Raw genomic sequence first — 72,089 nt, 5'->3', positions numbered from 1 at the left:
GAACTATGGAGTTGGAATGCAGATCAAAGCATACTATTTGCTCTTTTTTTTCTTGTTTTGTTTTGTTTCTTCTTTCTTGTGGTTCCTCCTTTTGGTTCCAATTCTTCTTTACAGCATGACTAATATGAAAATGTTCAAAAAATAATGTTTGGTTCTGGTCCAGACCCATACCTCTACAGAAAGATAAAGGGGAAGGGAAAAAGAAGAGAAAGGAAGGAAATAAGCATTTATGACCTCTCCCTCTCCATATACACACATATATACATGTAAAATATATATATGTATGTATGTGTAGATGGATATAGACACTTTTCTAAGCACTTTTCTAAATATTATCTCATTTGATCCTCACAACTCTGAGAAGTAGATGTTATTATTATCCCCAGCTTACAGTTGAGGAAACTGAGGCTGACAGAAGTTAAGTGATTTGTCCAGGATTGCATAATGAGTAAGTATGTATGGTGGGACATGAACTCAGGTCTTCCTGACTCCAGGCCCAGTGCTCTAATAAACAAATATCAAGATTTCTGTTGTGTGTTAACACAGGAGCCTAGATTTGGAGCTGCAAGGAAGTGAACACCATGCAAAAGCCCACACAATAGAATGTATTGGCAAAGTAAAACTAAATGTGTATAAAAGAAGTAAGAACTTAATCCCAGCCTGTAGGAAATAGAGAAAGACCCAGTGTGAAGACTCCTAGTGAAAGGTCTAAGTAGTGTGGAGTCCCAGCAGCCCCAGTGCAGTCTTTAGCTTTGGAGTCTCTGGAAGGGGATAGAAACAGGCTTGCAGAAGAGCTCTCTGGGTAGTTTTAAGTTCAGATTCATATAACTGTAATGAAGCTTTCTGACATGACAGCAGGCTCATTTGAATATTCATGCCCATTTGGGGGATGCTGTTTGAATGTGTAATAACAGTGAAGCTTTGCATCTGTTTAGAGAAGCCTGGCTGCTTCACAATTCCAGTTTTGCATAGTGCATCTTCAGAATACATACTGCTTATCATCTAAAACCCCAAAAGGGTTGGGGAGAGCTCAGAAATTTGTGTTTATCAGGCCCTCATTGGAAAATTAAGTTGAAAAATCACATCTCACTATTAAATGAGATACAGCTCCAAGAAAAAAAAGTAAAGTAAACTTAATTTCTAAACCTAGATCATTACCCCTCTCTTCGGTGCACATCATTTCATCTGCTCTTTTTACAGAGAGGAATACTTTGATGAATCTGTGATGTCTTCACCGTACAGTAATCCCTCTGATCGTGCAAATTGCAACCTATTCATGCCTCTTCTCTCTTTTAAAAATATTTGTTTTAATTATCAAAGATCTGCTTTCTCATCTTTTCACCTGCTCCCCTCCACAAATGAGAACATTAGAAAAACAAAACCCATTATGAACATATATAGTCAATCAAAGTAAATTTCCACATGGACCATGTCAATTTTTTTTTCATTCTGCATTCTAAGTCTTTTAGTGCTCTACCAGGAAGTGAGTAGCATGTTTCATCATTAGCCTTTTGGAATCCTGGTTAGTTATTCTACGGATAAGAAGAGTTCAACACAATAGTATTTTGTTGCATTTATATACCATGATTTTTCATCCATTTCCCAATTTATGACCATCCCTCAGATTCATTCTTCTCTTAATCTACTCTCCCTCTAAATCCTCCTTTCCCTTTTCCCTTCTATTTCCCTTTTGAGTGAAATGTGTTCCTGTGCCCAACTCTGTGTGTGTGTGTGTGTGTGTATTCTTCCTTCTTTTTACCAGTTCAGATGAGAGTAAAGTTTGAGCGTCAGCCACTTCCCTCGCTGTCTCTTTTTTCATTTGTATAGCTGTCTACTTATGCACTCTGGATATGTGAAATCTTTCCTTCTCATCCTCTCCACTTGTGTTTTCTTCTTCCCCTCTCTCTGCATTCTTTCCCTTAGATCATCAAGACACAACAGAATCACTCCCAGGTGTTGTCCCTCTATGAAGACTGATGATGATTGGGTCAAAGGGAACATATCAATTATCTCCCCATATTTGAATGTAAGCAGTTTTTCTTTGCTTAGTCCTTTATCGTTATTCATTCATGTTCACATAATTTTGTTTCTCTTAACTTGTGTGTTTGAACTTTAAAGTTTTTATGCAGTTTTTATCTTCTTCAGGAATGCTTGAAAGTCCTTTACTTCATTAAAGATTCATTTTCGCCATGTTGCATTATATTCATTTTTGCCGGGGAAGTTATTCTTGGCCATATTTTTTTTTTTGCCTTCTGGAATATCATATTTCAAGCTCTTGGCTCTTTTACAGTGATGGCTGTTAAATTGTTTGTGATCCTGACTATGGTTCTTTGGTTCTTGAATCCTTTCTTTCTGGCTACTTGCAATTTTTTAAAAATTTGACCTGGTTCTGGAGTTTGGCAATGATGTTCCTGGGAGTTTTAATTTTAGGATTTCTTTCAGGAGGCCACCAGTGGATTCTATTTCCATTTTGCTCTCTGGTTCTATGAGATCTAGGTAGCTTTGAGATTTCTTGAACTATGATGTCTAGACTCTTTTTGTGGTCCTGGTGTTCAGATAGTTCAGTGACTCTTAAATATTGTTATCCTCAATTTGTTTTTGTTATGAGGTACCTTACATTTTCTCCTACTTTTCTAGCATTTGTCTTTGTTTTAATATTTCTTATTGCCTTATGGAGTCATTGGCTTCTATTTGACTCACCCTAATTTTCAGGGAGTTATTGCTTGGGCAAGGTTTTGAACCTCTTGTGCCCAGCTGTTAACTCCCTTTCCAATTCTTCCATAGCTCTTGTTTCTTTTCCAATTTTTCCCTCAAGTGCTATCATTCCACTTGTAAAACAAAAACAAAAACAAAACACCAAAAAACAAAAAACATTTTAAACAGTTTCCTAAATTCCTGCTTCATCTCTGTCAAGAATTCTAGTTGTGTTGGTGCCCAAGCTGTGTTTTCTTTAAGGCTTTACTTGTAGATGTTTTGGAGTCATTCTCTTCTGCTTTTGTGTATTAAACACCCCTGCCACCATAAGAGCTCAATATATGGGGTTCTTTTTTGTTGCCCACTCTTACAAACTACTTCCTGACTTTGGACGTGATCTTAGGGCTGGGTTCTGCTACACTTCTGGAGGGAAGGTCTGGATTTGTCCTATTGCTACTTTTTTGGGTGCATTGAGTATTATGTTATTCCAAAATCTCAGTGACTGGGGACTTGCAAATTTTTATTGGTTTTAAAGGGGTCTGATTCAGGGCAAAGTCTGATTGCTGCCCCCCTTTCCTCCCATCCCTCCCCCACCCTATGACTTAACCACCCAGGTATAAGCTCAGCAAGTTCCTGACCTAGCTTTTGGTCTGTGCTAGAGTAGACTGCTGCTGAACTCCTCTCCTATCATCTAACTGGAAAGCTCTTTTGGCTCAGAGCAGCAGAATTGTAGGCTCACCTTTGGTCTGGGATTCTTGCCTTGGTTATTCCTTAGCAGACTCGGCTAGATGCTAGAAGTAAAACTGAGACTGAATGAGTTCTGATCCACGCTACTGCTGTGGTTGCTGACTCCTGAACTTCCTACATTGCCCAGGGCCTCCTTACTCAGAACGCCATGCCCCTGTGCAGGTCTCTTTCTCAGCCTGTCCTGGATCTGTGACCTGGAACTGGGTAGCAGGCAATAAACCTGCCAGTTTATTCCTTTCCCAGTGATAGTGCCCTGCTGCTAGTCTGGAACCTCTTTTTGCTCTGGCTCACATCTTCTCCCTGGTTGATGAAGTGCTCACCTGCAGTGTGCTCCTGGCTGACCCAGGCTCCAGTGCACACCGATCTTCCTTCTGTCTCCCTCTGTTGAGCTGGGCTGCACAAAGGACTATTAGATTTCCACATCAGGATTCATTTGATGCATTTTCTAGATTAGTTTGGAGAAGTTTGTGGACAGGAGCTCACCATAGTGCTACCTACCACTGTGCTATCTTAGCTTCACTGTCCCTATCAATGGCTAATTATTTTGTACAACCCTCATCCTCAACAGATGGCCACCAGTGTGCTGGGGGCCTTTCTGCCAATCCAACCAATTAGGTTGCCACAACATTGGGCCTGGAGTCAGGAAGACCTGAGTTCAAATTTGGCCTTGGACACTTCTTAGCTGTGTTACCATGGGTAAGCCAATTAACTTCTATCTGCCTCATTTACTTCAATTTTAAAATGGGGATAACAAGAGCATCTACCTCAAGATAAGGATAAAATGAGAAAATATGTATAAAAGGCTTAGCATAATACCTGGGATGTAGTAGGTGCATTATAATTGCTTCTTCACTCCCTTTACCACCTTTTCTTCTTATACTTATCACAAATGATTTTACTTATCTAGTTTGTCTTGTATATTTCTTCATAGGTAATAGGCTACAGACTACTCATATCCCCAATGTACCTTTCCATATTCCTTTGGATGACCTAAATTTTTAATTCCTCAGAAACTATGGTATTTCATTGTCTGAATACTGATATTTAAAAATATGGGCCTAGAGGGCAGGTAGGTGGTGCAGTGGATAGAGCACTGGCCCTGGAGTCTAGAGGACCTGAGCTCAAATCTGGCCTCAGACACTTGACACTTACTAGTTATGTGACCCTGGGCAAGTCACTTAACCCCATTGCCCAGTCCCCCCCCCCAAAAAAAAACCCCTCATAATGTAAAATGCTATCCACATCTAAAGAAAGAACTATGGAGTTTGAATGCAGATCGAAGCATATTATTTGCTATTTTTTTCTTCTGTTGTGTTTTGTTTCCTCTTTCTGGTGGTTCCTCCTATTGGTTCTAATTCTTACTTAAAACATCGCTAATGTGAAAATATGTTTAATAGGAATGTGTATGTATAGCCTACATCAGATCACGTGCTAGCTTGCAGAGGGAGGTGGGGAGAGAGAGAAAAAAATTTAAAGCTTAAAAGCTTATGAAAGTGATTGTTGATAAATCAAAATAAATAAATTTAAAAAATATGGGCCTAGAACTAATTCTTCTTTTACTAGGGAAGGAGAATAAAAATGGTTGATCAGGATGCTGGACTTCTGGCTTTGGGTTCCCTTCCTTCATGACCCATTAGGGTTGCAGATAATGAAAATATATGCTGAGGGGTACCCTCTTCCTCCTCATCTTCCCTGATCCCCCAAACATCTGGTGCACGTGTAGTGAAAGAACTATACATTTCTCCCTGCTTGTCTGTTTAAAAGGAATTGATTTGTATCTTTGTTAAGCTAGTAGACAATTTCTTCTTACTTTCCGGTGGAACTGCACGAAGGAGGGGGAGATTTTGTTTCAGCTGTTGGCCATGTGAGCTGTAGCCTTCTTCTTATCCAAAGAAACTATACCCCTCCCCCTATTGCTCACTGTCCTTTCTTTGCTGTCCCTTTATCTCCCTCTCCTTATATAAAAGAAATTTTGGCAGTTGCTAAAAAACATAGAAGAAGATGATTTTCTATCTTGGGGAGTTGCTTTGGGACATTAAAAATACTATGAAATTTCCCTACATACCAGCCTGTTCTCCTCTTGCTTTTAAATTCTGGTCCTGTTCATTGCCCATCTTCAGTATCCAAATAGTCCTACTCTGATGCTTTATTGTGGCATGAAGGTGACACCAGTTTATTCTGTCATACTCTAGAAAAGCTTAGATTACACTTAACACAATAGACCAGGGCTTAAACTTTTTCCACTCTTGACCGCAGTGCTCCTTCAACTGTGGGGCTGTGACCCATAGTTAAAGAAGTGCTGCAATACCTATTTTTGCCTTCTGAGTCCAGCCTAGTTAAATGTGGAAAAACTCATTGCCATTAGACTGGCTACTTCTTGAATTATTTGCTCACAGCAATTCATGCAACAAGGAAAAAGATAAAATGGTCCTCAAGCCTGTGTGGCCTCCTTCTATTTGTGTTTCAAAAATGGCAAAGTGGTCAAAAATGGGAAAGGTGGAATTAAGAATCATAAAGATTTTAGATTATAAGAAATACTCTGTTGAAACTCTAAATGTGATATCCCTGCATAGTGAATAAGTAGTATTTATTCTACGGTAGCAAACCTTCTGGAGTTATTGCTTCTTGGGTACTAACATTCACAGGTTGGGATTCCCAGAGGGTGCAGCTGTTACTGCTTCTCATTAGGGGAAAGTTGAGCATCCCGGGGTTTCTTGTGCTGTGGCTCATCAGGTCCCAATGGTACCAACCATAGTACTGACTCCTGGAATCACTCATAGCCAGAAGTAGGTATGCTCCTCATTAACAACCAACCAGTTGAATTCCATTAGCTTACAGTAAAGGGTTTTAGTCAGAAATTATATCATAAAAAGTCACAAAACTCCCCCTCCAGTCTAGGGGCACAGTCTCTGCTTGTACACACAAGGTCCTGGGGAGAATGGGCTCAGACTTCAATGATGTGTGACAATAGGTATATCCTGATTCCTGGCCCTGGGAACCCTTTTCACCCTTTGTGGAATCCTCATGAAGTCCCATAGATAAAGCTCTCTGCTCTGAGGTTTAGTATCTTTAGTCCATAGCTGGCAATTCTCTCTGTCACGAGGGATTTTACTCCCTAAAGCTATCATAGTCTTCAGGTGATGTCTTTTCACATCCATTTGCATCAGTTTGTCATCAGTCACTACTGTTTATGCACCTAATGCTATGACTTCCAGTCTCTGGCAGGACCTCTACATCTTTCAAAATCATCAGGTTAATAGGGCCATCTCAGAATATTCATTTGACTATGTTCAGGAAAATAAATGCAAAAGAAACAGAGGCATAATGTGCTCACAGCACACGGTGACTAGGTAGTTAGGTAATGAAGCCAGCTTCCTTTCCCCTTTCCAATTTGGTAGCTCAAAATCAACCTGCCTGACTCTCCACTAAAAGGGCAAGAGACTGAAAGATGGACTCAATTTTGGCTCAGCAACTCCTGAGACATCAGTTCTTCTGGCTCCACACCATTTTCATCACCACACAGTCTGACCCCCTAAGTCACTTTCGGCCAGAAGTAAGCTCACCAGTTTTTTTTGTGGTTGTATTGTAATTAGTCAGAATATAACTGCATATGCTCTAAGGACTGATCCCCACATTGGCCAGTCCAACCCGTTATACTACAGAAGCACTAAATTATTAATCTGAACATTCTCACTATAAATGAAAGCAGAAGATGATAGAAAGTTGCAAGTAAATTGAAAGCTAGTTCAGCCCTTCTCCTTGGAGAGGTAAAGAAGCTGAAAGGATTGGTTTTATTGTGCATCCAAAGGCACATCATTTGAAGGAAACATCATTTCAATTTACTCTTGATAAACTCATATTGATTTCCTGCTTTTGGAGAGGGGGGACACTAGCTGCTGAGGGAAATAGGAAAGGTTGCATGTAGAAGATTACATGAACTGAATTTTAAAGGAAACCATGGATTCTAAAAGGCAGAGATGAGCAGGAAGCACATTCCATGCATGGTGGACAGGAGGAGTATTATTTATAAAGAAGAGTAAGAAGGGCGGTTTGGCTGGACCTATGAGTACACAAAGGGAAGTCATGTATAATAAGGCTGGGAAAGTAGGTTGGATCAAGGTTGTGGAGGGCTTTCAGTGTGAGATAGAAGAGTTTATATTTTAGCCTAGAGGAAATAGCCACTAGAGTTTACTCAATAGGAGAATGAGATGGTCTGACATGTTTTAAGAAAATCCCTTTGATACTTATGTGGAGGATGGATTGGTGAGTACAGACTTTAGGTATGAAAACCAATTAGGAAGTTACGACTACTGTGATGGCTTTGTGAATAGAGAGAATGGGACAAATGCAAAAGGTAGCTAAAATGATAAGACTTGGCAATTGACGACATATTTGGGGTAAGAATGAGGAGTTGAGCATGACTCTGAGGTTATGAACTGGAAAGATGATTAAAGTCCTTGACAGAAAAAAGGAAATTTGAAGAAAAGGGAAAAAAAAAACTGGGTTTGGAGGTAAAGATGATGAGTTCTGTTTTGTGCATGTTGAGTTTAAGATGCCCATGGTATATCCATTTCAAAATACCTGATAAGCAGTTGTTGACGTGGAACTGGACTTCGGTAAAAAGATTAGTCCTGGACTCCTGGCACTTAGCACTTAGTATGCATTTAATATATGTTTATTGAGTAATTGATTGATTTTTCAATCAATTTCAATTGTTTTCAACAAAGCAACTTAGAATCTTAGAGCTGGAAGTGACCCTCAAGACAATCTATTTTATCTCCTTCATTTTAGAGATGAGGAAATTGAAATCTAGAGAGGTTAAATGACTAGCCCGAGATCATTCATCAAGTTATTGGCTAAGCCACTAGGTTTTCTGACTTTTAGCTTAGGGCTCTTTCCATGACACCATGCTAATACTCATGATGGTTTGGTTTTGAAAGTATGTATGGATTTTCATCAGACTAATAGTGATAGCTCTATTCAATATTTTCACATAAGGTTTAATAAAATTTATACATTTTTAAATTTTTATCTTTTTTTTTTTAGGCAGTTGGGGTTAAGTGACTTGCCCAGGGTCACACAGCTAGTAAGTGTCAAGTGTTTGGTCTGAGGTTAGATTTGAACTCAGGTACTCCTGACTTCAGGGCCGGTGCTCTATCCACTGCGCCACCTAGCTGCCCCATGGTTTAATAAAATTTTAAGATTTTATCTTGCTTAAACTAACTTTCTTTATAATAGAGCTACAAAACATGGGTCTGATGAATTAATGAGTTATTTTTCCCTAATGGTGGATATCAGTAAGTCAAAGTTATTGATGGCATTAAGACCTATCTACAAGAGGACTTGAAAAATGGTACATGATCCCTCTGGCCTCTTTGTGTTCTGGCTGATCTTGCCTTAGTAACTAGCATTTCTGAAAAATTGAAATACACTCTGTCTTTTGGCCCAGACCTAATTATTTCATTAATGTTGTGAACTCTCAGGAAATTCCCTCTATTAATGATCAGCAACTATTCTGCAACTCAGAGCCTTCTAAAATGCTGAAAGGTTAAATAATTTATCCATGGTCACATTGCCAGGATGCATCAGTGACAGAGGTTGAATTTAGTCTTTTTTACTTCAAAGCAAGCCCCCTATTCACTATGCCATACTGCCTCCTTACATATCTTCTAAAGGCAGTTGTAAGGTAAAAGGAAATGAGAATTTTGCCCATAAATCACAGCCTATATTAGAATATGCCCTTTAGTGTTTTATACAGGTATAGGCATTTTAATTTGTTTCTGTTTTTTTTTGAATAGTTAAATTATTTAAACTATTAAAAAGACATGTGTTCTCCATATATTGGCATTATGAAAACTATATTAGGTCCAGTGAGGCAATGATCTAAATACAAATTATATATTCATTTTATTTAATATCATACTGGGTTGAAGGACATTGCAAGGCAATAAATTTTTTTTTTTAAATCATGAAACTAAGAAAGGTGATGGATTGAATCAACCATTTAATGACAGACTAGACACACTAATTAAAGAAAGGCCATGCACTGAGTTTACAGTGTAACAATCAAACAGGTGAACTAATTAAACTGTTATGCTGGTTTAACTTCTAATTTTTATCAACAATAACAAACTTTGGGTTAGAGCATCCTGAGACACCTTATTGTTGGAAAGAAAAGCAACAGTCAAGAGATTTGATTTTGCAATCTTGCAAACAGGTATACCCCCAGAGTACAAGATGATACTACCTTCATTTGTTTTTATAGGAATGACAGACTGTTAAAGACATTGGTCAACTGGTAATTTTGTTTTTTGGGCAAGGCAATCAGGGTTAAGTGACTTGCCCAAGGTCACACAGCTAGTAAGTGTTAAGCATCTAAGGACATATTTGAACTCAGATCCTCCTGACTCCAGGGCTAGTGCTCTGTCTACTGTGCCACCTAGCTGCCCCTCAATTGGTAATTTTTTAAAAAAAGTTTTTAGAAGGGTACCTAGCAGCTGTTAGAGCATGAATAAGTATTATGTCTTTAAATAACGTCTTTTTTGAGCCTATCTTTCAATACCCAGGGTTCTATTCATTCTCCAAGAACCTGGTTTCAGCCTGTCCCACATGCAGCCCTAACCATCAACTTTGTAAAAGTGTGTTTAATCACTTTAATCCACATTCTCCTTCTGTAAACTCAGAAATCCCCTTTACGTAGAGCAGAGAATACCATTATGACTACACCTGGATGCGTCTGAATCAAGCATTTTCATGTATGCTGTATTTCATTAGATTATAAGCTTCTCAAAGGCAGGTATCTCATCTGCTGCCTTTGATTCTAAGAAAATTGTCTAGGTACCTACTGCTCAAAAATATTTTCTCAGTAAAAAAATGTTTAGAAAATCAGAATATTAAGAACTACTGGCATTTCAATTTTCTTTCTTACTGAAGTACATTCAGTCAAGTCAATAAGCTTTAAATAAGCTTATTGGGGATACAAAGATACATATATATAAAGAAAGGCATATATACAGGTATGTGGGGATATAAAGATATAAAGAAAGGGATATAAAGGAAGGCAAAATATAAGTCCCATTCCTCAAGGAGCCCAAAGTCACAGCTGAGACAATATACAAACAAGGTACAAACAAGTTTGATACAGGATGAATAGGAAATAATCAACAGAGGGAAAGCACTAGAATTAAGAAGGGTTGTAAAACACTTCTTGAAGAAGGTGGGATTTTAATTGTGAAATGAAGGAAGCCAGGGAAGCTGTGAGGATAAAATGGAATATTTACAAACCTTAAAGTACTGTATAAAAGCTATTATTATTAGGTAGGTGATATTATTTATTAACCTCATTTTATAGATAAGAAAACTAGTCTCAAAGAGGTTAAATGACATGCCCAGTGTCATACAGCTAGCAAGTATTGTCAGGGTACGAACCTAGGTCTCCCTGGTTCTATGTCCAGCACAGTATCCATTATGCCATGCTGCCTACCTCCAAACAAATTCCCCAAATAGGACTGTGTTAAGATCTTGTGTTAAGGTTGAAACAACTGAGGAAGCCATCTCCTGTTCTTCCCTCACACTGTGGTTGCCTTGGGATAGAAAAGTGGGAGACCAAAGCTAAAGAAGCTGCCCTTTAGATGATCATGCATCTCTGTGATAACTCACCCTCAAATCACTTACATTCATAGAGTAAGGAATTATTTATTTTTCTGAGATTTGGTTGTTGTTTCTATTATATAATTAACTATTGAATGATACACATACCAGACATAAACTCTTGGAAAACCTCATAAGTGTTAAGTCATACATTGCCTTGAAGCTTTCCTAACTTCTTGTAATACAAAACTCACTCCGAAGAAACAGTTCACTGAAGTGAACATTTTTTTCATAATGTCATTACACCATAGCATAAAAAGCATTCTAACTACATGCCATGAAATTAAAACAACAGACCATGACTCACAGTGAATCATGGCTTTATCTTATATTTACAAAGATTATTTTTTTATAAGTAACACATATTTATAGAAAAAATAATGAATGCCAAATCTTTCAAATACTTATGATGATTAAAGAAGTCCTTTCATTTACACCAGCAGTACTTTGGGAGCTAACAAATAAAACCAGAACACAGAGATTGGGAAATGCAGAAATCATGTTTAAATGGATGACGGCCAGGTGACAGACTAAATCATATAGATTTACCTAACTTTGGAAATCTTGACTGTCTGTATTCTAGAATCCCAGGGATATCATGGTGGTATGGGATTGGGGAGAGAAATCTATCATTTTTGAAAATTTAAAAGCTTATGGAATTTTTAAAAGATTTTTAAGAGCCAACACATTGTTACTATTTAAAGGGGGAGAAAAGCAAATCTGGCAATTAGACCTGTAAACCTAAATCCTAAACCAATTGGAGGCAGTTTTAAGGTGGGGTGGTGGTACCAAAAATCATCTGTTAAATCCTTGAAGAGAATACGGTACTAGTTACCAACCAGAATGACTTCATAAAGATCACGGTCTGTCATGCTAATCCAAATCCCATTTAAGATACAAATGACTGAGCTGTTAAGAGTCTATACAACATGTAATTTATATTGACTTTGGCAAATTTCATTAAGGGCTAATAATAAAATACTTCTTAGTAAGTCACTTGGCATTATAGACTTGGAACTGGATGGATCTGAGATACAATGTCCTCATTTTCCAGATATGGAAAATGAGGCCTAGAACTTAAGCTCAAGGTGGATTTGAGACTCACAATCCAGTGTACTTTACACTATATCATACTCAGCAAATATATTAAAGACCACAATAGAGCGTTTTTGGTGACTCTACCTCAAAATTCAGGGATTGGATAGGAGAGATATTGGCGGTATTTTGGGAAGGGTAATCTCTAGCTGAGTATCACTGACATTTTCATCATAATCTAAGTCACTGGCAAGAATGCCTATTAAGCCATTTGGAAGATGCCACCTTCCAGGGTGAGAAACATGGGAGATTGAATCAAATTTAAGTAATCTTGATAAATAGTATAATCAAATAAAAGCAACAATTTATTAAGTACCTGCTATATATAAGCACCTACAGTGCTAGGTTCTAGGATTTAAAGACAGTAGCTCCTTTCTCAAGGAGCTCACTCTCACATATGCTGCTATAACCTATAAACAAGTAATGCTAAGTAATTCAGGGAAGGAGAAAACACTAACAACTGAGATTTAGGGAAGCTTTATGGAGAAGGTGGCACCTAAGTTGAAAGAAGAGAACGATTCAGAGCAAGAAAAGCTGAGTGTGGAATTGAGGGATCAGTAGAGTGGCTGAAGAAGGGAAAATCAACTGCTCAAACACACCATAGGGAAAATGGGCTATGTGCTAAAAAAAGAAGCAGAGAGAAAATCTAAAAATTATAACGGGTAACAGTGATGTGATAAGAACACAGTTTCAAACAGGTGTGGTTCTAAAAGGAAAGAATGGAATGAAGTATTTAAAGAACCATGAGGCAATCCTCCACTAAACTGGCCAAATTTAACTCCTTAACAATGCAAAAAAGAGAACAATAATGCAAACAAGATTACAGGAGCAATTTTTAACCTACTTGAATAAGAAAATGTTTTCTAATATTCAGAACTATCTGTTTGCAAAGAGGCATTTAATATTAAAATTATAAATAATCTTAATTATTCATTAAAGTAGTTATGGTAAGACTGCTACTTGACAACAATTTGTAAGTCTAATTAGTGTTATTGTAGGTAATGACACAACTGTATTTCTTTAAAAATATTCTATCTTTTAGATTATGACTTCATATTAGTGTTTCCCATAATAAGTCTGATTTCATGAGGCTTTACCATATAGGAAAGCTGTGAAAGGGCAGAACAATTTAATTTAAGCAATTAGGCTTGGTAAAAGAAAGAATACTTTGACATAGGCAATTGAATCTCTACAACAGGTTATTGAAGATTTGTGTAATCAGCTTTTTTATTAGGCACTTTTTCCCCAGAAGGGCTGTTTTATTTATCCATCTTCTAAGGCAAGAAGGGTGGAAAGATGATTTTTCAAGGTTCATTTACAAAACAATATGTTAAATTTACAAACATATGTGTTAAAAGTTATCTTGCTTCTTAATATGGCAATTAGATCAATTTTGAAAGATTGGAATTGACCTTTTCAACCCACAAGTGACTAATTTTGAAAAAGGTAAAAATGTGAAATATTGGATGATCAGTTGTTACAACTTTCCCATCCATTAAGTAGCCATCATCAGAAACTTAGTGATAACTGTTGTAATAACTGACAGTGTTAATAATCATACCCAATCTATTGCTAAGGCCTGTTGATTTTGACTTTGCAACGTCCCTCAAATATCCATCACTTCTTTCCTCTGACGTTGCCATCACATTGGCGCAAGTCCTCATTACCTCATGGGTGGACTACTGCCATAGCTTGCTGGTGGGTTTGTCTGCCCAATCTCCTCACTCCAGTCCATCCTCCATTCAGCCACCAAAGTGACTTTCCAAAACCACAGGTCCAACCACGTCAACCTCCCTCTTCCCTCTTAATAAACTGTAGAGGCTCTTTAACCTATAAGATCAAATATAAAATCGTCTGGCATTCAAAGTCCTTCACAACCTAGTCCTACCCATCCTTCTAGTCTTTTTACACCTTACAGTATCTACATACTGTGATATTGGCCCTCCTGACTGTTCCCTGAGCATGACATACCATCTTATCTCAAGGCAATTTTTCTGGTTGTCTCCCATGCTCTCCCTTCTCATCTCTACTTCCTGGTTTCCCTGGTTTTCTTCAAGTCCCAGCAGAACTCCCACTTTCTACATACAGAAAGCCTTTTCTAATCCCTCAACTCTAGCGCCTTTCCTCTCAATTACTTATCTTGTATATAGCTTGTTTGTCATATACAATTTTGCTTGTTGTCTCCTCCACTAGATTGTGAGCTCCTTGAAGGCAGGGGCTGTCTTTTGCCTTTTTTTTTTTGTATCCCCACTGCTTAGCACAGTACTTTGTATATGGAAGGCGTTTAATAAATACTTATTGACTGACATCTAAGAAGCATGTGTGAAAGAATGTAGAAGAGAGTTGATTTGATCAACATTATTTGTATTGGGAAATCAAATTTATACTGGTTATTTTAAATAGGTTTTGGTCATATTTTAGACATTTGAAAAGCTGATTAATAATTAACAATTAAAAGTAAATGGCTAAAAAGTCAGATTACTCTAAATATAAGTAAATTCTAAGTGGTATATTTTTGGACTTAGATTTTAATGGATAGAATCCTGGGCTTGGAGTTAGGAACACCTACTTAAGTTTCATTCCTGGCTGCTGATACCATTTATGAGCTGTGTTGCCCCAAGCAATTCTATTAAATATCTCACTGCAGTACTGGCTTTGTAATAAGAGAACCTAGGTTCACATTCCACTTCTGATGCTACTTGTGTGACCTTGGACAAGATGCTGAGTTTCAGCCTTAGTTTCTCATCTGAAAAAAGAGGGAGTTAGATTAGATGTCCTTCCAGTTGTGGCTCTATGATACGATGAGCTTATCTACTAAGAAAGGCTGCGATCTATTGGTGGATACAATTCCCTGTCTTTATACTGATATTTTAATACTATAAAATATCAATGATTCCATCTACACTTCGGTAAATAACAGTTCTTTATGACTCACGGTGGCAAACCTTCACCCTGCCTCCATCACAATCAACATTACCTGGTGGCAACCTTTCTGATGATGTGACACTCCAAACATAATGAGGATGGCACCAGGCCCATAGGCATAGCCCTTCCCCCATGTTAGGACCTGACAGAGTTTGTACGCCCCCCCGGCATCACCTTCAAAAACTCAGGGTCATCCCAAAGCTGCATCCCCATTTTAATGACACAGTAAAATAGCATTTTAGTGGAGGTTGTTGTACCTAAAACAGCACATTAAATAGCCTAGGAAATTTTTTTCTACTATGTAACAGCCTGTATATATTTTTTGTATACATGAAAAATAAACCAAACTTTCAACTACTTTAGCTTCACCACACCTTTTATTGTTTCAAAGCTGACTCACATTTTGTGAGAAAAGTAAACTATAATCATTTTGAGACAAACTTTTTCTACCTTAGTTAAGTGAATGAGCCCTTCTGGGATAATTTAACTTTTCAGAACCATTCTGGTGTGCAGAAATAAACCTTCCATTGATATGCACTTAACTGTTGCATAAAGGTCACTCCTATGGATATCCTAGGCATATTTCACAGAGTAATTAAAAGGCATGCTGTCATTGGAAAATAGATTTTTAAACTACAACTGAGAGAAAAATCTCCCAATTTTTTGTTTCATTAAAGACAATCTAATTTCCATTTTCAACTTTAATACATAATTATATTAAGACATTACAAATCATTAAATATATTTTTATTTAAAATAATCATTCTTCTAAGACTTTAAAGTATAAATTTGGTCATCAGTATCATAATAATAGAAAAAAATCAATTTTAATAACTCAAACCAAATAACCAAACAATAAAGACAAGACAACCTACAAATTCCATATCAATGGTATTTTAGATATGACATAAATACGCTATCCAAACTGGTCTTGGTCTTGGTCTTGATCTTGCAATGTCCCATTTCCAGTGGAAATTCTCAATAAGCTGCCAAGTACTTCAGTCCTTCATCTTGATATTTTATTCTCATAATGTGCTACACACTGGCTTTGCTGAATGTTTCAAAAGTAAAGTGAATTCAAGTGTTCTGAAGACAAGGTTGATTTCATATAAAAATGTTTTGTATTTAAGCCACAATGCACAGCTTGTCCTCTACTCCTTTGGTTTTTATAAAGATCCCTTTGGAAAGTGAATTGAAAATTGTTCCCTTAAAAAAGTTCCATTTCAGACAGTGTAAATTACTGCCTACACTGTTTGTGCCAACGTCCTTGTCTTTCCGTCTTCCAATTTTCTATTTAACAGACTATGCAGTGACGGGAGCTTGATTTTGTCCATATTTTTGCTGTAAACATTTAGAAATATACCAAGTACAACTACTAAACCAGACCAAACATACCTGAGAGGGAAAAAAAAAAGAGTAAAAGCATATCAATGTAACAATTCATTGTAAACAAAGGAACTTGGCTATACACACAATAACCTTCAATGACACAAGTTTAACTAAATTACTATATTATTTGATATCATCATTACATATTTGTTATTACTTTTATTAAACAGTATCTTCAGGGGAGTGGAAAAAGCACTGGATTATAAGTTCGTCAACTTTAGAAGCTGTGTGACTTTTGATAAGTCATTTGCCAACCTAGGCCTCGGTATCTTTTTGTGTCTATTGAGGGGTTGGGCTTGCACCAGAAAGACCAGAATTTAAGAATACCTCAAAGACCAAGTGGTTTCAACTCGTGTAGTACATTTTTTTTAATTCATAAAGCGAAGAAAATAGAGACAGTAGATGAAAATCTGTATTTCAAAGTAAAATTATAATTTTTTGGTGTCTGAATTCATGTGTCTGGTTCTTTTAGTGCTCTAGGTCCTCTAGCTTCAGTTCTAAAATTACATTGACTTCACTTACTGAGATATCTACTGTACTGGAATTTTTCTCTTATTTCTAGAGAAAAAACACTTTTTGTTTTTCAGTGCAACATTTAATAAATTTTGAACTTTTCAGAATAATGGTTCAAAGTTCAAAACCCGAACTTTCCAGGAGGTCTGGAAAATATAATCAAAGGATGTGTTATGGCCTCAGAGACTGGAAATTGGTCATGGGTCATTTACAGACCCTAAAAAATCTACTAGATGGGAGAATAAAAGGCATGACAGAAGGTATCTCTAGGAAACAATGAGAAACCAAGGAAATTCCCATACATTGTATGCTTTAGCTATTTTGTCCAACAGGTCTGTGTTTGTGTTAACTTACAATTGAAGAGCAACAAGAAAACTTGTATTTCTGCATAGAAAAAATATGTATGAGGGCAGCTAGGTGGCATAGTGGATACAGAGCCAGACCTGGAGTTAAGAAGACTCATCCTCCTGAGTTCAAATCTAGCCTCAGACATTTACTAGCTGTGTGATCTGGGGCAAGTCATTTAACCCTGTTTGCCTCAGTCTCTTCATCTGTAGCATGATGGAAATTCATTCTAAGGTAACTGAGACAGATTTAAAATTCAGGCGCGAGTATGATGTCGAGGAGTTGCAAATTGCATCTTCTTCTGAGTAGGTTTAAGACAATGCTAACTCCAAGTAGGATCAAGGATCACTGATTTCATTGGTGTAGGTGATTCCTACACTGACTATACAACAACACATAACTTGAGGCCAGCCTGGGGATAAACTTCTCTTGGTTGGGCCTCAGACAACAGATAAAAACCCCTAAGAAATGCCAGAGCCTGTACTTTGCTGGCTCAGCCTTCAAAAGCTTAGGACTGCCAACACACCACAATGAAGTATTAAAAAATGACTGTAATGAAAGATGGGCATGTATTCTATATGACAGAGATCTAATACCAAGTCAATCTTTTAGGCACTTCTACATGATTTCCCTGGACTGGGAAGAAAAATCCTGAGTTCTTGCTTTAGAAAACAAGCACTTATTCCCAGTAATACATACAGCATAAACTACTAGCCTTCAGGAATTAAAGTTATGCTCACTACTTTAAATAGAATCCATTTATACAAAAAGTGAATTAAGGTAGTACCTACAAGAGTGGTAATAAGAGGTTCAAGCAAAAGAGTTCACTATAAAATCCTTTCTAAAGCATAATAAAACACTATTAAAATTAAGACATCAAAGAAATACAGAAAAAGTAAAAAAACCTAGAGTTAATGTTATTTTAGGGGAAAATATGTACTATACTACACAGAAGCTGAGAAAACCATAGAAGACAAAGTACTTACTGAAATGTGAATGGCTTTGCAAAGAATATAAAGGAAAGCACAATGGTCATTGCTTTTCTTCCTGTTGTTACTGGAGGAAAAACAAAGGATTAGTTTAACATGCACCCACTTTCTTACCAATGTCTTACAAGACTTTCACTGAAACTGTTATAACAATACAAAACACAAACTTAATATAATGAGGCATCTGACAAGGTCTCCGTTGAATGATAAATATAATAGATTTCTTTCTTCTATATGACCCGTGAATATTCACTCTAAAATACAATTAGATGATTATGAACATTTAAAAATATCATCTATTTAGTTCTATGTGATGTTACTTGAAATAAAATAGATATTTTGACAGGAAAAGAATTATTGATATGGAAGTCATCTCTGAGTCAGCTATTTGTACACAATCAGAACAGTGATTCAGAACTAACAGCGGTATTAGTAAAAAAAAAGCAACAAGAAGAAAAATAGGAAAAAAAAGATGCGAAGTTAAAGTCTGAAATCACTTAACTATTAAACAAACAAGCAAATGGAAAATTTAAAAATAGGAAATGGACCACAGAAATGACATCATGATAATTTCTTCCAGAAGTTAAACCAAGTAAATTGTGACGACAGATTAACTGTGACCATAAAATAATAGTGACAATAAAGAGACCATTGATAGGCTGAATAGACTGTGGTCTATGAATGTAATGTAATAAGAAAAATCCACTATGAAGAACTGAGAGAAACTTGGGAACATTTTCATGCATGAACTGACACAGGAAGAGGTAGGCAAAACCAAGAGAACAATTTATATGATTGTAATAATGCAAAGGAAAACAACGAGAGAGTTTTCTAGTATCTGGTCAATGCAGAGAACAATCTTTGGTCTTCTTCCTCTCAGCAGACAGGAAAAGGTGGTCAGATCTACCCTGTAATGAAGCCTACACTGTCAGACATGGACAATGTCTTTGTTTTGCTTGTCTTTAATTCTTTGTTAGAATTGTATAACAAAAAGGGTAGAAGATAGATTGGGAAATGATGTTAAAAAAACCAATAAAACTTTTTTAAAAAAGCTCTGCCTAGGAGCAGCCCTATCTATGGGTAGACAAAGACATTATCAACACAGCTGAAATCCTCTTACTTACTGAAGTAGCCAGGTTTTGTGTGATCCTAACTTTTGATTATGACATTTCTGGGACTTTTCCTTTTCAGGTTCCTTTCAAAGGTGATCAGAATGTTCTTTCTATTTTTATTTGCTTTCTTGCTACTTTATCGATCTGGGCATTTTTTTCATTCATGATTTATTGAAATACAGAGTTCAGGCTTTTAAAAATTATGTTTTTCAGAGAGTTCAATGACTTAAAAATTATCTCTTTGATCTATCACTTGTTTTTGATACCAGATAATTTACATATTTTTCCTATTTTTTCAACCTTTTGATTTTGTTCTAATGCGTGTTGCTGTCACATGGAGTCATGGGTTGTTGTTTTCCTCTAGTTTTCAGTTATTCCATTTCTTGGGTACAGTTGACTGTTTGCTCTTTTAAGCTAATTTACTCTTTCAGTTCTTTCCTCCAAAGATTCAAATATTTTACTTCATATTTTTTAATATCTTGCTATTTTTTTTCTTCCTGGCACTCATGTAGTCACTGTGGAAAAATCCATTTTTTTTTAAACCTTTGAATCTGCAGTTGTATGGAGTTACTTGTTTCTTTTTGGGGAACTCTAGATTTGAAATATATATTTTTTTAAATTTCGGTTGCATTTTCCTTGATTTACTCATGTCTCCTTTCCTAGTTCTGGGATTGAGCACTGTACCCTTCCCACCCCCTTACCCTTCTCGGAAGGGTGGTGAGATTTGATAGTTCTTACTCTGGGTTCTTGTTTTAACCTTCACCTTCTGGGTCCCATCCCACACCTGGGTCCTTGAAGTTTAAAGCATTAGCTTTTCAGGGGCCTCTTTATAGGATTTTGAGGCTGGGGACCTGGGGTACCCCAGTCCGAGAATCGTGCTGGTGCCAGCCTGCTACCGCTTCCTGGGGTTTTCTGACTGGCCTGGTGGTTGGTTCCCAGAGGAGCCCTTTGCTCTTGTTGCCTCTGAACACAGAGTCTTGCAGGTTATATGTGTTCCCTCTCTGCTCATGTTCGGGCCTGCTTCTCCTATTGCTTGTAGGCTTCTGGCTAACTTTTCGTAAGGTCCTAGAGTGGGAGAAATCATCGCAGTTTCTCATTGGATTTCTTGATCATTATTTGGTGTAGTGCAAGCTGTGGGATTTAGCTGTAGTAAGTATGTGGGAATTGGACAGTTTGCCTCCTGTTTAGATAGCCATTTTGTCAGGAGATCAAGACAAATTTTTCATCAAATTTGGGAATAAGAAAGAAGAAAAGGACCCATATGTACAAAAACATTTATAGTAGCTCTTTTCCTAGTAGCAAATTATTGGAAAGTGAGGGGATGCCCCATTAATTGGGGTATGGATTCCGAGAAGCCTGTGAAGAACTGTATGAACTAAACATAATTTTAATTAAATTAACTAACTTGAGTGCCCGCTGATGGGTTAAACATATTGTGGTCCATGAATGTAATATAATAAGAAACAGGCAAAGTGAAGTGAGCAGAACCAGAAAAACAATTTATACAATGATTATAATACTGTAAAGACAAACCACTTTTGAAAGACTTAGGAATTCTTATTAATACAGTAACCTACCACAATTCTAGAGGACTCATGGTGGAACATGCTACCTACTTCCACGATAGTCTTGAGTACAAAGTAAAGCATTTTTTGGGGGGGAGGGGAGCAAGGCTAATGTGGGAATTTGTTTCCCATACACATTTTTTAACAGGCTTTGTCCTTGAGTCCCTTCTCTCCTCACTCAATACTCTCTCTCAGTAATTTAATTCACAGGAACATAGATTTAGAGCTGGAAGGGTGGAAGGGCCCTCAGAAATTGTTTAATCCAATCCGTTTCCCACTTATTCCCAGTTTTATAGTTGAGGAAACTGAGGTCCCAGGCAAGTTCTTTGAATTCTGCAAGGTCACAAAGGAAGCGAATAGTAGAGCAGAGATTTCAACCCCGGTTCTTGGACTCTAAGTCCCATGTTCTTTCTACTGAACCACATTCATACTTCACTCAGCTTCAATTAACACCTGTATGCAAACGACTCAAAAAATCCAAGGTTGGCCTTGATTTCTCTCCCAACAGCCAAATCGAGACCCACATTTCTAAATGCCTATAGAACTTCACTGACTGGGTGTCCTACTGGAACCTCAAACTCAACATGGCTTAAGTTGAACTTATAATAGCTCTCCTCCCAAACCTGTCCTTGTCAGATTTGACTATTTCTTTAGTGGTACCATTGTCAACCAGTCTCTCATGTTTGAAATATTGCTACTGCCTTCTCCCTCCACCATTCATACCCTAACAGTGACTGAGTTCTCTGATTTCTTCTTCTGCAGTATCTCTTACTCCTATGCCCTATTCTTTGCTGCTGGTGTCACCACATTAACACAGGTCCTCATTACTATCTACCTGGGTTATTTTAATGGCCTCTTCCAGAAGTAAGCTCCTATTCTACTTTACTTCCTTCTCTACTTGCTCCCCTTTAGGTATCATCCTACACTGCCAATTTTATTTTTTACATGCTTTTCCTCTGGCTCAAAAATTTTTAAATGCTTCCTTAATGTCTGCCACATGTATACATATATATGTGTGTACACACACACTCCTTTGCTTGACATTCAAGGACGTTTATAATCCAGGACCACCCGACTTTAGATTCTAGACTTATTCTTCTCCACCTACTCTGTGCTCTACTCCAGCTTTTAGGTAGGATGTCTCGTTGTTTTCTATCTCTATGTCTTTGTTCATGTTGAATTGGTCTACACCTCAACTCTTTAACAAAATGCTACCCCTTCTAGGAATAAAATTTCCAAAGCAGGTAATGACCTTTTCTATCTTGGCCATATAGCACTTCTTGCACTTTTTAAAAATATATTTATAATCAATTATTGGCCACTTAATGCTAAGTTCAACTGCTATATGCTGTAGAGATTTGTATCTCTCTATTAGTCTTTGGCCACCATGAAGCCAGGGATTGTTTATTTCTGAACTCTGTATCTTCCCTAACTCCTAGAGCTTCCTGCTCTGCATATAGCAGGTACTTTATAAAAGTTTGCTGAATAGAATGACAAACTGGTATTCAATAACGTAGGCAAATACATGCTCAAAAGTTTTAAAAGCAAATAAAACATTCCCTATGAATTTTAAGTAGAGTGGCAAACTCTTTAACTATAGCCATTTCTCAGCAACATTTTGTACCCTAAAATTTTTATGATGATAATTCCATATAAAAATTTCTAACTGCAGAACATTCCTTGCTTACTCATGGTGTGTACCCAATAATTACTTATTTTAAGGTTAAGTAGTGTTTTGTAATATTGTCTGAATTTATGTATATTAGAAAAAGATTTTTTCCATTATATGGAAAAAGCAAAATAAAAAAGCATAGTTTTAATTAGAAAATTGAGTTTACAGATGAATAATTTAAAAACACTTAAATTACTTCAGTTTTTTAATTAGTATTATTTCTACTGTTTCACCAAATCAGTTATTAATTAAAATATTTATAACTATTTCCTAAGTTAAATGCCTTTTGTTCTTTTTTTCCAATTAAGTTTGATAAGTTCTCATTTTCCTAATAGAAATACAATTTTCATTAAACATTTTCACCAGTCCCCACACTCAATAGGAGGTTGGAAGGAAATGCGGAAACAAAGGAATATTGCTTCACAGCACAATAAACATCTTCCAATTTCTGTATTTTTAAAGGACTGAATTAAAATTTAAGATCAGAGAGAGAAAAACTAGGAAAAGTTTCATATAAAGGTATATTTTTAAGATTGATTAAATATTACTTTACTGAATTGAAATGAAAACAAATTATAGAAATAAACTAAAGACTAGTTTTTCTTATTATTAAGTAAATTTTTTTGCTGAGTTTGTGTGTATATACATGGATGTATAAATGGATATTTGTGCAAATATACACATACATACTTATTTTCCACGTGCATATACGCACACATATATACACAACTATGTGTAGGCATAAATATATACAGAGGCATCTTTCATGACTTCCATAAATGTAGATGAGGAAAATGTATTAATAATTTCAAAAAAATTTAGACCCAAGATTGCTAAGCTTATTTTGAAGAAAGAAATAATCAAATACTCAAAGAAGTCTATGATCTCATCTATGTGGATGCTTCTTTTAACAATACACACAGTAAGTCATCCATGGCTGCCCATCCTGTGCAACTCTTGCCTATGTCATCCCCTATGGCCTTCTTCTGACATTATGGGGAGCAAGGAGGCTATATAATATGCCCTGCTCCTACATGTTTAGCCCATCTTCTGTTTGATCATACATTTCTTTGCTGGCATCCTTTATTCTAGTTCTCCCTCATAATTCCTTGTTTATAGAGTGTCATTCTCCATTCACGTACATGACTGCATTTTTCTATTGCCCTCTGCATAAGGCTTAACTTGCATTCATCAGAGACCACAGTGTTCAATGACGTGCAGCCATACAATAACATTAGAATGATGATTATATTAAAAAATGGTCCTTTATTTTAGGGAGAAGCTTAGGGTAAAACTTTTGCAATTTCCCATAGGTAATCCAGCCCACTCCCTCCTTATAGTCAATGCTAAGCCTGATTTATACACATATATGTATATAATACTAGACAAGAATGAGAGTTTTCTATTTAACTGAATATCTGAAGACAATGGGCCTTCTTAAACTACTTGATTTTTCTGATGTGGATAGTTAGAACAAACTGGATATCACTGAGAAAGCTTTGTAGTGTTCTAAGCTTTCATGCAATCATCATATCATCAATAAACAGGAACATCTGGATGACATCACTATCTATAGGAATCCCTCTTCAATTTGGACTTTGAATTGTATCTTCTTCAAGAATGCAGCTAATACCTTTGGCAAGCATAGATTTCCCTGTTCTATGTCTTGCTTGATATTAATGATTACAAACTATGAACAAGATTATTTTAGTTATTTTTCAGGGAATCTTATATGATTTTGACATATGCATATGAACTTGTAGGAGAAAAGCCTTTAAGGTGATTATTTATTCTACCAAGTTACACACTTTTTTGTAGTCAACAAATAAGCACTATTCTATACTTCTTTTAGTCAACTTTACCATGAAAAAGACATGATTTATGGAATATCACTCAATAAAGTCTGTTTCTTTTTATCTCATCAAAGATATATCTGATGTATGTAGATATTATACATTTATCGTTTTCATAACAACTTTATACATATACATGTATACACACACACACACACATATATGTATGTATATGAGATGAGGAATACAAGTCAGTAGTTATTGATGTTTTCTTCAACACTTTGCAGGGTCCCATATTTTCCCCTCATGCATTTGATCAAATCAGGGCATTTACAAGCACTTACTAAGTACATACTATATGCCAGGAACTGTGCTAAATGCTGGTATCTTACTCTTACTCTCTTTCAGATACTTTGAGAACTAATTCCTCAAAAGTCTCAAAAATGTGTCAACCTCAAGACAGACCTCTTTTTATATTTGATTCATCCCAGCTGCTCTTCCCACCTTTGTTGTCATTGTTTTTTCAGCATAGTATGGTATAGTGGAAAAAATGCTAGATCTGGAAAATCAGAGAGCTTATATTCAAATACTGTTTGCTAATTACTGACATCTAGTATTTATTGATACCTGATATTTTCTACCTGTGTGACCTTAGATAAGTAACTTAGCCTTCTTGGGCTTCAGTTTCCTTATCTATAAAGCGAAGGGTTTAGACTCTATGACCTCTGAGATCCTTTCCAGCTCTAGAGCTATGATCCTATTATTTACACTTTCTCTAAATGCATATCACTGATTAACTGATATGGGACTATGATGTCAAGAGTCCAAATATGGTGGTCTCACTGCCCTTGATGGGGAAAAGAGTTTGTTTGTAGATCTTTTCCATCTTTTGTTTGCTTGTTATTTTCCTTCCACTTTCATTCTCAAATGCCCTCAAGATGATTTTGTTTAGTTAGGTTTCTAGCCTAGGCTTTCTTTAAACTGTTTTTTTCCCCCTCCATTGTTTCTTGCCATTCTATAATTATGGTGATATAACCCACAATCTTTCACCATGATCTGTACAATTTTGTAAATGGGAATATAATTTTAAACCAGTGTTGCACTCAGGTGCTATAGTTAAGTGAAATGATTATTGACTAAACCAATCTTTAGGCTCTTTTGGTTTCATTGTTATGGCAACTGATTTATATGTTAAACTTCACAATGACATTATTATAATTACTGTTACATCTTTTCCTCCATCCATTTTCCAGTTTTTCATATCAAGAACTTGTTTCAATTGGTCAAGCTGAAATTGTTTTAATTGCATGTTGAGTTCTAAGGTAAGCTAAGGATTCTGAGACATGGTGATGAGGAGACAATATCTTCCTGGGCATAAGTAAGTTAGCACAAAAACATCAAAACAAGGGATAGAGCATCATAGATAAAATAGAGTTTCACTGGACCTAAAAGTTTATCAAAGGGCAAAGTGTGTAAGAAGGGTGGTAAAGCATAGCCAGACTATGAAGGGCTTGAAATGCCAAAGAAAAGAATTTATATTTAATCCCTTAGGTAATAGGAAACCACTGGAGCACATTTTTCATTGTTAGAACTCTTCCATCCAGGCTCAGTCACATGATTTTTTCTCACAGTGATTTTCTCTCACCAGTTCTCCTATGCTATCTTGTGCTTTTAGTAAGAGAAGGAAATATGTGAAGCAGTTGCTGCAGCTTCAGGGGCAGCTGTGAAGACTCTGCATAGTGTGCAAGATACTAATCTCTCTCAAATAGAAACTGCAACTTTTTTATGGGTGCAATACATTGTTTTACTTGTTTTGTCTATTAAACAAATATGATCAGAATTATTAAAAATAGAATTTTGGGGTTGAACGTAGAATTATCTGTAGTTCTTCACGTTTGTGGGAGTCTAGTGCCCCTAACCCTGCAAATGTGGAGGGATGACTATATACCTATAGTTACCCATTATCAATGCAGCAAAGAAGACAGAAAGGTACAATTAGAGAGTTAGTAGAAGAATAAAGAGATAACCAAAAAAGGCAAAAAAAAAGAGGGACTATTCAGAAGAATGGTCAACTGTGTCTACTGCAGAAAGATCAAGAAGGATCAAGACTGGAAACAGACTATTAGATCTGTCAATTAAATGATCTTTGGAAACTTTGGAAAGAGCAGTTTTATTTGAGTGATGAGCCAAAATGCAAAGGGTTGAGAATGGAATTGGTAGCAACAGGTACAAACTTTTTATTAGGAATTTGTTTGAAGAATGGAGAAGGAAGATAGGGAAACAGCTTAAGGGGATAGTAGTACCTAGTGAGAGGTTTTTAAGATAAGGACTTACCTGCATTTGCAGGAAGCAGGGAAGGAACAACTAGATAAAAGACTACAGAGACACACAGAGAGAGAGAGAGAGAGAGAGAGAGAGAGAGAGAGAAGGGGGGAGGGAGAGAGAGAGGGAGAGGGGGAAGAAAGGAGGAAAGAGGAAAGATGATTGGGGGGGCACAGTCTGCTAGAGAAGAGGGGAGAGGATGGAATCAAGTAGAGACATTATCAAATACTGGATAGTGGAGCAGTAGATAGGGCAGTGACTGCACTTGGAGTCAATTAGACCTGGTCTCACATGCCCCCTCAGATACTTACTAGCTGTGATCTGTGCAAAGGGACTTCAAGTTTTCTGCATCTCTTGTGAAATAAGGAGGCTGGAATTCATAATTTCGAACATCCCCTTCCACCTCTTAACTATGATCCTATGAAGTAGTGGAGTTGGTTTTAGGAAGAAGGACCATCTTTTCATCAGAGATACAAGGAGAAGAGAATGGGAAATGAAGTCAAGGGGCTACGAAATGAAAAAAAAAAGACAGCAAGAAGGGGAAGCTCATGGAGAATGGCTTGCCTTGGAAAAGTGTGAGTTAAGGTCCTCAGTACAGAGTGAGGATGGGGTGGTATGGAAGGCTTGAGGAGAGAAAAACAGCCACTCCAGTGAACAGGACAGAGAATCAGTTAGGAAGGAGTAAAAGGATTACTATGTTTGTAGTGAGGTATCAGACTGAGATTAGAAAACATGTATTTATAGTGGACTCAGTGGAAGAGAGTTGAGTGACTTCCTCCAATATTGCTTGGTAGTGTGTGAGTAGGAGTGGAGGAAATATATAGATGGGGTAATTCAGGGCTAGGGTCATACAGAGATAAATACATTTCTTGACCTCAAGGAAATTATCTAATGAGATGTAAGTGAAATGTTTAGCACACTGCCTGGCATGTAGTAGGCACTTAATGAATGTTTATTTATTGATTGAAGGGATATCAATTAATGAATGAATACTGAAGAATGTAAATTGGAATAATCCACAAATTTTACAATAGGTATGTTTTTAAGGGTGATGAACAAAGGAGAGGGAGACAGTCCCTCTATGGGAACTACACAGCTAAGACAGTATTCAATTTGTACCTGTTTTCCCAACTAATTGATCAAGTTTGGTACAAAGTGGAATATCAGGAATTGTTGGTAGGAGGAAAAAGGCCAGACAAAATTTAAGGGGAGATTAGTCAACTCCCATGAAAATTCAATTATCATCAGTATAGAGATGATTCTCAGATCAATTTATCCAGCCTTAACTTCTCTCCTGACCTTCAGTCTTACCATCTCCAACCACCTACTGAACATCAATCAATCAATCAACCAATTAATAAACATTTATTAAGTGCCTACTATGTGCCAAGCAGTACATTAAAATCTGGGGATATGAATGACACAGTCCTTCCCTTCAAGGAGCATGCAATCTAATGGGGGAGACAACATGCAAACAAATATATACAAAGCCATACACAAAATAAATAGGAAATAATTAAGGAGGCACTAGAATTAAAATAGGTTGGGGAAGTCTTCCTGTAGAAGGTAAGTTTTTAGTTGGGACTTAAAGGAAGCCAGGACATCTCAAAACTGCATATCTCACCTCAGATCTTCCCCTCTTCCAAACTTATTTATTACTGTTGAAGACACTCCCTCCTTCCAGTTACACAGGCCTGAAACCTTGGTGTCCTTGACTCCTCACTTTCTCACTCCCCATATCCAATCTGTTGCCAAATCCTGTCATTTCTACCTTCATAACATCACTTTTGTAAATCCCCTTCTCTCTTCTGACACTGCTACCATTCTGGCACAAGTCCTCATCACTTCAGGCCTGGACCACTGCAGTTACTTGCTGGTTGGTCTCTCTTGTCTTAAGTCTCTTCCCATTCCAGTCTACCCTCCATTCAGCCTCCAAAGCAATCTTCTTAAAGCACAAGTCTGACCATATCACCCCACTCAAGTCAATAAAGTCCAGTGACTCCCCTACCTGTAGGATCAAATACACAATCCTCTGTTTGGCTTCTAGAGATGTTTATAACTTGGCTTCTTCTGTCCTCTCCCATCATCTTATCCTTATTCCTCTACATACACTCTACGATCTGGTCACACTGGCCTCCTTGTGTTGCTTGCGCTAGACATTCCATCTCCTGACTCTGTCCCTTTTCACTGTCTGCCCCTCTCTCCTCATGCCTAGGATATTCTTCCTCTTCTTTTGCTCTTGACTTCCCTGGCTTCCTTCAAGTCTCAGCTTCTACAAGAAGCCTTTCTTAGTCCCCCTCAATATGGGTCCTTTCTCCAATTTACTCTGCATATATTTTCTATCCACGTGTTTGATTGCACGTTATCTCTCCAATTAGAATGTGATCTCCTTGAGATAGCACAGTGGGACATAGTAAGGGTTATATAAATGGCAGTTTGGCTGACTGATCTTGTTGACTTGATCTGAATTGATTTTTGAAGAAGGTAAAAGAATGACAACATGACAGTGGAGAAGAAAATTTTAATTAATTGTTTTATAAAATTACAACGATATTTTAATTATTTTGAAATAGAAAAGGGACTGACTGGATTGAAAATATAATTCTATTATCTTTAAATCTTAAAATGTTAAAATGTGCAAATGAAAATAAATTAACACGTCACATGAAAGACATATATAGTTTTGGGAGGTGGGTGGGAAATAGTATAATCTCCTTCTGGTGATACAGATGAGCAATAGTCTGCAGATTATAGTCATAGAGAATTACCTGAGGCACTAAGAGGTTAAGTAACTTGCCCAGGTTCATATAGCTAATATGTGTGAGAGGGACAAACTGAATTCAAGTTTCCCAGACTCAGTAGTTGGTCCTCTCTCCATTGTGCTATGTTGCCTCTCACTGTCCATTTAAGATGACATTTTAGTAAGTAATATCACCTCATTTTATTTTCAAGTATGGTAAGATTTTAAAAACATATGAATTACATAAAGAGCAAACATAGCTTCCTTTAGAAAGCTGAATCAACAACATATACTAATCACTCAAGAGAAAAAGGTCAACGGAATTTCTTTTTGCTACTACAAAGTGGATAGTACTCCTGCTTTTGGAGAATAACATCTAGAAATGTGTTAAAATGCTTACACTAAAAAATCAAGCATATAAGTTACTCATACCTGTTACAGCAAGAAGTGCACCAAAAATTTTAATCAAAGCCAGAACAAAAGAGATTCCAAAATACCCAGTAAGGGAGAAAAGGAATGCATAACCATACGTCTGTACTGGATGCTGCAACAACAAAAATCCTGTTAGGAAAATGCAAAACAAACCCTGAGGTATTACAAGATGAAATAAAATACAGATTTTAATCAACTGCTTGAGCAATAATAAGCTGTTCAACAATGCATTCAAGCAAAGATTCTTATTTAATTTTGATTAAAGAATGGAAAAATTATAATGAAATTAAAAATCTACAATTTTGGCATAGTAATTTAAAAAAATTAATTGCAAGGTTGTAGCAAGGACAAAACACATTAAAATATAAATCATGCAATCTAAATTTCTGATATCCTAACACAGGTCATGGCAAGGTTAAATTAAAGGAATTTCCAAATTACATAAGTAGCTGTCTTTTCCAACAAGGGGAGCTTTAAAAGTATATAGAAAACTACTTAGTGGCAGATGTTTGTTTAAAAAGTGATTAACTGGCATTTACCTTTGAACAAAATGCTACTGCAGGGCTTAATCCAGTAGTGCATGTCAATCCCAATAAAATGTACACAAAACCTATTGAATAGGAATACAAAACCTGGAATGGATGAAATAAAGTGGTTTAAAAAAAAAAGAGATTACCTAGTGATAAGAACTATCAAACCAAAGATAGGAAATTAAGGCCTTTTACTATGTGGCTCGATTAATTTATTCAATCAAGTCTACAGCACAAAACATTCTGAAGCTAACATCAAAGTTACTATGTAGGCTAACATACTAAAAATGATGGTTGATAGTAACTGTTTATAACCTTACAGACTAAATTAAAATAAACAAAACCCTGCAGTACATATTCTCTCATATGTATTTATTACTAATATCTGGGAGCAGCTGTTGAATTCAAAGATGACTTTTTGTAATGCGACACCAATATTTAAAGAAAAATATGTATAGCGATGTTAATCTTTCTAGAAATACTTTAAATTGACATACCTTCATAATAAAAAGAAAATAGCAAAGCACTACATGGCAAGACTTTGTTTTAACACTTCTGTATTCCTCCATTGACCTATAAAGCTCAAGGTTTATCTGCCTAACAATCTCGATTCTTACTCTACTAGTTGCTAATTACTTATTCTCTCCAGGCCAAGAATCCCTTATCTGAAGTGAGGAGGATGATCTGGAATTTATTCTGACTAGAGTTTTAAAAAGGAGTCTCTTTATTGGCCCAGCAGTGGAATATAGTTTGGTCAAAGCACATACACTATTTAGTAGCTTTTAGTGCATAATTCCAAAATTATACTTATTGGTACCAGTTCTCCTATGCTTTTATTTCCATTTCTCTTCTTTGCACTGCCCTATGTGTCCTCACATGTAATTCACATAGATTTAAAAAAAATAGACCTAGAAGGGAACTTGGAGTTAGACTAGTACAACCCTCATGTCACAGATGATAAGACACAGGCTAAGAGAGGCTAAGCAATCTACTTAAGGCCGCATACTTAATCAGCAAAACTACCATCTCCCTACTCCCAAGTCCATGCTCTTTCCATTGTGTCACATTGTTTGAAATCACTATTCTGACTATCATTTCTTTTATTTCCATCTCTACTCTTATGAAGACCAGGATAATTGTAAGTCACATACAGTCAAGCTTTCGTAACAGAAGCAGCACAGATGAGAATGGTTCTGCATTCATGGTTTCAAACTGTTCAAACTTTGAAATTTAATTCAACATTTATTAGGGCTCCTATTGTGTGCAAAGTGCTATGCTAGGCATATACTAGAAAGGTTTTATTGGTCTGGTCCAACAAAATGCTTGCTGAATGCTCTTTCTCTGTCTCCTTTGCTGGATCTTTATCCATGTTAAATCTGCTAAAAGTAGGGGTCTTCCAAGGTTCCTTCCTGAGCCTTCTTCTCTTGCCTCTGTATACTGTTCCCTTGGTCACATCATCAGTTCCTACTGTTTCAATTATCATCTCTACTAAGACGACTCTCAGATCTATTTGTCCAGCCCTAACTTTTCTCCCAACTTCCAGTCTTGCATCTTGGATCTGGGTAGCTATCTGACACAGTGGACAGAGCGCTGGGCCTGGAGTCAGGAAGACAAGTTCAAATCTGCCCTCAGACACTCATTAGCTGAGTGATCCTAGGTAAATTACTTAACATCTGTTTCCCTCAATTTCCTCATCTGTAAGATGGGGATAATAACACCACCTACCTCTTAGAATTGTTGTGAAGATAAAATGAGATAATAATTGTAAAGTGCTTAGCACAATACCTGTTACATAGTAAGTACTAATTAGCTATTATTAGTATTATCGTTATCATTTCCAACTGCCTTTCAGCAATCTTGAGCAAGATGTCCCATAGATATCTTAGACTCAACTTGTCCAAAACTGAGTTCATTGTTCTCCCCCACCCCCAACTCATACTCCCAGTCACCAAAGCTTACAATCTAAACATCATCCTCAATGTGTTACTCTCTCATCATTCCTTTCTACCTCTGATATCCAATCGGTGGTCAAGTTTTGCCATTTGTACCTTTGTAATATCTCTCCTATACAACCTCTTCTCACTTCTGACATTGTCACCACCCTCGTGCAGGCCCTCATCATCTCAGTCCTAGACTACTGCAACAGTCTGATGGCTGGTCTCTCCGCATCGCCTTACCATTTTCCAGTTCATCATTCACTCAGCTGTTAAAATATTCTCCCTATAATTAAGTCTGACCATATCACCCAATTCAATAAACTCCAGTGGTCTCCTATTACTTCTGGATCCAACATAAAATCTTGTGTTTGGCTTTCAAAACCCTTCATAAGCTGGCCTATTCCTACCTTTCCAGTCTTCTTACACCTTACTCCCTCACCTCTACATACTGTGTGATCCAGTGACACTGGTCTCCTTGTTTTCGCTGCTGATCCCAGGCCTGGAACACTCTCCCTCCTCAACTCCATCTCTTAACTTCTCGAATCATACGTGTCTTAGCTAAATTCCCACCTTCTGCAAGAAGGCTTTCCTCCTTAATCTTAGTGCCCTCCCTCTGAGATTATCCTCAGTTTATCCTATATATGTCTTATTTGTACTCAGTTGTTTGCATGTTGTCTCACCCATTAGATTGTAAGCTTCCTGAGAGCAGGGATTTTTTTGTTTGTTTTTGCCTTTCTTTGTATCCCCAGTGCTTAGCACAATGCCTGGCACATGGTAAACATTTAATAAATGTTAGTTGACTGACTGGCTTATCATCTTTCACATTAATTCTCAAAATGAATTAACCAATTAATTATATAAGTTGGTTAAAGGGTTGTGGTTGTAACTTGCAAATAAATTTATTTTCATTCTGTCAACACTCTGAAGGTTACTGGGGTTGTTCCATACTGTACTTAACTAATTTATGAAATCTACCTGAAGAATCTCATTTAATGTGTGTATTCTCTGGCTCACATTAATGAATTTGGTCATTATTTTGTTTTCTGGCCAATATAAATTAAAGTTCCTACTGAACCTATCATTTATTTAAAATCATTTCATTCTTCTGCTCTAGGATTTCCGGATGCTTTCTTAATTACTAATTTTCTCACTTATTAGTGCATGCTCTATTCTGCAACAATTTGTACTTTATTCTTTTTTTGGTCCTGAAATATATTAACAAGATAGCAAATGCTTTAATCTTTGTATCTATCTCTCTCCAGGTACTTGAAGAATATGGAGATTCGTAAAAGCTGGTGACTGTTCACCAGAAAACTATGAAGAGCTCCTGGGCTTTGTTCAGCTTTTGAAATCCCATATTGCTCATTATGATAAAGCACTTAATTTTACAAGCTCTGATTATTTTCTAAAGTAATTTCTAATGAGGTTAATCACCCAATTCAGTTCAGTACTAAGAAAAAGCTACTAACTCTGATTAGGTAAAGTTTTAATGACTATGTCTCTGTTGCCATTTGTATACAGATGAATTCTTATCAAAATAAAAATCCATTATAATTTTCCATTTTGCATAGAAATAGGCCCGTTCCATGCTAGCTGTAAGACAACATCTTATAGTAACCACTTGTATCTCTGCACTCAGACTTTCTGTTACTATTCTTCAGAACACTGGCCTGAAAAAATCTATTCTACTACATATTTTTCTGGACTTGCCCAGAGGAATTTTTCTTCTCACTATTATGTTGGTCCTATTATGTGAAATAAGGAGCATAACACTTAAAGAATCTGAATGCCCTCATATGGAAGTTGTAAATCAGGTTTTAACAACATTTAATATAGTTTTATATAAAACCATTAAAGAACTCTTCTAGAAAAAGAATGCTGCAAATGAAGTTCCCAAAATTAGACCTATATGAATGCTTTGAGCTTGTTCAAGACAAAAAAAAAACCTGCTCTTTAGAAGCATCCACATGATTTGCCTCCTATCCTCCAACTCACATGTTACCAAACAGTGTCAGAGGAAGTCATACAATTAAGCCAAATAAATCCATTCACAATTCATGAAGGCCCCTGACTGGGCCCTCACTGCTGCAAAGCAGTACTTTGCTTCAACCCTGATTCTCTCTCCCACTCCTCACAGCTGCTATTCCAAATCTCTTCTGTTGACCTGATATTTCCCACATTACCCCTCTCCCACCCTCTCAGCTAAAGAACTCGCCTCATACTTTACTGAGACAACAGAGGCCATTCTCTGTTTCAGCTGTGTCTCAGCACCTCTTGACATCATCCCCCATTCTTTCTTCTTTTAGTACTGATTGAAGAGGTGGTCCTTCTTCTCTTCAAAGCTAACTTCCCTTTGATCCTCTCCCATCCTATTTCTTCTGGTAGACTGCCCCCTCAATCATCTACCCTTTCTCTCTAATCACTTCCTATTGACTAGCTCATTCCCTACTACCTACAAACACATCCAGGCCTGCCCATCCTTAACAAAACCTTCATTTAATCAGACACTCTCCTCAAGTTATCATTCTATATCTCGCTTTCATTTCACAACTAAATAGCAGCAAAAATCTATCTATATTTGTTTCCACTTCTGCCCTCATCACTCAACTGCAACTCATCTTTCCAAAGTTACCAAAGATCTCTTAGTTAACAAATCCAATGGCATTTTCTCAAATCTCAACATCTGATAAAGTTGACCAAGCTCTCCTATGAAAGACTTCTGCCTCTTTGTCTTTTCATAACACTGCTCTTCCTGGGTTCTCCTCTTACCTGTCTGACCTGTCCTCAGTCTCCTTTGCAGGACCATTGTGTATGTCACACTCAACTGTGGGTATGGCCCAAGGCTCTGTTCCGAGCCCTCTTCTCTCTCTAACATTTCTTTCTTGGTGACCTCATTAGGACCAATAGATTTAGATCTATATATCAGGCCCCAGTCCCACATCGCCAACTGCCAATTGCCTATTGAATATTTTCACTGGATGTCCTACAGGTATCTTAAACTATGTCCAAAAGAGAATTTATTTCGGTCTCCAAGTCTACCTTTCTTCCTAACTTCCTGATTTCTAATAAATATACACTCATGACTATTGGGTCATTCTTAACTCTTTCTTCTTTTCCTCCTCTCCTCAATAAGGTGGTTGCCAAATCTCTGCTTCTAGCCCCATGACAGATCTTGAATCTACCCAATTATCTCTTCCTACCTAGCCACTCCCCTATGATACCTGGCACAGAGTAGGTGCTATATAAGTATCAGTTATCATTATCACCATCACCACCACCTCTTGCCTAGACTAATGTGATAACCTTCTAATTGGTCTCTCTGTCTCACCTCTTCCCTTTCTAATCCATCTTTCACACAACTACCAAAGTGATATTCCCAAAACACACAACTGACCATGTCATTCCCCAACTTAATAAGCCCAAGTGGCTATTTATTGCCTCTAGGACCAAATATAAACACCTTTGTATAGCATTTAAAGCCCTTCATAACTTTGTTTGAACCTACTTTTCCAATTATTTTATATATCTCCCCCCCATGTACTTTTGGGTACAGAAAACTTGGCCACCTCACTATTCTTCAGGTATGACTTTCCATTTCCTTTCTTCATACATTGGCACAGGCTGGAATGCTCCACAGCTGCAATGTATCCTCTCCTCACTTTTTTCTTTAAAGTGCAGCCCCACTGCCACATTCTAATTGGGCTTTCTTGATCTCCCAGCAGTTAGTGCCTTTCTTCAGAAATTTCCCTCAGTTGAGGTAACAACTGTTTAATTTTTGTTTTTGTACCCCCAGTGCCTTGCACAGCACCCAGCTCATTGTACCTACTTGATAAACTGACTGATCATTCCACTTTCATAATTGTGACTAATTAGCATATAATTTTCTCCTCCCAGGTTTATGTTTTGGCTGACTGTTTATAATCATAGAAGGCTGTCATTGTCATTGTAATTTTCAGTTACTAGAAAGTTCTTTTCTCAATAGTGACATGTACTTGGAGGAGCTAAAAGAATATTCTTTCTCTCTGAGCTGCTTCATAAAACCAATGGGCATGTGTACATACTTACATATACATGTATGTGTGTATATATATATGTGTGTATATATATACACACATATATATATAAAATACATATACATACACACACACACACACACACATATGCTTCAAGATCTTTAAAAATGTATTTGGGAACATACTTTTAAAAAACTATCTAAAAATGTAATCATTTCAGATAAAACTCAATGTCACTTCTAGAAACTGACAGAGTAAATTAAATGTCAATGATATGGAATTTTCCAGTTAAGATTAATTCCTGTGAATTTTTAATTTCTAAAATTTTTTTGGTGGATCATAGATTTCAGAGCTGGAAGAGACCTTAGAGTGAAGCCCACAGAATTTAAGTGACTTTTCTTAAGTAAGAATTTGAACCTAGGTAATCTGATTCCAACATCTTGCCCTCCAGTTCCCCCCTTTCCTCCAGCAATATGAAACTGTTTCTTACTGAAACTAGAGGGAAAATACTTGAGCAAAATATGATCACTTTTTACCAACAATATCTTTATTACTGGTTTGTTTTTACATGATACAGAACAGTTAGGATTTAGTTCTAACATAAGATTTTACCCAATTCCCTGGTTTCTGAGCCTAAGTTTGCTTACAACTGGAAGATCTGGGTCACTTAAATTGGGCATGACTTCTTTCTTCTGACCATATATTCATAAAAATTCACTTATATCAGTCTTAATATTTTACATATGTATATGTTTGTATGTAATTTGCAAACATCTGCTACTTCCCTCCTTGTCTTCCTAAATAAGTATTCTTCTTCCAGTCACTTTTCAGTTAAAAAATGGTCAATGGTAGTTTAAGGGTAAGTTTATGTTCAGAGGTAAAAAGTTATACATTATATACATTAAAGTCCCCCCTCCCAATTATAAATATTTATAATTTCTAAATGTAGCTTTGTAAGACAGGTGGCAGAAAGGTCTTCTCTACGACTTTTAAGGAGAGCAAAGTTGATGCAGATTCCCTACTTTTTCTAAATTGGAACCCCAATACTGCAAAAAGAGACCATCTGAAATTAAAGGAGATGGATGAGATCTCTTTCTATTGGTAAACCCTAAGATTCTGATCCTAGGATTTCTGTTTAACACTAGGGAATAATTACAACAATACTGTCTAGTCTTAAAAGCCAAAGTATTCCTTCTAATTGTCATTTATGTTTATATGATTACTCTTTACTTCAGAGACTTTATATACTCTTATACCTATCTTGTAAGCTTGTGAGGCTATAGAATTATCATCTAACATTTCCAGCTATGAAAGACAAATGAAAGGAGTTTCCAATGTGATATCCAAATATACACACAGCAGCTTAATGGTGGTACCAGAAAGCAGAATTCAAGTATCTGGAGATCTAGTCTAGTGATCTAACCACAAAGTATACTGCCTTTCACTTACATGATGATGTAAGTACATATATCAATTTTCTTTTTCAAGCTATAAGAAATGAAAAAAATACTATGTTTTAGGAGTAAGAAAAATGGTAATTATGAATCCAAACATTATCTTTCAGAGAGAAACATTTACATACTTTAGGAGTTTACCTTACTTTAAAACAATATAATAAATATATTTCCAGTAAGATAGATTAGGCAGGGGTAGACTATTTGCACTGCATTTTTTTCCTTCACAAAAGGAAACTTATCAGAGTTCCTTTAAAATGGCTAGCTTCCCAGTGCTTTTAAAGTGATCTGATCTACCAAAAACAAAATTCACCAACAACTTTTCAGGAAGACAGCTACTACATAAAACAAGGTACATTCTTACATCTGGGTTTTTTAATCTGAAATATAACAGTGTGTTTGAGTTTATATTTACCATTTCAGAATTTGAAGCATTGTGCATCTTCATAGCTTTTTCCTGTACATTTCCTATAACAGCATCTGCACAGAGGGCCAGGGAGATAAGAACCACACCTTCCAGAAAGTAAAAGACAAACAAAAAAGTCTCCTTATTTAAATATAAGAAACACAATAAAGCATTCAAGTTTTAAAACTGTCCTTCAACCTGAATTCTCACATAAAGAGAATAATAGTCTAGCCATGCCACGTCCATTTAAATCTCACATGAGATTTCCTTTATATCTAGTTTAAGCACCACACAAAAAGACTAATCTCCTTACTAAAACGCATATCTTGTATTGGACTTCCATAATGATGACATTCAATAGAATTTATGACAAAAATGATTCAAGCAATGATAAGATTTTTGTTATCTGTTTGGCTTCCTAAAGTGACAACATTCATTTAGAAGCATTAAGTTCTCCTAGTTTTAAAATAATAAGCAGTGAAGAATAGTGGATAGGTGGGCTGTCCTTGAAAGGGTTTGAGTCTAACCTGTGAATCATACTGGCTATGTGACCCTTGTCACTTAACAGTGCAACCTAGGCAACTCTCTAAGAGTTCCTAACTTGTGGTCTATGAACTTGTTTAAAAATTTTAAAAACACATATATTTTGATAACCATGTTTTTATAATATTAAAAACAATAAATTATAGTTTCCTTTATAATCCTATACATTTCATTTTATGTATTTAAAAATGTTATTCCAAGAAGGGCTTCACCAGACTGCCAAAGGGGTCCATGACAAAGAAAGGTTAAGATCTGCTTTAAGTTACACAGCAGACATTCTAGCCTGCATTGTTAGAGGGAGCTCCTCACTGAAAGCCCTTATACCAGGGAGGGAAAGTACAAGGCCTGTCCCCATCCCTGTTGTTTAAATAATCACATTACTTAATATGCTAACGTAGACTTACTGACTTGGAAACATTTTGGGGTATGTTCCTCTCTACTGGCATCTCTGTGTAGATTGAATACTTCTAATAGATAGGGACTAGGTTTCTCCTCACTCTATAATACTCCTACAGCACTAACAGTGGCCTCCAAAACAGCATAAGTGGCTCCATGCATGTTTTAAATGATGAGGCCCAAAAGGTTTTTGTTTCCCTTTAAGGAAATTATTTCACTGGGAATAAGAGAAAGAGGGAGAGCATCTCTTGCAAACTGAACCTGAAAGCAGTAGCATCCCTAACGATAAGCTCTTTTTCCAAAAACAGTAGTAGAGTCAAAACATTCCTTTGGCTTAAAGTCTCTGAAGCACAGAAAGAAAGTATGTCTGAAAATTCTGGTCACTCTTGGCAACTCTAGAGCTGTAATCTGGCTCAGGAGAATGACTCTCCTTCCTTTCAATTTGACTTAATTCAATTCAATACACATTTGTTAAGTGACTACTTTATGAAAAGCACTGTGCTAGGTAGAAATAGAGGGAAAATCAAATTTCAATTAATATGAGGGACCTACCCTAATGGAACTTATAGTTTAGTAGGGGAAAATGACATACACATAATTATAATACAAAAGGATACATTATTCCATGCATTAAGAGAAATTATTAAAAAAAAAAAAAGGATTGAGGTCCATGGGCAAAATGATCATTACTGACTAGGGGATAGGGTAAGGCTTCATACAGAATGTGGTATTTCGTTTGGAGTTTAAAGGATGTGTAGGATTTCAACAGGGGAGGAAAGAGGGTGACATTCCAGGCATATGAAGCAGCAGTAGCAGAGGCATGAGAACAGAGACTTGAATATTGGGCTAAGGAGTTTCAGCTTTATTCAGTAGGCAACATAGAGACACCTAAGTTTTTAGAGCAGAATAACATGACCAGAAATCTCCTTGCAATAGGATTCAGTCCAACTCCTAAGCATAGAAATTTAAAGCAGACATATGCTGTGGCTCTAGCTCTTGGGGTTATACACCATTATTTTTGGCTATTTGGTGTTTATAGACTATGATCCTAAATGGGCAACATATCCATTCATATAACTCATTTTTGTTGATAAGACAAGTAAGCAATCTAGTAAACATTCAGCAAATGACTTTTTGAATCTTGCTAAAAAAAGGTAACGAAGTTGATTTAAATAATCAATAGTAACCTAAATAACATACTTTTTTATTGGCTGCTCCATTAAATTTATGCCTCTATTCTTGTTTTACTTATTTTAGACTATGAATCATGATGTTTAAATGCAGTTATACAGTCAATCCTTTGTCTCTTGGGGTTCCATAAGCAAACTTAGCTGTGAACTCCTATTTCTTCCAGGTGTATCTTTTTTTGAGGCTAATGTGGGGGCATTTAAAGGAAAAATGTTTCCTACATCCTATTAGTAAAAGTCTAACATTCAATACTTTCCTTTAAAGGCAACAGAATATAATACATACCCAAATTAATCCAGAATAGTATTTTAATACTTTTATAACACTCTTAAAACATGAATGGGATTTTGGAGGTTATCACATTTTAGAATTTCCAAATACACAACAGCATTTATCCCAGTTCCTCTTAAGAAATTATAAAACTAATTTACAGAATTCTGCATAACATGATAAGGGAAAAATTGTTCATCCAATGAAAATTCTAAATGCTTTTGGGTTTTATCATCATATATATGAGTCAGCAAGGAATTTTCATTCTATTTAATCTTACAGCATATATTCTCTTTCTTAGGCAAACTAACAAGATATACATAGATTTGTTCTTGACAATGTACACATTTAAGAATTTTTATTAAATCAAGAGGGCAAAGGAAATCTGTACTCTAATAGTTTGTGTGTATGTTTCCAGTTACCCCCTCATATAGATGTATATATGCACATACACATATACATACATATGTACACATATACATATACATACACATAAACCTTAAAAAATAATTGATTATATAAAAAATAATTGTGGGGTTATAATAAAAAATTAGAAAGGTAGCATGTTGTAGTGCATTGGTTGTTGGAGGAGGAGTCAGAATGACCTCAGTTTGAATCTTAGTAGCTGAGTGACCGCGGTCAAGTCATTTAACCTCCCTGAGGTCCAGCTTTCTCCTCTGTACAATGGAGATGATAATGTCTACCCTTGGTAATTACCTCGTAGGGTTCTTGTTCAGTTCGAATGAGACAACGTATGTAAAACAATCTGTAAACTTTAAAGCTCTATAGGAGTGTCAACTATTATTACGACCATGAGGCAAAACTATGGGCTAAAACTATGGTTCACATGGGGTCAAGATCCAAAGGTCACCACAACAATTACATTATTTCTAATGACCTGTGTAATATAACTCTTCATATAGAGCATGTGACAAGCTTCTATCAGAATCATGTGAATTATTGTTCTGAACCTGTAGCAGACCATCATTCAAATTTCTTATAAAATTGCAAAGGCAAAAACGGCTATGAAATTCAAGAATACAAAGAGTTTCTTACCTGTCAAGTTGAAATTTGGTGCAACTGTGCTGTCAGCTAGAGTAAACCATATTAGGCCAAGACTCATACACACCGCAGCAGACACATCTGCAATATTGTAACGCTTTCCTATATGGAACAAGAGTTCATAAATATCAGATACCCCCATTTTATGCATATATACTTAATGTAGTTTTGTGCTTTGAATTTAATAAAGTCTTCCACATAAATCCTTTGATATACTATCATGGCTCTTCAAGGCTATATTAATGGAACATAAGCTCTGGCAGGCCCTTACCAAGAAGGCCCAGCAGCAACTATGTCTGCCGTCAAGGGCCACCCTAGCTAAGTTCACAGATATTTATCAGCAGAGGGTTAGGTACTAACTGATGAACTGTATTGGCTATAGCAACTTAAAAAAAATGTATTTAAAGACTTGGAGGAGTTGGAATGGAATAACAAGTCCATGAAGTACTGTACTGAATAAAGTAGAGCAAATATCCATTTTTCAAATATCACTACAAAATCAAAGAATAAGACCTGGTTTATAGTTTGAATTCAGCTACTCAAGGTATGTGATCTTGGGCAGTCATAACTTTTCTGTTAAGAAGTCTAACACAACTCTAAGCATTCAACATATGTGGTAGATTAACTGATGTGAGATTTCAATTCCACTGTCATCCACATCATCACATATAAGGGCCTCTGGAAACTAAGGTACAAATATAACTTCAAATATTTTCCAATAGGTTACTGATTAACATAAAAATATTTTAAATGGGATAATATGGGCTCCCTTTTTTTTTAATCACAATACTTAATAAATATTTCTAGAGAAAAAGTTCAACAGACATTTACTCAATATCCATTTGATACAAAGCAATGAGCTCATTCAAAGGCTTCTAACACTAAAATTCTGTGATTCTGTGTTGAGAATAAATAAAACACAGCTCTTTTCCTCAAGTCTGCAATCTAGTAGCTAGAAGAATTTTCACTAAACTTAATGGGGGCACTTTACCATCAAGAGCAATGATTTCTGAACTCTGAAGAAAACCATACATACGCATACATATTTATATGGTTCTTCCAGGTAGTCAATTCTAGAGACTGATGGAGTGATGATTTAGGGTTAGTGTGGCTGCTAAAATATTCAAGTCCCATAGAGTCACTAAGCTTCCAATTATATGACATATAGCTACATGGTATATTTCATTAACATGATTTTAAAAATACTATTCAAACGCCACCTATACTTTAATATCTATATACTAACACTGAAGTGTTAGGTAGGGAAATTAAATTTGAGTTTGGACACTGACAAAGACATTGAGTATTAGTGGTTTTATCACATTTAATCAATCAACAAACATTTATTAACCATATACTGCTTACATAGCACTGTGCTAGCTACTGGGAGGATAGAAAATTCAGATAAAATATAATCCCTACTTTCAAGATGCCAACTGTCTAATGGGGGTTAGACACCAAAATGGATAATTATCATATTCAACACTATAAGAAAAGTTCATTAGAGAGTTGCAAAACAAAGTACTATATGAGGTCAGAAGATCATTACCACTCAGAAGGATGAGAGAAGGCTATGCTACATTGTGACCATAAACTATTCTTTATGTCTCAGTGTTTGGGGGTAAGGCATGAGGATCAAAATCACAAGGAAATGTGGCTATTACATAACATTTTCATTTATAAATTCTTTTCCAAAAGTGAAAATTACACGTAAAAAGTAAACCTTTGTAAAAATTTTACTTAACACCTAATTAACTTAAAATAAATTGTTCTTAGGATATTTTATCTGAAACAAATAGCACCTTAAATTTCTTATTATTAGTACTTGTTTTGTTAACTCTTATTTCCACATATAGTTCTATAGGGACCAGAATGAGTCAAAAAACAAGCTTAGGGAAAGAACAGCTTTGTTTGGGTTAATTCTTTACTCAGGTGTGCTACCTTGTTCATTTCCAGCATTGAGGAGGGGGCACCAATGAGACTGGGTTGGTGGGGAGCACAGGAGAGGATAAATAAGGTTTATATAGTCACTTTATTGTTTTGTTGAAGTATGGTGAATTCCAAAACGAAATACAAATGTGTTTTTGTGCATTCATGTGCTTCCCCACTCCATCAGGTCTGATTAAAATAGTTTTGGCTACACTTATTCTGCTTTAACTGAAAGAGTAGAGGGCTCTACTAATATCTCTTCTTTTTAATACCAACTTTAAAATAATGTAAATAAATATAACATTGTATTTATATAAATTGTATGCAATTTAGGAATAAAAGGGAGTAATTAAAGAGCAAGAAGATGAAGGGAGTCAATCTAATTGCATTCTTCTAAATTTCAATTCTGAGCCATTCTTATTTGTTTGGTAATTGGCTTCCCTCATGAGACTGATATACACGTAATCAAGAAAAACTAAAATTCAAGTATAAATTCTCTCAAATAATTTAATAAAAAAACCTACACCACCAAAATGTTTCCTAAATTTAGGAAAATGGGAAAAATCCTGATATTTGAACTACCTCCATCTAAGTTCAATAGGTATGTCAAATACTTCAGGGAACGAGGTACATAATCGTATTTTGTTTTGATAATTATGCTCTTTTTGTAATATACCAATCATAATTTAAAAATTGAAAATGAACATTTACCACTTTTTAATGGAAGCTAAATGCTTTTTATAATGTCAGATGCCATTAAAAAAACTTTAATGGACAATCTTTAATTAGCTCTAAAGAATATTAAAAATCAATCATTACCTTGAATAAAAACTCCTCCTAGCATAACCGGAATCAATTTGCAGCACTTGAAGATGACTTGGGTGGGGTAATTCAGGTAGCCTAGGGAAGTGTTTGACAAACCCATAGTACCCACGGTTAGAAAAGCTATTATCATATAGGTTTTTCCTGGTATCCTGTGAAACACAATTAACATTAAAATGAAGATTGGGGACCAAATTAATAATGAGACAACTCAAGATGTGTTCACAAAAGGGAAATGATTTAGTAAATAATTTTCTAACTTTTGCTTAGCAGTGCTAAAAAGTATCATTTATTAAGCCAGGGAATTTTTTTAAAGATTAAAATTATGACCCTTGTATCTTTGAATCACTTTATGAAAGTATGTTGGAAAAATAATACTTTTTGACTTTTATTTTAAAATTATGAAACATTTGTTTAAAATTGCTTATGAATATAGTTTCATAAAAACCAAAATATAAAAATTAATTTATTTTTTTTCCTGAAGATATAGATATGCCTTAAATTATACTCTTCAAGATACACAATACTTTTGTCTACATATATATATGTAAGCTGTGTGACAAAATGCAGAAGAAAATCACCTAAATCACCAAAACTTCTTTTGTTGTGGGGTTGTTTATATAATGCCAAGAAACCAATCTAATATTTTACTTTTAAACTTCAATTAGGCTATGTGTAGGTGCACAGTACGTTTTGCCAAGAACTGACAAATGTAGAATTAGAAAATCAAAATCCCAAGTTTCTATTAGGATAACCAAACTATCTAATTCAACATCTTTGACTTACACATTTTTAATTTGCTTTATCTTTGGCAAACAGCACCCAGAAAATAAAAGCTTATGCCAGTCAAAGGTGTTTATTGATTTCATTTACTTTCATAAATTCTTAATTCTTAGGAAGATGATGTTTTAGTTGAAACTTTTTAAAATCCTCTATTGATTTTTAAAATTTCCTTTATTAAAGAATACATGATCTTATGTTGAGCAATTACACTTATAAGGTAAGTAGGCTGAAAATATAATACGAAATACAATCAGTTCTCAATTATACAAGTCAAAGAGGCTTGGGATGGGGAATAAATAAATTCAATAGTTAGTCATCAAATCTATGTTACAAATATTTTTAACCTTTTCTTCACCTGAATATTTAACCATGGGGGAAAAAATGATTTCCTCTCTTCCTTGCCCCTCTCTCTCTCTCTTCAGCCTTTGGTCAAAGGGCTGAATAATAAAATAGTTCAAAAAGGGATAACAAGAAAGTTACAGGAAAACAAAAGGTATGCAACATGCATAAATAACATTTTTGGTTCAAAGAACAGCATCAGCTTTAATAAAAACTTCAGATATAAATATCTAAAATTGTACACATCTTTATTTTACAAAAACCTAGAGAGATGCTGTAATTTAGGGGCTGTCAGTGTGTTAATGATAAGTCCAATTTTGGAGAGTTTTATTCTTCAGCCATAAAATATACCTCAGGTAGACATTTAATGAAAAATTTTAGTTCAGTGTCATATTTATTTAGTTTATAAATTAGCTTATTTAGTTTACAAATTCTTCTCCCCAACAAAGTACCATATTTTTTCACTTGTACTTGAATCATGAAATCAAATACTCTTATTTTAAAATACATAATCTGTGGGTTAATGTGGTCCTAACAAATGGATAACACTTAAAGGTTATGGAAATTAAGTCTTGAAGTTTTTAAATGCCATTTGTAAGGCTAAAATTGGCTACAGTAGTTCTTTTGGCAAGTTAAATGTTAAAATTTGAGATAGTGTGACTTTCATCATCTACATGTCATGCTTCATTTAATAAAATAGCACCGGCTACTTTTTAACTTATGAGCAACCAGGAAACCAGTGGCCTTCAAACATCCCCAAAATATTTCTAGTAGCATCTCTTTCTAATTCTCTGTGAGAATTTTGTCTCACTGTTTAGCAAAAAAAAAAAAAAAAGGAAGGAAGGAAGCAAGACCCTGGGGTTCTACAAAATCAGCAACAGAAATCAAAAGGGCTGAAATTTTTGCAATTGTCTTAGCAGATGTATCTGTAATATGTTTCTATTTCATCAATTTTAGATCAACCCTAAAAATACATTGGAGCTTGGGAATTTTAGATATGGAACCAACAATGTACACTAAAAGCCTGAAGAATTTTGATAATCATTGCTACAATCCATTTCCTACCATAATAATTAAACATGGCAAGATTTTGGAAGAAAAAAAAACTAATGAAAAAAGCTGCTCTCTTAATATTAAGTACTGTGATGTATCCGGTTATATTAGTAATAAAGTTTTACTTTTACTTTAAAATAACGCATTTTTATCAATGCTAGTAGCCAGAATCTATGTATTGACTATCAAACACCAATAATGATCGTTACAATATATGAGTTACAGACTTCTTAATCTAAAAATATACATTTAAATATAAAGATATATGATGATGACAGAAAACATCAGAGCACACGTACTTCCAAGGTTATTTCACAAACTTGAGACTGCTAGAAGTCTGATATGTCTTATGAATGGTTTACAAATAATATCTGACAGAATTTTAAGAGTTTTTTTCAATCCAGGTGGCTGTGTTAAATAAAAATAAAAAAGTTATGAATATGAAAATAGTGGTTTGAACATACCCTATCAAGAATACAATTTAATTATCACTGTGAAAAATGAGAGGATATTCCATGTCAGTATTTTACTGGCAGTTTTAGGTATTGTAGACTTCAGTCTGTGATCTCACACCACTGCAACTTTCACCCACAAACAAAATTTCTTTGAAATAGATTATGCCTACTTTAAGATATATGAATTTGAAAACTTTTACTGGTTGTCATTTTAAGAAAGCAAAATGAATCAGGAGTCAAACCCTAACTGTATTTTTATATCCATCAGAAGTATGCAACTACAAAATTTTGTATTTCTCAGTTAATTTCTGAGAATTACTTGAGGAACAAATACTTTAAAAAGTGAAATAATGACAGAATTGAAACAGAGTTCAATTAGTACAGAAAAGTAGAGAATTAAAAGTCAACTTATTATTTAAGAAGCTAATAATTGTTTTGAAAATTTTATCTTACACTCTTGGGTATCAAATGTAACTTTTGTATGCAAAATGCTTAGAAGATAACAGAAACAAAATAAAATCTTGTCCATAACTGAATTAGGAAAAAAAAAACCATACCTTCTCCTTTTGTCCTGAATAAGCTGAAGTTCTATTAGTCCAAATATGGAGTAAAACCCAAACTGAACTAAAGTAAGGTACCAGCCAAAGGGCTTAAAACCCTCCACTGAAAATATCAGCTCCTGTCAAGGAACGTATGAAATCATTTAAGTTCAAATATGATTACCCACAAATAATTAAAACACTAACAACTTAAGACACACTCAAACAGAGATCAAAGAAAGTGAATGACAACAACAAATAAATGAGAATATAAGACTTCTGATACAGATAAGTCAGACTGTGCCCAATCAAACATAGAGCCTGACAGCTACTCTACAGGAGACAGCAGTAATACTGTAGGAAGCTACTCTCCACAGAACTGATGTTAGCTGATGCACAGGTAAGTCCCTAGTAAAATGAAGGAAGGTGTTTATGAGGAAATAATCCCAGGCATTTCATTTTTCCCTCTGAAAGGTTAATATTATATAATTATTGCAATTGAAAGAACTGCCAAAATGACAATCAAAGGGTAGTTTATTCCAGCATTCCCAAGACACTGATTAAACAGGTAGCATAGTTTATTAGGATATGTGTGAGCTCAAGCTTATTATAATTAGGCTTCTCTAAAAAGAGACATAATTAGTTCAACTCAATTATTGCTAAGATGTATCTTACTGATCATGAATTCTGTAAAATCTAATTGATCTGAATACCAGTAACTTAGAACTGAAATTTTTAGATATGGAGTGGGATTTAGCTTGCCTTTTACAAATATTAGTATACAAAACAAGTTAACAGCATAAATAATTCCCCTTGGAAGGGGAATGTTTAACTAGCTTAAGAAAGCTGCTTTAAAGTACTTCAGAAGCACATAATTTATACATAATAAATTTACTGATTAGACATGTCTCCTTTTGTCATCAAAATAGTTACTGTAACAAAATTAAAAAGAAGAATTTTTTTTAAAACAATCCTATAACTCTGACTTCTTAACAAACCAGATTGATCTTATCACAATTTGCCTGAATTGGGAGATCTGTATGCTCATGACTCACTGTATAAGAATGGGATTTTGTTGTTGAAAATAAGCTTAGCAAATGTGAATCTTCATTGCTTTAAATGTCCTCACAAATAAATAACAACTATGCTTGAAATAAAAAACAGAAACCAGAGAGAAGTACTAGAGTCTTTTCATTTAAAAACAAAAACTAAAACAACAAAATATTGAATCAGATGTTAACTGATATCATTAAACAGATCTGAAAGTGCCCTTTCACATTACTGTCAAAAAGGAACTATTAATTCCTTTGTACACATCAATCTGTAAAATGTGTTAGTTTCTTTTGGATGAGAAGACATAAAATGAAATCAAAGCTCTCAAAAGTATGGCTTGACATACAAAATAAAATATTACTGTCACTGTGTAACTAAACTATCTGATTTACCATTACCAAAGACCTAGAGTTTTACTTTAGAATGACGTCTAACACCATTTCTATATAAAACTATTTTTATAGGAATATGAATTTCAAAAATAAAAATGGCAAAAATGAGTTGAATTATGATTATGAGCTTTTTAAGTAATTTTGTTGACTTGTGTGCATGCTACTTTAAAGGAAGACAGCCACCTTTTATTTCTATTTGTTATTTAAACAAATGTTTCTTTAATAAAATTGTTCAAATTGCCAGTTCCTGTTCTTCTGCAATAATGGTAGTATAACTCATTATGTAAAAATGGGACTTTGTAGTTAAAACATCCTCAAACTACAAAGAAAGCTTCACATTTTGCTGCATTTAATAACCATAAAGAAACTAACAGCAAGTTAATCATGTAACCCTTCTAACAATAGCAGTCTTTTAAATTTCAATTTTAATCAAAACCATCCCTTACTGGTAAATTCTTGTGCTGCATATTTTAGCAAGTACTTATAAGAAATGCTAAAACATAGATTCTGGATGGGGCAGGTAAATGAACTGGTTCTAAGAGAGTTGTTTTAGTGATACTCTTTTTTTATGCTTCTTTAGACATACATTTCAATATGGTGAGATTACTATAAAGTACAAATATTAAAGATTATTTTAAAAGATTTGATAAATATTTTGCTGTGCCTGACATGACATTTGCTCTGTCTTTGTGCCTCTGCATGGGCTAGCTGACCAAATTCCTCTGGCTTTTTACCTCTGAATCACTTTTTTTCCTTTTAAAACTGGTTAAGTATCATCTTCTACATGAATCCTTTCCTGACCACCCTCATTCCCCCCACCTATTAGTGCCTCCTCAAATTTACTTTGCATTTATTTTGGATTTTCTTATTTATAAACAGGTTGGCTACCCTCACAGGACTATAAGATAAGGCCTTCAGGGGAGAGAATATTTTTCTGTTGGTTTTGTATCTCCAGCAATGAACATAGTGCTTATAAAAGCTGGCCCTTATGCTGAGGACACTCCTCTGCTGGATCAACCTGCAGGTCATACCTGCTACACTGTCCTGAGCCCTCTTCACTTCTCTTTCTATTGGGTTTCACTTGATGATTTCATCACTTCCCATGGATTTAACTATCATCGCTATGCTAATGATTCTCAAATGTATTTATCCAGTCCCAACCTCTCTGCTGATCTCCAATCTCACATCTCCAACTGCCTATTAGACATCAACTAGATATCTTGTGGACATCTTAAACTCAACATATCTGAAACTAAACTTATTATCTTTTCCCCCAAACAATCACCACTCCCCCTTCCAAACTTCTCTATTATTCCAGAGACAAGGTTCACAACCTAGGTGCCACCCTTGACTCTCTCACATCTCCATATACAATCTGTGGCCAAGACCTGTAGATTTTTAACACCTCTCGATTACTCCTCCTTCTCTTCGATGACACCACCACCACCACCCTGATGGAGGCCCCCATCATCTCACACATGGATTAGTTCAACAGCCTGCTGGACAGTTTGCTTGCCACAGTCCATTCTCCACTTATCTGTCACAGTGATTTTCCAAAAGTGCAGGTCCAACCATGTCACTCTTCTACTTAATAAACTTCAGTGGCTCCCTATCACATCCCAGATCAAATATATCAAATCTTGTTTGATGTTCAAGGCCCTTAATAAGTAATTGCCACCCTCTCCATTGCCACCCATCTTTCTAGTCTTCTTATACCTTATACCGCAAGTATCCTTCAATCCAGTCACACTGGCCTCCTTCATGTTCCTTGAACAAGACACTCCATCTTCTGGCTCCAGACATTTCCACTGACCGTCTCTCATGCCTGAAAAATGACTGTCTCTCTCCTCATCTTTGCCTTCTGGCTTCCCTGGCTTCCTTCAAGTCTCAGCTAAAATCCTACTTTTTACAGGTAGTCTTTCCAAATCCTCTTATGCTAGTACCTTCCCTCTGTTAACTTATTTTCTATAATTCTGCACGTACTTTGTTTGTACATAGTTGTTTGAACGTCCTCTCCCATTAGATTATAAGCTCTTTGCGGGGTAGGGTCTGTTTTTTGCCTTTCTTTTTATCCCCATGGCTCAGCACAGCACAGTGCCAGGCATACAGCAGGCTCTTAATAAATATTTACTAACTGACTGGCTTGTTAATTGATAATAATGATTTTGAGGCTACTCAGAGCACAAACGACATCCTTAGTTAACATTTACTTTAAACTATTTTCATACCTCCAAAGGAAGATTTAAATCTGTAGGTAGTCTATTACAATCAAATTTTATAACTTTTTCTATCACTAATATGAGTCAACACAAAATATGGCTCTAGCTTTTATAAAAATCATAATGTTCCTTTACTTGAATTGTAAAATTAACTTTATCCTATTAGAGATAGCAAAAAAACTGATGTAAAAAGTAGATTTGATAAAACTTTTGTCTACTTAAAATCTAGGATTTACTAAATCAGCAAAACAGTGTATACACAAATATACATGTATACATATGTACTATCCCCATAAGAATAAGTGGCATCAATAAACAAGAAATAAATGAAAATGTGATTATTTTTTCTTTACCTGCAAATATCCATAGATCAGGTAAAATACAAATACTCCTGTAACACATATGAAAAACTGAGTGGCTTTGTTAAATTTGCTGAGATTTATGCCGAGTACTACAATGTCATCTATTGACTTGATGTGTGGTGACATAGTTTGGGCTTTGGAAGAGACACTGATAGAAATATATTTCCTGGAGTTGTTGAATTTCAGATCCATTGTTCTTAGTTCGATGCATTCAGTGCTTATGGAGCTACCTTCCCTAGTGTTGAGGTCTTCCTGGAATGTTGACCAAAGTCCTAGAGAATAAGAAAAACAAGAGAGGCATGAAATTCAGACCACAGCGTGAAATTATATTTCTATTAGGCCACAAAATTTATTTTATCTTATATTAAACATTATATTTTAAAATTTCATAAACTGGTTTCACTCACTTTCAATATAAAAACATTTGTTTACCTTTCATAACCATAAAAATATATGTGCTTATGCTCACAATTCATCTCCTGTTTAAGATGATGGTGAATTCACAATATTAAACGGCCTACATCATACTCATTTCCACGGCAACAAACCAATGGTTAACACCAAATTACTAACTTAATCCTGGGACTATACATTTTGGAGGGCAAATAATATACATATGTATAAAACTTGTATTTTCAACATTATACCAAAATAAAAGCCATATTGTAAAATACATTGTTTCCTATATTTGTTTCAAAATGAAGGCCACAAGTCATATTTTCATTTTTTATGAAATCCTTTATAAAATAAAATATTCACCTAATTTTTTACTTGTAAAATTTCAAAGACAGTAAAAAGAATACAGAAAATAACTTTTGGGATTACATATTCATGTTACTTTTTAAACAAACTTTTTTAAAGAGCATAATAGTCCAACTCATAAACCATTTCCATGAAGGCTCTTTGTCAACATCTCCAATAATTAGACCAGGGAGAATCCTACAAAACCTACTTCTGATAAATACTACCTGTGTGACCCTGGACAAGTCACTTGCCCTCTATCAGACAAGGTATTTAAATGTCAGCTATTTGTTATTTTTATTACTCCTTTTTTTAACTACTTAAAAAGAACACTGGACTGTAATTCAAGTATCCAGCAATTATTCATAATACTAACTGCACTAAATTTTAATGCTAATGAGTCTGTTCACAAACACTTCTTTTTTTAGAATCTCTTCAAGAATGAATTTAACTTGTTATTGTAAAAGTGCTATCTAAAAAACCATCACCAACCATACTTTCATTCATACTATGAAGGAAACCATGAGACAGAAGGAAGCTGAAGTTAATTGGAAGAATGGCTTGTAAGTTTGCCTCTGAAAGTAATTGGCAAAAATAGTCTTTATCAGGTGCTCAAGGCCATGAGAAACATCATTTAATAGTCTACTTTGTCATCTTGTCTTGAAGGACTCATGGTGAGTGTATATAAAAGGTAGCTGCAGTCTATGTAGCAACTTCTGTTGTATTGGATGATTTAGGGAAACAAAAAATATGAGAAAAATTCTCTAAAAGAAATCTATAAATAATACTTGGTAACATCACATAAAGGTAGATGAAAAATAGGTAAGTTTAAGCGTAAGAATTAAAGAAGCCTCATGCCTGTAATACTATAAACATTTTTTTTTTTGGCAAGGAAAACTGAAAGGCTTAATACACAGCAATTTCCAAATACTGAAATAAAAAAAGAACCTGGCTTCATCTAGTAAATGACTAGTTATGAACACGGGAGCAATTTTTGAATTATCTTTGCATAGTTAAATCATCAGTTAATTAGGGCAAAGGTCAAAATTAAGAACACATTAAAAGAAACAATAGAGATGAAAAGACAGTGTTCAATTTCAGTAGCTTCAAGCCAATCTCCTCAGATGAGGCATTAACTCTGAAAAACGGAAAATATACAAAAATAAAGACAATTACTGTAGTTATAAACTATATCATAGAGATGTTTAACCAACATAAAAGAATCATAATAACAAGGTCAAAAGAGCTCTAAGAAAAGAGTTGAAAAGTGTTGGACATGGGAAGTACTAAGATAATATCATAAAAAATGACACTGATTATTTTTTATAGGTAGGAAACAACTAGTTACCAATGTAGGAATCATTTCCAAATCATCTGTCTATGTACAGACCCCTAAATATCACACAGAGGATTTTAAATTTAATCCTGAAGGCAACAGGGAGCCACTGGAGTTTATTGAGAAAGGGGATGATATGGTCAGCCCTTCACTTTAGGAAGGTAACTCTGGAAGCTAAGTGGAGGATGGACTTTAGTAGCAAGAGACTTATGGCAGAGAAACGAACCAGCAGGCTACTGAAATAGTCTAGGCATGATGTAATAAGGGCCTTCACCAGAGTGGTAGCAGTGCCAGAGGAAAGAAGTGGGCATATATAAGAGATGTCACAAAGATAAAATCGATAGGGCTGGACTACTCATTGGATATTGGTGGTGGTGGTGGAGGTTGAGGATTCTAAGCCAATATCTATTTTGTAAGTTTGGGTGACTGGGAGGATGGTGGTACTGTAAACAGTAATAGAGAAGTTTAGAAGAGGGAAGGATATGGGGCAGTTCAGGGGAGGTAACGAGTTAAGCTTTTGACATGTTTAGTTTAAGATGTCTATAGGACAATCCAATTCAGGATTTCCAATAGGCAGTTAGAGCAGAGAGGTTAGGGCTGGATAAGTGGATGAGAGAATCATCAACACAAGGATAAATGAAACCATGGGAGCTGATGGCATTACCAAATGAAACAGTATACAGAGAAAAGAAAACAGGGCCCAGACACAGACAGCCCTATGGGTCAACCCAAAGCAAGCAGGTAAGATCTGGAAGAAGATCCAGCAGGAAACAGGGGAGTTGACAGAGGTTGTGGGTCTTAATTGGGAGGATGGCATAATTTTTGACAATGATAGGGAAGTTTGAGTGGGGTTGTCTTGGGGGGAAAATTATGGTTCTGAACAGGCTGAGTTTGAGATGCCTATGGGACAGTGTCATAAATCTGGGATTATATATAAACAGTTCAAGTGGTGCACTAGGAGCCACAAAATAGGCAGTTACCAAAGAAGGCCTCCAGGGTTTTAAAGAAATATCACACAAAATAAAGAAGAAGACATGAATAGATTGTAATCTCCATTGATAAAGGAGGTAAGAAATCCTTGAAATTATTGATTCATCTAAGTATTAACAAAGGATTTAAAGAAAATCAATAAATGATTAAAGTTAAACAATACAGGGGGATTTAGGTGATGTAAAAATAAAAGATCACTAAAATTTTATTTTAAAAACACACACAAAGCTGTATTAAGTAGGGACTTCTGAATAATAATACAACTTTTAACAGCAATAGCTTCCACAGGTATAAAAATAATTTTATTCCCTCTGTATTAATTCATTTTAAATTGAAAATTCACTAAAGAAATGAAAACACATGAAAGCTCATCTTTTCTTTTAGTTTATGAATAAACAGGAAGAAGGTCAAAACTAAGTCAGCTATATAACTCAATTTTTTAACATTCAGCATGTTGTCCTAGCTAAAATAGAGCAACTTTAAAGTACCCTCAGAGGTCACCTATTATGACCTATTGCTGAATATGAACTGATCTCTTAATTTCCAAATCTGTTGACAATCTATTTTTCCTGGATATTGTCTTCTCTCTGGATTTCTGTGACAATGTTCTACTAGTTTTCTTCCTACCTATCTCAGTCTCCTTTGTTGGTTTATCAGGTACATCATGCCACGTAACTGTGGGTATTCCCCAAGGTTTTCTCCTAGACTACCTTTTCTATTTTTTTTTCCCTACAGTGAATCTACACTCTCTTTCTTGGTAACTTCATCAGTCCCAATGGGTTTAACTTTTATCTCTACATGGATAATTCTCAGATTTATATATACATCCTCAGTTTCTCCCCAATTGTTAGTTCTGTATCACTATTTGCTTGTTGGACATTTCCAACTAGATGTCCTGGAGTCTTCTCAAACCCAACAAGTACAAATCTTAACTAATTATCTTTCCCCCAAAACCCCCTCCCTTTTTCTAAACTTCTTTCTCTCTTTCTGTTGAAGGCACCATCCTTCCAATCTCCCAGGTTTATAACCTCATTATTATCCTGGACACCTTACTCTACTTCACCTCACAGATCCAATCAGTTGCCAAATCTTGCCATTTCTACTTTCACAACATCACTTCCATCTGACCCTTTCTACTCACAAGAGTTCCAATCTTAGTTCAGCCTCTCGTCACTTCTTGCCTAGATTATTGCAAGTCTCCTAACTGATGTCCCTTCTTCAAGTTTCTTTCCACTGTAGTCCATTCTACAGATAGTGGCCAGAAGTAATTTTCCTTAAGTATAAATCTGGCCATGTAACTCTCCTACTCAATCAATCCCAGTGGTTTCCTATTACCCCTAAGATAAAATATAAACTCCTCTATTTAGCTTTTAAGGACCTACATGTCCTGGCCCCAATCAATGTATACATCCTCACTGGTCATTATTCCCTGTACTACCCTCTGTAATCTAGCCATCTCTTTGTTCCTTACTTATAACACTCCATCTCCCATCTCTACACCTTTGCACTGGCCCTCTCCAGGCCTGGAATGCTCTTCCTCCTTACATCTAAATCATAGAATCTTTCTCAAACTATGTTATATTTAATTACTTTTTATACATTTGCATTTTTAAATTTATATTTACATTGTATATATTTTAAAATATTCTTGTCTATTGTGCCCTTGAGGGAACTCCCACTTCATAATTAGATTTTTCAGGGGCAGCTAGTTGGTACAGTGGATAAAGCACTGGCCCTGAAGTCAGAAGGACCTGAGTTCAAATCTGACCTCAGACCAAACACTTGATCCGTACTAGATGTGTGACCCTGGGCAAGTCACTTAACCCCAACTGCCTTAAAAAAATTTTTTTTTTTTCATTTTAAACATCTTCCCTTTACATTTCTTTCATCTTCTGGAACTCACTAAGAACTGGTTCCCTCTGGAAGATGTTACATTGTTGGCCAACCTTTTCAATATGCTGTTATGTCTCCCAGAATTCTCTTTCTTCCCTTCTTATTGCCACTTCTAAGGTCTCCCTCTTTTACCATCACTCAATAATCTAATTAATCACACAATTCAGATCTTGGTAGCTATTATCTACTGATACAAAAGATATATTCTCTCCTTTCTCACTGAGTTCAGTTTTTGGCTGGCAGTCTCCCTCTTCACCCTAAATTCCATCCTCACACTAGGGCACTTCAACATGATGTTACCTCACACAACATACTGATGTTCCCTCAAATACTCAAATTTCTCAGACCCTTGATCTCTCAGCTCCATCTCAGCTACACACAGGGATGATCATAAAGAGCTTTCTAAACCTTAAAGTGCTACATAAACATTAATTATTAAGTTATTATTCTCTTAATCTTGTTACCAACCTCAAGTGTTTTACTTCCATGATCAAGAACTTCTTCAATTTACCATTATCTTTTATCATTCTATCTATCCCCATGCTTTATGCCTCTAAAGGTATTTTGTGTCCTCACCATGATGTCCAGTCCCGTCATCTCTCAGTCTTTTCCCAAATTAGCACCTCTACTCTAACCTCTCCACTCTTCTCAATGTCAACTCCTTCATAAATTAACTCTACGCTATCCTCTGCTCTAGAATCCCTTGCCCCGTTAGTTTATTACCAATCATTCTTTACCAAAATCCAACCGTAGATTACTTCCATCACCCTCCTCTTTTATACCTACTCAGCTATTGCCGAACAGAGTTAAGTTATGAAAGTTCAGAAAAATTTCGTCAAAATTGTATTTAATTACTCTAATCTCACTCAACTAGGCCCTCAATGAAACAAGGCAACCCTTCTACTTTTCCCTAATTGATTCACTATCCCATTAACCACAACTGTTCCAAACCTTCCCTCTTCTCCAGTGTCCAATATCCTCTTACCCCACCCCTCTTCCAGTTGAGGACCTCATTTCATACTTCAACCAAAAAACCTCAGACCATTCTTCGAGAGTTCAGTCTTCTCCCCTTTCTCAACTTCACTTCAATAAACATTTATTAAATGCCTACTATGTGCTAGCACTGTGCTAAGCACTGGAGATACAAAAAGAGGCAAAAGACAGTCCCCGCCCTCAAGGAGCTCACATTCTAATGGAGGCAACAACATGTCAACAAATATATACAAAGCAAGTTATATACAGGATAAATAGAAAATAATTAACAGAGGGAAGGCACTGGAATTAAGAGCAGTTGGGGAATGTTTCCTAGAGGAGATAGGATTTAATTGGGATTTAAAAGAAGCCAGGGAGTCCAGTTGTCAGAGTGGAGGTGGGGAAGCATTCCAGGCAGAAGACAGCCAATTGAAAAAAAAAAAAGCTTACAGCTGGGAGAGATGGAGTGTCTTATTGGTCAAACAGCCAGAAAGATAGTATCAGTGAAGCAAAGAGTACACATGCTGGGGATATAAAGGCATAAAAAGACTGGAAAGGTGGGAGGGGGCTAGGTTATGAAGGGCTTTGAATGCCTAACATAGCATTTTGTATTTGCTCCTGGAGGCAACAGGAAGCCACTGGAATTTATTGAGTAGTGGTGGTGGTAATGACATGATCAAGACTGGTGTTTTAGGAAATTCACTTTAGTGGCTGAATGGAGAATGGATTGGAGTGGTGTGAAATTTGAAGCAGGCAGACCTACTAGCAGACTATTGCAATCATCAAGACATGAAGTATTGAGGGACTGTACTAGAATTGTGGCAGTGTCAGAGGTGAGAAGGGGACCTATTTTAGAGATGCTGCAAAGGTGAAATCAATGTGCCTTGGCAACAGTTTGGCTACTGGGGGGAGGGAGGGGAGGGAGGTGAGAGAGAATGAAGAGTTCAAGATGACCCCACATTTGTGAGGCTGAGGGATGGGGGGTGGTAGTGTTCTTCTCTACAGTAATAGGGAAGGTAGGAAGGCAGTGGATTTAATGGGGAAAGAGAATTGAGCTGTGTTTTGGACACTGAGTTTAAGATGCCCATTGGACACGTTTGAGATGTTTGAAAGGTAGTTGGAGATGTGAGATTGGAGGTCAATAGAGAGACTGGGGCAGCAAAGGTAGATTTGAGAATTATGAATATAAAGGTGGTAATTAAATCCATGGGAGCTAATGAGATCATCAAGTGAATTAGTATATAAGAAGAGAAGAGAACCCAGGCCAGAACCTTGAGGAATTCATAAGGTTAGAGGGCATGATATGGAGGAGGAGAAAGGAGAGACAGAAGTCAAATAGGTAAGAAAACTAGGAGAAAGTGGTATCCTGGAAACCTAGAGAGAGTATCAAGGAAGAAGAGAGTGAGCAACAGTGTTAAATGTTGCAGAGAGGTCAAGCAGAATTAGGACTGAGAAAAGGCCATTAGATTTTGCAACTAAGAGACCATTAGTAATTTTAGAGAGACCAATTTTGGTGGAATAAGGTTGGAAGCCAGATTGAAAGAAGCTAAGAAGAGCATGAAAGGAAAGTAGAGGTTGGCCTTTTCAAAGGGTTTAGCTACAAACAGCAGATAAGATATAGGACAATAGTAAGCAGGGATGAAAGGATCAAGTGAGTTTTTTTCAGGAAGGGGCATGACTGTAGGCGATAGGAAATGAGCCAATAGAGAAGGAGAGATTGAAAATAAGACAGAATGAGGATGACAGAGGTGTCAATCTGTTGGAGGAGAGGGGATGACATGGGATTGCTTGAATAAGTAGAGGGGACAGCCTTGGTAAGAAGTAAAGCCACCATGTGAAACAGGGGTGAAGGAGGATCATCCCTGATATCATTCCTATCTCTTCCTTCACTCTAGTATCTAAGGAAAAAGTTGTCCTCCTTGTTAAAGATAAACACATGCCCTTGATCTCAAGGCTTTATCTACTTTATCCAGCAGATTGCTTCCACTATCATTCCCCCTCTCTATAATCTTTAATTCTTCCTTTCCCCTTCAAACTTTGTGAAAAATCTGTCTATGCTTGGTGTCTTCACTTTCTCTCCTTTTTCTTTTAGTCTCTCTTCAATCTGGCTTCTAACATCATCATTCAACTGAAAACTGCTTTCTCCAAAGTTACTAGCTTCCTTTTATTTGCCATTTCACTTATGACCTCATCAGCTTCCATGGGTTCAATTACCAAATGTCATCTGCATTTTTATGCAATTAACAACCAGATCTGTGGATTTAGCCCTATCTAGTTTCTCATCTAATCTCCAAATTCATAATATAAACTGCCTAATGGACATTTCAAAATAGATGTCCACAGATATTCCAAATTTACAATGTCCAAAATGGAACCCATTATCTTTCACTCCAAATCCAATCCTTTCCCACACTTTATTATTTTTAAGAGTACTATCTTCAGTCACCCAAATTTGTAACTTCAGTGTCATCCTCAACTCTTTACTCATAATACAGATCGAAGTAGTTCTCAAATCCTGTCATTTCTATCTCCAAAACATCTTTCACATATAATCCTTCTCTCCACTCAGTCACTATCTCACTTCAAGTCCTTCTGGAAGCCTTTTCCAATATTCCCAGATCTAGAATCTTTCCCTTTAAGGTTACTTTGTATTTATCAATCTTTATTCATACTTACACACATGTCTCCCCCATTAAAATAAAGGCTCTGTGAGGACAGAGATTGATTTTTTCAAAACTTTTCTTTGTATCCCCATTATTTACTGTCATGTGGCACAAGGTAAGCACTTAATAAATGTTTGCTGAATGATTAAATAATGTCCCCATGTCCAGTCCTATCTACTTTCAATCCATGGTACATAATCCTGTCATATTAACTTTCTAAAAGGCAGTTTGTATCATGTCACTACTTATTAAATGACAGTGATTTTGCTGTTTACTGTCTCTGTGCTTATCCATGCTATTTTTTCCCATAAGGAATGCCACTCTTCCTTTTCAGAAAATTACTTCAAAGTCAACTTAAGAACTATTCCTTATCCTTGAAAGCCTAATTACCCTTCCCTACAGCATTGTAGACTATCCCAAGCATCCAGCTTTTAAGTAAATTATATAATTTACTTTATACTGTAGCTGTTTCAATTATCACTTCACCTCAATTAGAATGTAAAGTCACCAAGTGCAAAAGTATGATGTGATGGAACTTAGAGAGTTAGCACAGATGAGTGGGGCCAAGATGGAGGAGAAAAGGCAGGGATTCACCTGAGCCTTTCCAAATTCCCCTCCAAATAACTTTAAAATAATGGGTCCAAATGAATTCTGGAGTGGCAGAATCCACAAAAGGACAAGGTAAAACAATTTTCTAGTTCAAGACAACTTAGAAGGTCAGCAGGAAAGGTCTGCTGCACCAGGATGAGAGTGGAGCACAGTACAGTGAAGACAACACCCTAGCCAGACAGTAGGTCTTGGGGGCAACTGAATTGGCAGCAGCAACTTCTGGAGCCCAGCCCACAGCCAATAAGGGGGTCAAGATGGAGATTACAAAGGTCCCTTGCTGGCACTGGGTGCAGGACTCTTGTTGCATTGCCTATACTTGGATCTGGGTTTCAGTTCTGGGTTGTAGTCCCAGGGTAAGGAAAAGCACTAGCCCAGCAAAGCTTGCACCTATGGGGGGGGGGGAATAAGGACCCTGGTCACAGCTCCAGGGTGTAAAAGTATGTTTTGTGGTTGCTCATAGACCAGAGCACAGGCCAGGAGGGTAGTAAACACACCTCTCTCTCGATTGTACCACCTTAGAAGATCTGAAAACCTACAGACCCCCAAACCCGCTCTGAAAACAGTCTCACAAAAAACCTGAAGTTTGAGACAGTGCCCCCTCCATCCTAAGAAGAGAGCCCAACTTTTTAACATAAAATTAAAACTCAAGAAATAGGCCAGGAAAATGAGCAAACAACAACAACAACAACAACGAAGAAGAACATGACTAGAGAAAGTTACTATGATGACAGGGAATATTAAAATACAAACACAGAAGAAGACAACAAAGTCAAAACTGCTGTATCCAAAAGCTCAAAGAAAAACGTGAATTGGTCTAAGGCCCAAAGAAAATTATTGGAAGAACTTAAAAAGGATTTTAAAAATTATATAAGAGAAGTAAAGGATAAATTGGGAAAAGAAATGAGTGATGCAAAAAAATCATGAAAAAAAGTCAACAGCTTGGTAAAGAAGGCACAAAAAATACTGAAGAAAGTAACATCTTAAAAAACAGAATAGGCCAAATGATAAAAGAGGCACAAGAAAAACTGAAAAGAAGCCCTTCAAAAGCAGACTTGGACAAATGGAAAAAGAGGTACAGAAATTCACAGAAGAAAAGAACTTCTTAAAAAAGTACAATGGGCCAAATGGAAAAGGAGGTACAAAAGCTCAATGAAGAAATAATTTCTTAAAAATCTGAATTAGGCAAGTGGAAGCTAATGACTTTATGAGAAATCAAGAAACAATAAAACTAAAAGAATGAAAAAACAGAAGACAATGTGAAATATCTCACTGGAAAAACAACTGGTCTGGAAATTAGATCCAAGAGAGATAATTTCAAAAATATTTGATTGCCTGAAAACCATGATTTTTAAAAAAAGGGCCTAGATATCATATTTCAAGAAATTATCAAGGAAAGCTTCTTTGATATCCTAGAACCAGAGAGTAAAATAGTAATCTAAAGAATACACCAATCACATCCACCAAAATGAAAACTCCCAGGAATATTATAGCCAAATTCCAGAGCTCCTAGGTCAAAGAGAAGATACTACAAGGAGACTGAAACAAACAATTCAAATATCATGGAACCACAGTCAGGATAACACAAGACTTAACAGCTTCTACATTAAAGGACAGGAGAGAATACAATATAATATTCCAGAAGGTAAAAAGCTACGATTACAACCAAGAATCACCTACCCAGCAAAACTGAGCATAATCATTCAGATAAAAAAATAGATATTCAATGAAATAGAGGACTTTCAAGTTCTCTAAGAGAACCATAATATCAGGGAGGTGATACCAGAACATGCAAGTAAATTGGATTTAAGTGAGCCATCTGGGTCCAGTGGCTAGATATGGATCAGTACAACTGGAGATGACCAAAGATGTAGTGGGGGACCTTGACCTTTTCAAGCTAACGTCTGGTCTCAGCTTGACTAAGGCAGTGCACATTCAGTATTAAGGCTTAATAAGAAATGAGGCAAAGAATGGCCTCTTTAAAAAAAAAAAAGATCTGGGAGAGGAAGACCTTTAGAGTTTCTGGCCAAACCAGAAAAAACTGCTATCAACATCCATCACTTCCCTGATGTTATATGGTCCTCTTAGACAACAAAGGACAAACAGAAGCAGAGATATAAGTATTTAGAGACCAATTCTAATTTTTAAGGAATTATTTTCTTCAGTGACATTTTGTACCTCTTTTATCAGCTGGCCAATTCTCTTTACAAGTTCTTCTGTTCAGTTTATTTTTGTGCCTCTCTTACTTAAATATGGCTACCATTTTTTTTTCCTTTTGTCTTAAAGACCAGCTTTAACCCCAAATCACGCTGGCTCTCCAAGTCACTCTTGTTCTCATTGTTTAGCCGGTAATAGGTCCCAGGCCAAGCCCTACTTGGTTACTGTTTAGGCAATTGTTTTTGTTTTGGCCAGAAACCCTGAAGGTCTTCCTTCCCCTGACCCAGATCTATTACAACCTGTGTTTTCTTTTGTAACTTGACTAATATGGAAATGACTAGTATGCATAACTGCATAAGTTTAACCTATATCAAATTGCTTGCCTTCTCAATAAGGGGTCAGGTGTGGAAGGAAGGGAGGGAGAGAATTCAGAAATCAAAATTTTTAAAAAAAATTGAAATTGTTTTTTGCAGGTAGTTGGGAAAAAATAAAATATTAAAGAGGGGAAAAATACAGTATAAAAGAAAAATGTCGATGAGCAATGTGCCAGATCCAAATTTTGGACAACAGAGAGAAACAGTATATATATTAAAAAAAAAAAGTTAGCAGAGATCTGGTTTTGTATCCTGCCTCTATATTAACTATAAATGTGATCGGATTCACTGAGCTTCAGTTTCCTCATCTGTAAAATGGAAAATAATAGCTTTACTATTTTTCTTACAAGGTTACTGTGAGAATAAAATGAGATGTGTATAAAGCATTTTGCAAACTTTAAAGAGCTACATGAAATGTCACTTACTACTTTCTTTTTATTCTCCTAGCATAGCCCTGAGTATTCAGTAGGCTGTTGTTGGTAAAATGTATTTCTACCTGTAGTAGAAAGAAACTCAACTGATAAGGTAGGAGAAAGTCCAGAAGAAATGGAAAAATCAACCAAATGGCTGGAAAAATAAAAGGTGCATGAAGAAAAATTAGATGGAAAAAAAAGAGTATTTGGCCAGAAGAGAATAACAAGTCACTTTAATGAGTGTTTTTAAGTACTATCCATGTCATATTCTAAGAAAATGAAAAATAACCAGCTACTGTGTTTCTAATTAAGATTTGTTGAAAGATGGGGTTAAATTAGGTAAGGTTATTTATTTGACTCTATTCTTCTAATGAAACACTGGGATGGCTTCCTTGAAGGCTATACCTTGAATAACTATAGAAATAATTCTACCTAAATATAAAAATGGGTAGAATACTTCTCAAGGTAACTTTCAGGCAGCTTTATTAACTCTGTTTTTTATTCTCCTTTGGCATAAAAAAAATCTCCTATTATGTTTTGTTTAGATAGTCTCTTATCTGAATAAACTTTTGAAAAGCATGTCAATTTGTAGCTTTGTAATTATTGTGCTTATGACAAAACTACTTAACAATTATTTACCCTTGAAATGTCTAAAATTATTATGGAAAGAGAGTAGTCTTGATGATACTTATTTTCAAAAGGTATATATATATACATATATACAAAGCATAAGTGCACCATATGAAGTTCCAAAGTTTATAATTTTTACATACAAACAGTAATAACATAATGTCCAACATAATCAACACTGGTTAGTGTTATTCTTCAAATGACCCTATGGACTTTAAACTAGTTTTGTTGTAGCATCTAGAAAAAAAAATCTCCAGGAGGCCAAAATCCAGAAAAATCAATGAGAAAAAATGTGTGACATTACAGATTCAAGTCATGTATAAAGTATGTACTAAGCTTTGATTTTAAAAAAGTGCTTTTTTATTTCTTTGTATCTTTCAGTAATATGTTCCTTCCCCTCACGAAAGTCATTATTCCTTTTTTCTCTTAACATTCAATGAAATTAACCATGCCAAAGGTGAGTACACTAATACAGATAGTAAAAACACAGAAAAGAGGTTGGCATAGGACTCTTTTAGCAGGACTATTTGCAGTTGAAAGGCAGGAAATCTAGTTATGGGAACCAGGGGGACCTCTGAGGCAGCCTCCCTCCCTTAGCCACAGAGAAAGGACATATACAGACAGCCCGGAACTTGGACCTCCCCTCACTATATGATATGAGCACGTTCAACAAATATTTATTAAACACCAAGACACTGTTAATGTGATGTATTTAGTTAAGCAGTATTCCTGACTGATTTGTGTATTCCTTCCCCACCCCCCAACACTTTCTCTATTCACACTTACTACCCAGTGTTCCAATCCCTCATACCTGTGTTGGACATGTGAAGCTAAGGCCCTCTGGAACTTGACGGAAAACTTATGTCAAAAAGTAAGCATTCCCATGGATTAGGCCAAGAAAGAACGTAATGGATATGAAACTGACAAACTCATATATTTACCTCGGGCAACAGCTTTATTAATTTCTGGGCAATTCTTGGAATCTTCCCTTAACAGCCATAATAACTTGTTTCTATTTAAAGGTGTTATTAATCAGAAATCTACTTTTCCATTCTCAAATACCATCAAAGACCAAATTTTACAGAAAATTTACCTTTGATGTCTGATGCCTAAAAGATGCTCAAGTCTTTCATATCCCATTCAACACTAATTCTCACTAGATCCTACCAGCCCTGATATCATCCATTAACCTTCCCCTCCATTTCTCAAGCAAATTCCTTGAGAAATCCTTCTACATTTGGTGCCCCCATCTCCTCTCATCTCTTCTAACCTGCAATTTGGTGTTACATTTTATCATTCAACTGAAAATCCTATCTCCAAAGTCACCAATGATATCTTTAATTGCCAAGTTATTTTCTCAGCCCTCATCCTCAACCTCTTTGTGGCACTTGATAATACTTTCTCTTTCTGGATACTCTGTACTCACTGGGTTTTCCTGGCCCTGATCTCTCTTGGCTCTCCTCCTGCCAGTCAGACTGCTTCTTCTCAGTTTCCTTTGCTTGATTATCATCTATCTCATCACACCTGCCAACACTGAGTGTATGACAAGGTTCCATTCCAGTTTCTCTTTTCCCTCTGAAGTCTTGCTTTGTACATATTCCCCTTTGGTCCAGCCAAATTGGCCTACTTGCTATTCCCCACAATGCTTTAATCTCTCATCTCTTTTTGTACTGGCTGTTCCTCGTTGCCTGGAAGGTACTTTCTTTTCATCTCCACCTCCTGGAATGTCTGAGTTTCTTCAAGAGTCAACTCAAGTGCCATTCACTGAAGAAGCCATTTCTTGTCTCCCAGGACCCTAATAATTTCTTCTTCAAGGTCTTGTCTCCCAAGCCCCTAATAATTTCTTCTCCAAGGTCACCTTGTATTTCACTTGTATCTTTTATACACATCTTATGTGCAACTTAAGCTCTTTTAAGGCAGAGATTGTTTCTGCACAGAAAGCTAGGTGGCACATTATTGGATGCTTACTAGCTGTGTGATCTTGGATGAGTCTCTTAAGCTCTGTCTGCCTCAGTTACTTTATCTGTAAATAACCTCTATGTTTTAAAGTGAAAATGTTTGAAAAGCTCTTCACAAACCTAAAGTAGCATACAAATGCTATTATTCTTTTCCTTTGAATCTCCAGTGCTTATCACAGTGCCTGATGCACATCAGGGACTTAATAAATATTAGCTGACTGATTCTCAAATTGGCTAGATCTCAAATTAAATCAAACATGCCAATGTTTACAGTAATCAAAGAGAACTCAGTCAAAACCCCTTATCTTGTATTCAAAACAGATATAGTCATGCAGACACCATCAGATTTTTGTAATTAAATATGATATTCTGGAATATGCAGCCCAGATACAATGCTCATAAAATAACAGTAGATTACTGAGTCAACATAATCTATGCAACGTATTTAGACTTCATTTTACTTTTGTGTTTAAGTACAGAATATAATTATCTCTAAAGTAAAATGTTATGTAATAAATCCTATTTTCACACTCTTAAATTATATAATTAGATATGTATCCTCTAGTTCTTTGCATCTTAACCTGCTACTAGGGGAAAGTGAGAGAATATCATGTGGTAATGCTACTTCCTGCTTTGTTACAGTGAGCAAAATCCTCAGACCATTTAGAATATTTGTTTAGTGGGAGAAGGAAGAATTTTGCTGCTGCAATGGTGCTGCTTTCTGCTGTCAACATTCTAGTGGCTGAAATAACTAAAACTCCCAGATCAGCCTGCCACCATAGCTCTAAGTAAAAATAGCATACATGAGTTTGATGTAATGTACCTCAAATTCATTTCTGAATCATGGGGGGGGATGGGAAGAGAGTGGAGGGGGAGAGAGGAGAGAGAGAGAGAGAGAGAGAGAGAGAGAGAGAGAGAGACAGAGAGAGAGAGAGAGAGAGAGAGAGAGACAGAGAGAGAGACAGAGAGACAGAGAGAGACAGAGAAAGAGATAAGGAGAACAAGAACTGGACTGGGAATACCTCTAGCTACATCAGCCCCGGGTCTCCTTTTAGTCTCTGACTTTCTCAGAATCACTCCTCTGTGACTGATGACAGATAGTACAATTCTAATCCCGGCTGGCTTCTCAGGCAAGGATCAGGAAAAGGGATATGCTCACAGACTCTAGGACTGACACTCAGATACTTAAAATGCCAGCAAGTGGGGGGATGGGGGAAACTATTTCCTGAAGCTCAGTCAATCCAAAGAAAGGACTGCACAGCAATCCACTAAGTCAGGGTTCTAGATTAAACATTCTAGATTGAAACATAACTTTGGGAAGAACTTTTCTCTTTCAAATAATATAAAAGTTTCTTTTATTGTGTTGCTATAAAACACTAATACTTGTACTTATTTTAAAACTGGTCATAGTGAAGTGACAAACAATTAGGCTTACAGTGATTACGTATAATGGAAAGACTCTTCTCTACTTCTCAGCATTGGTTCTTTCCTATTTTTTCTTCCATGTACAACTACGTAGATTTAATATATAGCAAAATCTCTGAAAATGTTGTTTGTTTTAGTTAAAGTTGTCTCTTCATCCCAGTAGAATCTTTTGGGTAGTTAACATTAATGTAATGTAAGCAGAGAGGCAAAAGATGTTAAAGAAGCTAGACTACTAAAAACACGTTTCTGCAATCCCGAATCAGGCAACAAAGGAAGCAGGAAACCAGAGACAAGCGATATAGGGTGGAAGACGGATTTAAAGGGAATGCAGACAGCTAGCAGGAGTCTAATGGATGTATTGTGATGAGATAAAGTTTTTGACTTTTTTTATTTCGACTTCCAGAATTAAAGGTTAGAGTCTCTTTTCAGCTACCAGTGATAGAATAACTTTGTTCAATAAGCCACTCATTAGATGTAATAAAATTTAATAACATAACATAGACTCCAAACACAAACTTGTAGGAACTCTAAGCTTAGAAGGATTTGTACCATTCTTAACATTACATCCATGAAATCACAGAACAATTAAAAATAATAAGTTTGTATATATTTAGTGGCTTTAGAGTAGTCAAAAAGCACAAATTTAACAAAAATGTTTTTAAAAGCTAAAAAGTATACAGTTTTAGAAACAAAATTCCTGAATATAAAGAAATAACATTTTGGCTAATTTAAGAAGACTCTCAATACAGTTTTTATCCAGTAACAAAAATTATTTAAAGAAAGTCACATTCTATAATGAATATTAAACCAAGGAACTATGCCCACGGACACATATTGATATGACTAATGTTTAGTTAATCTAACTAGGAGGCTGAAGTTCTAAGGTATTAGATTAACAGCTTTACTTTGGGGAGGTTGTGAAATCCTATCAGTTTTATTTCATAACCCTACTAAATTTTAAAAGGGCTAGGAAAAATCCTAATTGACATATATTCATTTGAAAAATTAAAACGATCAAAAATTAATTTTACTTTTATAATTTCACAATGCTCATAACTGGCAATTCTTATAATCACTCAGTGTTGTAATCATGTAAGAGCTCCCACACCCAGGAAAATATAGATCCTTGATGTAGTACTATAAGCTGCTGTAAAACTAGGACTGGGAATCCACTGCCCTAAGGCTTTCTATTAAAGTCAACCAAGAAATTTAGGAACTTAAGTTTCCCAAGGGCAGAGTACACTTCTGATATTTCTTTAGTTGAAGGGCTCCTAGCACATAGGTTCATAGGATTTAGAGCTGGAAAAGACCTTAGAGAGCACTTAGTCTAACCCCCTCATTTTATAGACATTACGTAGTAGACATTTATTAAATGCTGAATTGAATTGAAACTGAAGCTGAAGTGAAAAGAATTGCCCAAAATTATATGGAGAGTAAGAGTAGCAGAAGTGATATTTGAACCCAGGTCCTCTGTCTTAAAATCAAGTATATTATGTCCACTGCATCACACTGTAGCTTTTGATGGGCCAGTACTACAACCTTCTGAAAACCAACCTTCTGAAAGGCCACAATTGTTATTTAACTACTTAATCTGGCCCCTTTTTTCTATCCTTAGTTAAAAAAAAAAGTGCCCCACCAATGAAACAGTAGGTACTCCAAACCCAAATGATGACATTTCACACAAATAAGCTTGGTTCTGGTTATATAAGTCATGATATAACGTAGACGTGATTGAGTATGGGGAAGGGGGAAGGAAGGGCATGTGGTAGAAATGGTCTCCTTATAATCACTGCTTATAGTTAACTACAAGCAAAGCTAACATTATCGATATTCTTTTATTATCTACTGTCTCAAAGTACAATTAAGATTCAGTACCAATCTTATTTAAATTTTTTCTTCTGGTATGGACTTGTGATTTCATGAGTGTATGGAACTTCTGGCAAAAAAAATCCCTTTTGTTACAAATGCAGAGGACTGCCTATGAAAAATGTCTAGTGTAGGGCAAAAAATATCAGTCGTCTAAACTTTTAAGGACTTCTTTAAGTGCTTACCCTGAGAGCCAAGCCAAACAATTGATTTTTGAAGTGTTTCCCCTCTCCCCTATATCAATAAAATAACATTTTGCCACTTTGGTCAGAAAATCTTAAGTAGACTGATGTGGGAGGGTGGGATATATAAGTGACTGAAATCCAGTTATTTTGAAAACACACCCAATTGGATTGGGAACTCCTTGAGAGCAGGGACTGTCTTTTGCCATTCTTTTTATTTCCAATGTTCAGCACAGTGCCTGGCACATAGTCGGTGCTGAGCAAATTATTGGTGACTTGCTGATCTGACTTAAATATCTTTGCACACCAATTTTAAAAATAACTAAATATATACACCTATGCAGAAGTGAAAACACTGAGTGTGTATGCATATATATGCACGCATACATATGTTCAATGCTCTTAATTACGTGTGTATATATACATATACAAATACTTGTGTGTCTACATAGGTAGACACAATACCCACTTGTTTTTAAAAGGGCTTCATAATGCAGACAAAAATCAGATATTTTAACAAGACTTTTACAGATAACTTTCATGGCACAAAATTCAGTCCCTCTGTAGGAGTAAAAGCAGCAATCTTCAACACTTGTCCTTAACACAGAAGCGCTCACAGGCACTTTTCGCCCTAGAATCAGGAAGAGGCAATTAAATATTGGCTCCAGCACCTAGCCTGTAGAGAAGGCCAGACCACAAAACCTGTACAAGCCTAGAAATGTCAAGAAACCAAGGCACGCGGGAGGTGCAACAGCCCCAGTCCCCAGCAGATGTAGGCCGGTGGGAGCTAGGGCTGGGCTACAGAGGGAAGTGTCCAGTGGGCTATGCAGAGGACAGGTGTACGTGAGGGGGGGTCATGGGGTATCTCCCGGAAGGTAGGGCAGGATGCCGAGGCCACGCCCGCCTCAGGCAGAAGCAATCACCTGGGAGGGTGGCCTTAGACCAGGAGGAATGGTCTCAGGGCCCCCAACTCCGCTAAAATCACCTTCTGTCACCTGCACCTCCGCTGCGGCCGACATGCTGGGCGCCCGCGTCCCGCTTCCGCGTGTGTGTACGTATGTGTGCGTGCGTACGTGCATGATGCGTACGTGTCTCCTCCGTGTGCGCGCGCGCGCGATCGAGCCAGCAGAACCCAAAACGAGAGCCGCGCCAGCCCCGCCTACCGCTATCCCTACAGTTGGGGTCTCTTCAGTCGGTCGCCCTCCCCCTTCCCCGGGCCCCGGGGAGCGCGCGGGGTTCGTTACCTCGGAGCTGACACGCGCTGTGCTTGCTCGCTCTCCCCGCCGGGGTGAGGGATGAGGCGCGGCGGAGGCGGCCGCCGAGGTAGCGGCAGCGAGCCGGCCTCCGCTCACTTAGCTGCTGAAAATGACGTGGGAGGATGGCGAGCGCCGATCGGCTCGAGCGTGCTCATCCTCCTACTCGGCGCTCTCCGCCTTAGCCACACGTCGCGGTGCCTCGGAGAGGGGAAATCGTGGCCCCGAGAGCTCGCACGTGGTCCTGCCCCCGCCGCCCCAGGGCCCTGCCTTGTCCTTCGGACTTCGCTCCTCCTGCTGGTCAGACTGCCTGGTCTGAAATCTGCCCCACGAGTACGGAAATGGGCGTACCTCAGTTTACCTGCGTTTCCAGGACGTTGCCACAAGCAAAATCTTGTTCTGCTTCAGCTTACCTCACGGAGTGAGGTGACGAAGATCATCGGGTAGAATAATACTAGGTGATATTATGTAACACTTAAAGGTTTGCAAAGCACTTTACATGCTTTAGGATCATAGAACTAGAGGCTAATAATTATAATAATTACTAATATTTATGTAGCAACTACTGTGTGTCAGTCGTGTGGAGCGCTTTGCAATTTTTATCTCATTTGATCCTCACAATGATATTGGGAGGTGGGTGCTATCATCACCCCCATTTTACAGATGAAACTGAGGCCTACAGAGGTTAAGTGACTTGCACCGGGTCACACAATCATTAAATAATCTGAGGCTGGATTTGAATTCAGGTCTTCCTGACCCCAGGCCAGCCCTATCTACAGCACCATGAACTCCAGCTACCTCCGTTTTATAGACGAGAAAACAGGTCCAAAAATGTTTAAAGGGACTTGCCCAAGGTTCCAAAAGACAGTAAATGGCAAAGAAGAAATTCCTTCTCAGATTCT

General features: G+C 36.4%; 1 protein-coding gene across 5 annotated transcripts; it reads right to left on the bottom strand.

The window, feature by feature from the left end:
* Positions 1-15,469: 15,469 nt before the first annotated feature.
* Positions 15,470-71,262, bottom strand: SLC35B3 (solute carrier family 35 member B3). 5 transcript variants are annotated; one of them, XM_021009899.2, is made up of 10 exons: positions 71,179-71,262; positions 51,720-52,000; positions 47,721-47,842; positions 44,531-44,685; positions 41,777-41,884; positions 38,333-38,430; positions 30,523-30,615; positions 29,984-30,095; positions 18,345-18,414; positions 15,470-16,506 (listed from the first exon to the last, which is right to left on the bottom strand). In XM_021009899.2, exons 2-10 carry the CDS (start codon positions 51,918-51,920, stop codon positions 16,356-16,358), a joined length of 1,110 nt encoding a protein of 369 aa, XP_020865558.1. In that variant the 5' UTR covers positions 51,921-52,000; positions 71,179-71,262; the 3' UTR covers positions 15,470-16,355. The 5 variants fall into 5 exon arrangements, with proteins under 5 accessions (XP_020865558.1, XP_020865556.1, XP_020865557.1 ...); XM_021009897.2 differs by lacking the exon at positions 71,179-71,262 and adding an exon at positions 70,920-71,011; XM_021009898.2 differs by lacking the exon at positions 71,179-71,262 and adding an exon at positions 70,858-70,992.
* Between the last annotated feature and the right edge of the window lie 827 nt (positions 71,263-72,089).

This window comes from Phascolarctos cinereus, unplaced genomic scaffold (assembly GCF_003287225.1).
Source record: "Phascolarctos cinereus isolate Bilbo 61053 unplaced genomic scaffold, phaCin_HiC Scaffold_4;HRSCAF=312, whole genome shotgun sequence".
In the NCBI taxonomy this organism is placed as follows: domain Eukaryota; kingdom Metazoa; phylum Chordata; class Mammalia; order Diprotodontia; family Phascolarctidae; genus Phascolarctos; species Phascolarctos cinereus.
Note: the sequence above shows the minus strand (reverse complement) of the source record. Positions and strands in the feature narration are given on the sequence as shown.

Excerpts from the sequence above, each read along its gene's own strand:
- SLC35B3 (XM_021009897.2), bottom strand. The coding sequence starts at position 70,953 with ATGTCGGCCGCAGCGGAGGTGCAGGTGACAGAAG. Across the intron at positions 52,001-70,919 it reads GGAGGTGCAGGTGACAGAAG|GACTTTGGTCAACATTCCAG; the intron begins GTGATTTTAGCG and ends CTTATTCTCTAG. Across the intron at positions 30,096-30,522 it reads CAGTAGCATTTTGTTCAAAG|CATCCAGTACAGACGTATGG; the intron begins GTAAATGCCAGT and ends TTGTTGTTGCAG.